Source organism: Papaver somniferum, chromosome 7 (genome assembly GCF_003573695.1).
Source record: "Papaver somniferum cultivar HN1 chromosome 7, ASM357369v1, whole genome shotgun sequence".
Taxonomy (NCBI): Eukaryota; Viridiplantae; Streptophyta; class Magnoliopsida; order Ranunculales; family Papaveraceae; genus Papaver; species Papaver somniferum.
The window spans coordinates 166,482,408-166,543,355 of NC_039364.1; the positions used below are offsets into that span (position 1 = coordinate 166,482,408).

The 60,948-nt window shown below is 37.2% G+C and overlaps 5 protein-coding genes and 1 pseudogene across 10 annotated transcripts; 3 read left to right on the plus strand and 3 right to left on the minus strand.

Moving 5' to 3' along the window:
• Positions 1-7,593: 7,593 nt before the first annotated feature.
• LOC113295506 lies at positions 7,594-8,151 on the minus strand. Its single transcript, XM_026543836.1, has one exon. It carries the CDS (start codon positions 8,149-8,151, stop codon positions 7,594-7,596), a length of 558 nt encoding a protein of 185 aa, XP_026399621.1.
• Positions 8,152-18,061: 9,910 nt separating this feature from the next.
• Positions 18,062-21,478, minus strand: LOC113298994 (phosphatidylinositol 4-kinase gamma 4-like). Its single transcript, XM_026547911.1, has 3 exons — positions 21,278-21,478; positions 19,394-21,155; positions 18,062-18,842 (listed from the first exon to the last, which is right to left on the minus strand). Exons 2-3 carry the CDS (start codon positions 20,783-20,785, stop codon positions 18,465-18,467), a joined length of 1,770 nt encoding a protein of 589 aa, XP_026403696.1. The 5' UTR covers positions 20,786-21,155; positions 21,278-21,478; the 3' UTR covers positions 18,062-18,464.
• A 4,273-nt stretch (positions 21,479-25,751) lies between these two features.
• LOC113295507 lies at positions 25,752-27,895 on the plus strand. Its single transcript, XM_026543837.1, has 2 exons — positions 25,752-26,237; positions 26,324-27,895. Exons 1-2 carry the CDS (start codon positions 25,752-25,754, stop codon positions 27,893-27,895), a joined length of 2,058 nt encoding a protein of 685 aa, XP_026399622.1.
• Positions 27,896-35,724: 7,829 nt separating this feature from the next.
• LOC113298995 (GDSL esterase/lipase At5g08460-like) lies at positions 35,725-37,861 on the plus strand. The gene is made up of 5 exons (XM_026547912.1): positions 35,725-36,153; positions 36,498-36,625; positions 36,762-37,001; positions 37,093-37,348; positions 37,457-37,861. The coding sequence occupies exons 1-5, from the start codon at positions 35,748-35,750 to the stop codon at positions 37,672-37,674; spliced, it is 1,248 nt and encodes a 415-aa protein (XP_026403697.1). The 5' UTR covers positions 35,725-35,747; the 3' UTR covers positions 37,675-37,861.
• A 130-nt stretch (positions 37,862-37,991) lies between these two features.
• On the minus strand, positions 37,992-40,860 carry LOC113298996 (annotated as a pseudogene).
• A 10,250-nt stretch (positions 40,861-51,110) lies between these two features.
• On the plus strand, positions 51,111-58,180 carry LOC113298997. Of its 6 annotated transcripts, XR_003334532.1 has the most exons (5): positions 51,111-51,392; positions 53,620-53,712; positions 54,596-54,767; positions 55,900-55,962; positions 57,394-58,180. XR_003334532.1 is itself a non-coding variant. In XM_026547915.1 (3 exons), exon 3 carries the CDS (start codon positions 54,684-54,686, stop codon positions 55,806-55,808), a length of 1,125 nt encoding a protein of 374 aa, XP_026403700.1. In that variant the 5' UTR covers positions 51,111-51,392; positions 53,620-53,712; positions 54,596-54,683; the 3' UTR covers positions 55,809-56,581. The 6 variants fall into 6 exon arrangements, 4 of the variants coding, with proteins under 4 accessions (XP_026403700.1, XP_026403698.1, XP_026403699.1 ...); XR_003334533.1 differs by lacking the exons at positions 54,596-54,767; positions 55,900-55,962; XM_026547915.1 differs by lacking the exon at positions 57,394-58,180 and having other exon boundaries at positions 54,596-56,581.
• The last annotated feature ends 2,768 nt before the right edge of the window (positions 58,181-60,948 follow it).

Here is a 60,948-nt window from a genome sequence, read left to right on the forward strand (position 1 = left end):
TTACAAAGAGGAACAGTGGTTGCCGCTGTTATAGGTGTTTGAAGAATCGCCTGAACCAACAACAGGAAATGGGGAAGATGATGATGACAACATTGAGGTTTGTAGATGATTTTGCTTCGTTCTGGAGGAGATATGGTTGTAAAACTCAGTAGAGGAACTTGTTGGTAGGATGGTTAAGGACTAGATTAGGAAATCTAGTTGGTTTGGGAAACCAATTACTAGTGTCCTAAGTATAACAACTTAAAAGGTTTGTCTCTTAGAGTTAAGTTAGGAAACCCCATACTTATAGGAAAGTAATCCTTATTAAGGAATGTGTCCGACCCTATTGATATGTATAAATAGCCATATAGAGAATTAGATAAAATACACCAGAACTAAGTAAAACGTTTTCTTCTTCTCTGCTTAGGCTTTGTATATTCCAACCTATACGGTGATATATAAAATTGCTTATTCCCTCCCGAGGATTCAACCTCGTTAAATACTTGTTCTTCTTGTGTGTGTGATTGTGTTCCTGGCGATATTGAGATACCTCGTAGTAATGCAAACCTAACGCTTCTGCAGGCTTTGGCGCAACAATTGGTATCAGAGCAAGGAGATGCTCTTGGATACGGGTACTCAGATTGAAGTTGAAGTGAAGGTATTTTTCTGAAGATTGATTAAGGTAATACTAATCTCAAAGGTCCTGTTTTTATCTATATTTGGTTGTTTAAGAACAATGGTTGAAGGGGATAAACCAGTTGATCCGAAAGATCCTTTAGGAGAACATTCGGAGTCCACAAGTAAAGATAAAGAAAGAAAAGAAAATTTTACAAGAACCATTAACTTTGGTTTATGGAGAATGGACTTAATGGATGCTCTTGTTCATCTTGACCTAGAATAAGCTCTAGAAGATCAGCCAGTTGAGATGTCTGATAAGTAGTGGAACAAGATGAATATATTATGTCTTGCTTCGATACGAGGGTGTTTAGCAACTGCAGTAAGAGTTAATTATCAGCACGAGACTTCAGCTAAGGATATCTGGGAAAAACTAGAGAAAGAATACCTTTTGAAGAACATGGAAAATAGGATACATCTTAAAAGGAATTTGTATCGCTATAACATGAAGAAAGGTGCAACCCTAACTGAACACCTAGATTCATATAATAAACTTCTTGCTGAGTTGGTTAACAACGATGAGAAGATCAACGACGAGGAATAAGCTTTGTGTCTGATAAATTCTCTTCCTGAAAAGTATGAACCCGTGATTAAAACATTAATACACGGCAAGGATAAGATGGCATACGATGAGATCACTACAGCATTGCGTAGTGAGGAGTTCAGGAAGATGGACCGTGAAGACCTTGCAAGTGAAGCTAATAATGATGTGCTTCTTGCAAGAGGTCGTTCAACAGACAGGAGAAAGAAGACTGGTAGTTATGGTAAAGGTAAAGGGTGTTATAAGAGTAGAACACGTCTGCGTAAAGATGAGTGTGCTTGGTGCCATGATTTAGGTCATTGGGTTAAGGATTGTACCCTAAGGCAAGAGAATGAGATAATAGTAAGACCGAGGCGAACATTGCTAAAGGTAATGAAGAATCAGATGATGCTTCTGATTTCTCGCTGATTGTGACACCATCAGCTTGTACTATTACAGATAGTACATGGGTATTAGATACTGGAGCAACGTATTATATATGTCCATATCGGGACTGGTTTTCAAGTTTTGAAGAGCTTGATGGAGAAGTACGTATGGGAAACAATCATACCTGCAGGGTGATTGGAATTGGTAGTGTTCGTATCAAGATTCATGATGGTATGGTTAGAGAGCTGAAGGAGGTAAGATTTGTACCTGCCGTAATGAAGAATCTGATTTCACTCGAAACTTTAGAAGCTAAGGTCTATAAGATAGTCGCTGAAAATGGTGTTCTAAAGGTAATCTCTGGATTATTGGTAATCATGAAGGGCACACGTCACCATAACTTGTATTACTTGATTGGGAGTACAACAACAGGGGATGTGTCTATTTCTGAACACATCGAGAGTGCAGCTACCGAGAAGACGAAGCTATGGCACATGGGACTTGCACATCCAGGTGAGAAGTCGTTGCATAGGTTGATTCAACAAGACTTGTTGAAAGTTTATATTGCCTGCAAGTTAGCATTTTGTGAACATTGTGTTTAGGGCAAGAAAACAAGAACAAGCTTTGGCACAGCTATCCACAATACTAGTGGAGTTCTTGTCTATGTTCACTCATATGTTTGGGGTCCTTCCAAGAATGCATTATTGGGAGGGAAACATTGGTTTGTGTCTTTCATTGATGATTATTCTAGGCGCGTATGGGTGTACACCATGAGGCATAAGGATGAAGTCCTAGAAATCTTTGTGAGGTGGAAAAAGGCAACTGAGACTCAAACTGGCAGAAAGATCAAAGCACTACGTTCGGACAATGGTGAATAGTACAAGAGTGATACGTTCTTGAAAGTATGTCAGGATGAGGGGATAAATAGGCACTTCATGGTTAACAATCCACCGCAACAGAATGGGTTAGCTGAACGCATGAATCATACTTTGCTGGAGAAGGTACGATGTATGTTATCTAATGCTGGATTAGGTAAGGAGTTTTGGGCTGAGGCAGTTACGTATGCGTGCTTCCTCATTAATAGGTTGCCAGCAGCTGCATTAGAAGGTAAAACTCCTATGGAGAAGTGGTTTGGTAAACCAGTTTATGATTATGACTCAATTCATGTCTTTGGTTGTCCTGCGCTGTATCATGTTAATGAAAACAAGCTTGATAGTCGTGCTGTAAAAGGAATCTTTGTGGGTATGAAGAGTGGAGTAAAAGGGTTCAAGATTTGGAATCCAGTTGAGAAGAAGATAGTCATGAGTAGAGATGTCACATTTGATGAGATGTCTATGGTAAAGTCTTGGGGTTCTCGACAGGTGGAGAACAAAAGCACCAGTACTAATGAGCCTTTGCAGCAGGTGGAGATTGATGCAACTCCACCAATTCCAGTTAAGTCTGAATCTGTTCAGAATACTTCCGAAGGCATTGGGTCTGCAAGAGAGGTAACTACTGAAGTTCCAAATGATAATGACACGGTTGAGGAAGAGGAACAAGAGTCGATAGAAGATACATAAGCTACGGTCACAGAGACCATAACAACCAGCAAACCGAGAAGATCAACCAGGAAGCCTGGTTGGATGAATGATTACATTGTTTATGCATTACAAATTGTTGAAGATGGTACTCCTAATTCCTATTTAGAAGTTGTATGTAATGCAGAGTGTAAAGAATGGAAAGGCGCAATGCAAGACGAGATGGAGTCTCTTTACAAGAATGGCACATGGATTCTTATGAATTTTTCGAATGGTAAGAAGGCCATAGGGTACAAGTGGGTATATGCTTAGAAAGAAGGATCTTCGGTGAATCAAGTACGCTACAAGGCAAGGTTAGTTGCAAAAGGTTATGCCCAAAGAAAATGGATTGACTACAATGAGGTGTTCTCTCCGGTGGTAAAACACTCATCAATCCGTTTTTTGTTGGCCTTGGTAGCACAATATGATTTAGACTTAGTTCAGCTAGATGTTAAGACAACATTCTTACATGGTGATCTAGAAGAGGGGATCTAAATGACTCAGCCGAGTGGGTTTAAGGTTGCTGGAAAACAAGATTGTATATGTAAACTGAAGAGATCATTGTACGGGATGAAGCAGTCTCCAAGACAATGGTACAAGTGATTTGACCATTTTATGATAGGCCAAACATACACAAGAAGTCACTATGACCATTGTGTATACTTTAAGAAGCTACGTGATGGGTCTTTCATATATTTGCTCTTGTATGTCGATGATATGCTGATAGCATCGAATAACAAGAAAGAGATTGATAATTGAAGCACAAGTTGTCATCTGAGTTTGAGATGAAAGATCTGGGAGAAGCTAAGAAGATTATTGGTATGGAGATTCAACGTAACAGAGAGAAGGGTAAGGTTTGTTTGTCTCAAAAAGCATATTTGAAGAAAGTGTTACAAAAGTTTGGTGTCTACGATGGAACTAAATCTGTAAGTACTCCCCTTGCTGCTCATTTTAAGTTGAATGCACGTATGTCTCCCACTACTGAAAAAGAGCGAAAGTATATGGCCCAAGTCCCATATGCTGAGGCTGTTGGTAGCTTGATGTATACGATGGTATGTACAAGGTCGGACATTTCACATGCTGTTAGTATGGTCAGCCGTTATGTGCATTGTCCTGGTAAGGAACATTGGCAAGCTGTGAAATGGATTTTGAGTTATCTTTATGGTACAGTTGATGTTGGCTTGGAGTTTGTGAAGGATAGAAGTAACAATCAATTGTGTGTTGGGTATGTGGATTCTGACTATGCTGGTGATTTGGACAAGAGACGTTCAACTACAGGGTATGTATTTACTGTAGCAGGGGTACCAGTAAGTTGGAGATCAATCTTGCAGTCTACTGTGGCGCTTTCAACTATGGAGGCGGAGTATATGGCAGTGACTGAGGCATTTAAGGAGGCTATATGGTTATAAGGTTTGCTAGATGACTTAGGAGTTGTGCAAGACCAACTGCATGTGCATTGTGATAGTCTAAGTGCAATTTATTTTGCTAAGAATCAAATGCATCATGCTAGAACCAGACATATAGACGTACGATTTCACTTTGTGAGAGAAATTCTTGAAGAAGAAGACATTCTACTTGTGAAGATCGATACCAAAGACAATCCAGCTGATATGTTGACTAAAGTAGTATCTGGGATCAAGTTTCGACATTGTTCGAAATTGATCCACATCCTTCCGGTTTGGTAAAAGGCCCTTTTGGGGTAGAGGTTCTTAGGAACCTGGTGGAGGTCTTCTAGCAAGACCATTTGAGAGAAATACGATCGCGTTTGATTCCTATTGAGGATACGTAGGCATCCAGTGATGGTTCAATCGACGTTTGAAGATGGAGGTGATTTTATCTATTGATCGTCTCATGCATGAATGCATGATCCGAGGTGGAGAATTGTTGGTAGGATGGTCAAAGACTAGATTAGGAAATCTAGTTGGTTTGGGAAACCAATTACTAGTGTCCTAAGTATAGCAACTTAAGAGGTTTGTCTCTTAGAGTTAAGTTAGGAAACCCTATACTTGTAGGAAAGTAATTCTTATTAAGGAATGTGTCCAGCCCTATTGATATGTATAAATAACCATAGAGAGAACTAGAGAAAACACACCAGAACTAAGTAAAAAGTTATCTTCTTCTCTGCTTAGGCTTTGTATATTCCAACCTATACGGTGATATATAAAATTGCTTATTCCCTCCCGAGGATTCAACCTCGTTAAATACTTGTTCTTCTTGTGTGTGTGATTGTGTTCTTGGCGATATTGATATACCTCGTAGTAGTGCAAACCTAACTCTTCCGCAGGCTTTGGCGCAACAGAACTGACTTTCTAGCCATAATTCTTGGTTGTAAGAAGAGAATAAGCAAGTGTTGTTGCTTCCATGGGGATTGTGGCTGTGTACAAAGGTTAAGAATTTTATCTGTATTTGAGAAGAAGAAGAAAGAATGAAGGGAGTTGCTGATGTTCTGCCTCACCTTTTGGGTTGTTAGCTGGTAATTCAGTGGAATGGCAGTGTCTGTGATGGTTGTGTGAAACATAAAATAGTCTGAAATTGAGTTACTGGTACTGGTGGTATGTGATGCGAGTTTGAGAAGAGACCATGATGGATAAAAAGATACAAGAGCTGTGTAGATGTGGAATTGTGAGTAATTGGTGCAATTCGCAAGCAAGACCGTAACCAGTAGAGAGGCTGTTCGACTGCACCAAGTATGTGTTGGTAGATATTGGTCAATTCTGAGAAGAACAAGGCCACAGTTAACAGCAGGTGCTGACAAGGGTTTAGTGAGAAGACTGAGTACAAGAAGGAACGAAAGAAAGTAGCTTGAACTAGTGATAGTTTAGGTCGAGTTACAGTGGAAATATGGACCAAGTTCTGAGATGGTTATCCATGGTTCCAGGCCGGAGTACGAAGGTTGGTTGGCAGCATCTAAGACCCAATTTAGCAGCCAACATGATATGGAGACTTGGGCACAAATTTATCTCAGTTTTGGAAGGAGTTTCTTGCCAAGATTACAAGCCACAAGTACTATCTGTGCGGCTGATTATTGAGATGAATGGCTGTGATTGTTGGTTGTTTTAGAGTTTATATTAAATAAGGAAAGTGGATATGCGTCCAGGTCACGACTTTGCAGGGAAAGAAAGCTATAAAGAGGAGGCGCAGAAACAGAGAAGAACCGACCTTTTATCACCAGTTTGTGCTTGCAGATTGTTCGCAGAAATTCCTGAGAAGAGAAGTTACATAGAAGCACAACACTTGAACCTGAGTTTGCTTTATCCCTGAACCTTATTTACTTTGAACATACCTTTGTGCTTAAACCAAAACTATGAGCAGCTAATTTTAATATTGATTGAGGAGGATTTCAAAACTCCGGACATGTTTCATTAATCAATTCACGCAAGTTATTCTTTCGATAACTATTCTTTTGTTGATTATCTTTTACCGTTTATATGACCATGAGAAGTATGCTTGGTATCTAAGTGCAATTAGGTAACTCGTATTCAACTCTAATGCTAGTATAGAGAACTTTAATCCGTAATTGTTAGAGTAATCTTTACAAAAGCAGCGGTGCACTATTTGTCGCAAAGGGATTTTGTATGCAATAGTGTGTAAAAGATAACCCTAGGCTAACGTGTCGAACTTTCGAGCATGTGGCTAGGAGAAACTTGATTCACAAATATCAATGCAATTGATTGAATTACACCTAGAGAGCATATTTCAGGTGGTTCACTTAATTAGAATCCGCTAGAGAACTTATTCTATGCGATGATTTAAGGAATCTAAAGATCAGTTGAACTTATAACTTGTCTAAAGTTGTCAACAATCGAAATTTATTGAAAGTAGAACTTGTATGATTAGTAATATCTTGTTCGGTAGTGGCGAATGAATCTCTAGTCAATTCCATCTCATAATTTGAAGTACAATCCATGCAATTTTCAGAATTTGTGTCTTTCAACAACATCAACTTGTTATATATAATAACTTAAAACTCACACCTCCCTGTGGATTTGAACTCGACTTGCCTCACCACTTCTTTATAGAATTGTGTAGCATAAGAGAATTATTATTGATAGGTTGACAACTGTACTATACTTGGTACGAATTTGGATTAATGAAACTAAATTTTAAATAGAATTGATATCAAAAACAGAATAACTCTGTCGTAGCATCCAAGAACATTCAATTATTCATTATCTACCTGAAAACAGGTTTTCCTACAGCTTAAAAGCAACAACCAGAAGAAAGAGAAGACTAAACTAATCGCCCAATGCTAAGCGAACACGTGGCTAAACCGTGATGGCTCACTAACAGCCACACAGAAGTGGTCAACCAAATATTAGTACAACCATCCATAAGGATAAGGGCGGCCTCCAGAGTAGTAGTAACTAGTAAGTATAAATGCATATGACAAATGCCCCCTCCATGAAAGAATCCTTGTCCTCAAGGATTGAACTTAGGAAAATGATGAGCAATATGAGTTGTATCCTCCCATGTAGCATCCTATGAAGAAGCATTGGTCCATCTGATGAGCATTTGAGGGACAAAGGCACCATTTCTAAAGATAGTTTTGGTATTCAAAACAGCTGCAGGAATGACTAAGATAGACCCATCAGTATCCAGTACTGGTAAAGATGGAGAAGGACTGTGGATGGTGCCAATATGTTTCTTCAACTGTGAAACATGGAAGACTAGATGAATTCTATCTTCAGCAGGAAGTTGCAGTTTGGAAGCAGCTGCACCAATTTTCTGAACAATAGTGAAAGGCCCATAGTATTTAGCTGCCAACTTAAGGTTCATTCTCAAAGCCACAGAGGCCTGCCTGTAAGGTTGCAACTTGAGATATACCTTGTCACCCACTGCAAACACTCTATCAGTTCTTGTCTTGTCATCAAAGAACTTCATTCTCTCATGTGCTTTATGTAAAGTCTCTTTCAAGATATCCAGAACAACAACTCGCTGTTTCATATATTCTTCAACAGTAGCAACAAAAGTTGTGGCAGAGGAGGGAAAAGCTAAGTGTGGAGGTAGATAGCCATAGAGTGCTTGGAAAGGACTCATTTTTAAGCTAGTATGGTAGTTGGTATTGTACCACCATTAAGCTAAGGGAAGCCATAGATGCCATTTCTTTTGTTGGTGACTGCACATACACCTTAAATAAGTTTCAAGACAAGAATTTACCCTTTCAGTTTGGCCATCAGTCTGTGGATGGTAAGTTGAACTCAAGTGGAGTTGAGTTCCCAAAGCCTTGAACAAGTCCTGCCAAAAATGATTTGTAAAAACTTTGTCCCTATCAGAAACTATGGAAGCAGGTAAGCCATGAAGCTTGAACACATGAGAGATGGATTCCCTAGCCACAGATGCAGCTGTGTAAGGGTGATGTAATCCAATAAAGTGGTTGTACTTAGTAAATCTATACACCACCACTAGAATGACATATTTCCTTTCACTCATTGGCAATCCCTCAATAAAGTCCATTGAGATGTGTTGCCAAGCATGGTCTGGTATGGGTAATGGTTGAAGTAAACCAGCAGGAAAGGTATGCTTCCCTTTGTGCCTTTGGAAAACATCACAAGTGGATACAAAAAGTAGAATCTCTTTCTTCATTGCAGGCCAGAAAAAGTAAGATTTGGCCCTGAGGTGAGTGGCCTGCATACCAGAATGTCCCTCTACTGCTGAAGAGTGGAGAGAGTCCAAAATTTTTGTTCTAATATTGGCAGAGCTGCCAATGTAAATCCTCCCCTTGTATCTTAAGATGCCATTGCAGTAAGTGTACTTTGGAATAGAGTTGGGGTGGAGAGTAAACTGAGTAATTATACCCTGGATTGTAGTGTCAGCAGCATAGCTGGAAATAATGTCCCGAGTCCAAGCACGACTTGACAGAGAGGTGGAGTGACAGGAGGCACCAGGATGGGGTCTTCTTGAGAGAGCATCTGCTACTTTGTTCTCAGAGCCATTCTTGTAAACAATGGCATAGTCAAAACCCAATAGTTTCATAAGCCATTTATGTTGCAGGACAGTGGATATATTTTTCTCTAAAAAATGAAGAATGCTTTGATGATCTGTCTTTATAATGAATTTGGAGCCTTGTAAGTAATGCTTCCATCTAATAACAGCTTGGAAAATGGCTAGAAATTCCTTTTCATAAGTAGACATAGCAGCAGCTCTTGGCCCCAATGGCTTGCCGTAAAAAGCAATAGGTTTGTTATCTTGCATTAACACAGCACCAATTCCCATATCACAAGCATCAGTCTCCACCACAAATTGTTTGGTAAAATCAGGCAAGGAAAGTACAGGAGTGGATGTCATGGCAGTTTTGAGCTGAACAAAAGCAGCAGTGGCAGCAGGAGACCATTGAAAGGAATCTTTCTTAAGTAGGTCAGTTAATGGTCTACAAAGCATCCCATAATCCTTAACAAACTTCCTGTAATAACCAAAGAGACCCAAAAATCCTCTCAAAGCTTTAATAGTAGTGGGTAAAGGCCAGTCCACCATTGCTGAGATTTTTGCAGGATCAGCCTTAACTCCATTGGCAGTAACAATATGACCCAAATACTCTAGTTCAGACTGCCCAAAACCACACTTGGAGAAATTGGCCACAAGTTTATGCTCTCTAAGTATCTGCAAGGTAGTTTGTAAATGTAAAAGGTGATCCTCCAATGTGGGACTGTAGATTACAATGTCATCAAAGAAGACCAAGATAAACTTTCTCAGATGAGGTTGAAAAATACTATTCATAAGAGCCTGGAATGTGGCTGGAGCATTGGTAAGGCCAAATGGCATCACTTTAAACTCAAAATGGCCATGGTGAGTTCTAAAAGCAGTCTTGTGTATATCAGAAGGATACATTCTGATCTGATGATAACCAGACTTTAGATCAATCTTGGTGAAGAATTTTGAGACATGTAATTCATCCAAGAGTTCATCAATGACTGGAATGGGGAATTTTTCCTTGATGGTATTGCTATTAAGCTTTCTATAATCAACACAAAATCTCCAAGAGTTGTCTTTCTTCTTCACAAGTAAGATGGGAGAAGCAAATGGGTTGTTACTAGGTTGAATAATCCCAGAAAGTAGCATGTATTGAACCAGTTTCTCAACTACAGACTTTTGAATATAAGGACACTTATAGGATCTCAAGTTAACAGGTATTGAATTGGGCTGTAAAGGGATCTTGTGGTCTAATTCTCTCTGTGGTGGAAAGTAATTTGGTTCAGAGAAGACACCAGGAAATTTGTCTAGCACACAAGAAATTGGTGTAGGTGGTTGGGCTGGGGCAGTTGGTGCAGAGATAGAGAACAGTTGACCAACCACTGCATGAGAGTGTTTTTGAAAGAACCTTTTGATTGCAGAACCACTTATCATGTGTATTGATGGTTTGGAGGGTGAACCTTGTAAAGTGATCTTCTTACCCTTATGCTTGAAAGTAATGCAAAGCTTGGCAAGGTTGAATAAGACATCCCCTAAATTTCTCAACCAGTCAGCACCCAACACAATGTCACAGCCTCCCAATGGTAAAAGTATTAAATCTGTACAAAATTCGTGTCCCTGCATGGACCACTCCAACTTAGAACAAATACCAGAGCTGACAGTCTTTTCTCCATTGGAAACAGTGACCAAGAGGCTAGCAGTGTGTTCAATGGAGCATTGTAAGCTTTTTGCTAAAGAAGAGTCAATGAAGCTATGTGTACTGCATGTATCAATCAATATGGAAATGCTCTTCTTCTTGACAAAACCAGAAATACGTATTGTATCAGCTGATGTGGTGCCTGTAAGTGCATTTAGTGATATTTCCATGTCACTCTCTACTAAGGGTTCTTCATCAGTTTCATGTTCTGTGTCCAATCCAGAATCAAATATCTCGTTAGCCTCTTCTCCAATTAATACACATAAGTATTGTTTCTTACAAACATGTCCTCTCCTGTATTTTTCATCACAATTAAAACATAGGCCTTGAGATTTTCTTGCCTGGACTTGTTCAGGTGTAAGCTGTTTGAATGGTAATGGTTGGTTAGGCTTAGAAAGGGGTGGTGGAGCAGCTGAAGTAAGAGGTGTTTAAGTGGATTTGTGGGGAATGGGGGTTGGTGGAAATGGTCTGGATGTAGTGAAGGGGGTACAAAAAAATTTAGGTGTGGGTTTAGTTGCTTTATGTTGGAGAATTAAGGTTTTCTCTTGCATTCTTGCCAGTGAAAAGGCATTCATTAGTGTTTTAGGATCAAACATGAGCACTGAATTTCTGAGCTCCTCCTTTAAACCACCAATAAAATAAGATTCAGGAAAATCCTTATGAACACTGAGCAGTAAGGCCTTGTAATACTCAAATTCTTCAAAATATGCTTCAACAGTGGTCAGTTGAGCCAATTTATTAAAAATGCCAACAATATTATCATGAGCATGGTTTTCAAAACGAGAGCAAACACTAGCAGCTAGGTCTGGCCAAGAAATGTGATGTTGATTCAAACAAAAATTCTCAAACCATGTACCTGCCTTGCCATAAAGGTGTATGGCGGTCATTCCCACCTTATTAAATTCCGGCACAGCTTGCATCTGGAAGTAATATTCACATTTGTGAATCCAGCTCTTGGGGTTCTCACCATCGAAACGTGGAAAATCCATTCGCAATGGACGGTGGTGAAATTCGCGGCTAACGGAGTAATATTGAGATTGATGTTCATCACCCGCAACAGTAAAACCAGCTAGATTACCCACAACTCCACTATGGTCACCTTGTTCTACATTTCTGTATGAATGAAGTTTTCCTATCTCAGATTTAATGGTTTGGGTCAAAATTGATAGTCGAGCTTCGAAATTGGCTTTCTCCGACTATCGTAATCTTCTTTAGTAAGCATAGAATCAAGTTGAAGTTGAATTTTGTCGATCTGAGACTGTTGGCGATTAGAAGCCTCAGTAAGTTCCTTACAAGTCTGAGCAACCATGGTGAATTTTTTTTTTTGGTGATTGCAAGGAACGGCTCTAAATACCAATTGTACTATACTTGGTACGAATTTGGATTAATGAAACTAAATTTTAAACAGAATTGATATCAAAAAAGGAATAACTCTGCCGTAGCATCCAAGAACATTCAATTATTCATTATCTACCTGAAAACAGGTTTTCCTACAGCTTAAAAGCAACAACCAGAAGAAATAGAAGTCTAAACTAATCGCCCAATGCTAAGCGAACACGTGGCTAAACCGTGTTGGCTCACTAACAGCCACACAGAAGTGGTCAACCAAAGATTAGTACAACCATCCATAAGGATAAGGGCAGCCTCCAGAGTAGTAGTAACTAGTAAGTAGAAATGCATATGACAACAACCTCATCAAAATTGGCGCCGCTGCTGCAGAGGCAGTGGTAGTATTAAGTTGTTATTTTTTCTTTTTAGTTATTCTTTTTGGTTTTAGTTTCACTTTTAGATTACTAATACAATTTTTAAGAATCTTATTTTCAGGAACTACTCCTTTTGTGGATGCTTAAAGAGGGCAGACCAAGTTCAATTGGTATACGTCTTCGATCTGGAACTCATTCAACTAAAGGACTTCATTCGAGCGGTTAACACTCCACTTCCTCCTTGTTCATCAAGCGAGTTTGCAGATTCAGAAGAAGATGAAGAACAAGTAGTTATGGAAACACTCAAGGATCTCTCCTCACCACAATTGAAAACTCAACCTTTGTGTATTCGATTGGACGAAAAAATTGAGTTGAAACCAACTTTGCTCAAATCATTGCCCAAGTTCCATGGTTTAGCAGGGGAAGATCTAAACCGTCATCTCCAAGAATTTCACATGGTGCTTGTAAGTGTGAAACCAAATGTAGTTGAAACTGATGATGTTATGCTTAGAGCATTCCCATTTTCTCTTATGGATATGGCCAATTAGTGGTTTTACCATCTCCCAGCAGGTAGTATTACTACATGGACCGGTATGAAGAAACTCTTTCTAGATAAGTACTTTCCCGCACCCAAGGAGCACAAATCAGGAAAGAGTTATGTGGCATTCTTCAAAAGGCAGATGACTTCGTATGAGTATTGGGAGCGTTACAAGAGATTGTGTCAAAGTTGTCCACATAACATCACGGAGCAGCTTGTCATCCAATATTTCTATGAAGGTCTCTTGATAAATGACAGGACAATGATAGATGTTGCAAGTGGTGGAGCTTTAGTTGAGAAGACACCCGCACAAGAAAGACCTTTGATTGAGAATACGACATCTAATTCGCAGCAATTTTCCTCCCGAGCAGAAACACTTGTCAAGAAGGTTAATGAGGTTGGTGAAGCTTCTCATATGGAACAAAGGATGGTTAATATGGAGAGGATGATGCAACAAATTTCTGCAGTGATTATTCCATTGTATGAAGGCAATATGGAGCACGCAAATGCTATGTACCAAAATCAGTAAAGGCCGAGATATGATCCGTACTCCAACACATACAATCCGGGTTGATGAGATCATCCAAATTTCAGTTACGCCAACAAGCAAGCTGCAGAAAATCCTGCTTTCAATCAACAAGGTGGTTACCAACTCATGCAAAGACCACAACAAGAAACTCAATGCACAAGTGTGGATGACAAGATTACTCTTATGATGCAAAGTATACAATAGATTCCAAATACAATGCAAGGCTTCAAACAATTCCAGCAGAAATCCGAGATGGCTATGAGAGATGTGCAAAACCAAGTTAGTCAATTGGCTAATGATATAAATCTACTCAAGGCACAAGGATCTGGAAAACTTCCTTCTCAACCGTTGAACCATATAGAGAATGTCAATGATATTGAGTTAAGAAGTGGGAAGCAAGTTAAGCAACCGGAAATATCACCGGAAACTCATGAATCTGTTTTGGAGCAAGAATAGGACGAAACAACCCCTAACAAGGCTGATTTGGTAACGAAATCTCACTCTAAACCTCTTGTTTTTACTAAGGTCACTCCAATTTTTCCTAGTAGGTTTGCAAAGTCAAAGAAGGAAACGCTATACAAAGAGATTTATGAGATATTCAAGAAGATCCAAGTGAACATACCACTCCTTGAAGCGACAAGGCAAGTTCCTCGCTATGCAAAGTTCTTGAAGTAATTGTGCACTAACAAGCACAAATTGAACGGTAATGAAGTAATGAGTATGGGGGAAAACGGTACGGCGTATCTTCTAAAGAAACTCTCACCTAAATTAACATTCCTAAACTTTCTAATCAAACCTAAACAAAGTTGACTCTAGTATTTAATCAAGTGACTCTAGGTGAGTTTTGATACTAAAATATGACAACCAAACTTGACATACCAACACTTGGTGGGTTCAACCGAGATATGCTCTAACACTATTCATCAAGAACAAACGTTACTTTGTGACACCTCGAAAAATGATAAATGAGTCCAAAAGAAAGAATTACTGCTTGTACCATGAAGCTCACGGTCACCACATCAATGATCGCAAGAATTTGATTAGGTTCATTAATGACCTGTCAAAGAAGGTAATTTAAAAGAGTTCATATCCAAGGGTCAAAATCGAATATCAACCAAGGAAGTTAAAGGGTGTGTCAACATGATAAACTTTGTAGCTCGAATTAGGAATGACTCACATCCCGACCTCATTAACAGGAAGAGAAAGCTCTGCAAGATCAATGTCACATGTATCCATCCAAGCTTCGAAGGTTTCTTGTTACCTCAAGATGAAATCAGATTCACTTCCATGGACTTAACAAGATTGACATTTTCACATTCCGATGCTCTGGTAGTAGGGATGATAATTTATGGATGGGATTGCAGGAAGATACTGATCGACCAAGGATCTACATGTAACATAATCTACATGCAACATGCCGAGAAGATGAAGCTCACAGAAGGAGATCTAAGAGCAAACAACTCTACAATAGTTGGATTTGATGGATCCAAAACACGTGTATTTTCTAGTTCTCAACACCCGTTCCTTGCAATGTGATCCTAGGAAGGAACTGGTCATATGCAATGCAGGCAGTTCCTTCAACTTATAACCAGAATCTGAAATTCATGACGAGCTCTGGAGAAAACATGATCCGGAAAATTAAGCAGTTTCAAAAGAATTAGCAGTATTATCTTTGGTTCAGTAGGAAGATCCACATGGTGGACAAAGGGGAAGGCAATTAAATCTTCCAGGTAGAAGGGACAAGCTAAAAGGAAATTATCAGAGCTAAGCTACTTGCCAGTCAACCAAATTGAGCTCCTTCTGAGAACCCAAATATCGGAAGAAAAATACCAGGAGTTCCTGACTGTGAATTCAAAGTTGAGGTCGTAAAGCTTCTGGAATAAATAAATCTCAGCACGACTGAGGAACAAAAAATAACTTTCATAGGAAAAGACTTGCCACATGTTAAAAATCAACGTATGATCGAGCTGCTGAAAGAGAACATTGACATCTTTGCCTGGAAAATGTCAGACATGCCAGGTATAGATCCCAACATCACATGTCATTCTCTGAACATTGATCCAAGCTTTAAGCCAGTTAAGCAGAAAAGGAGAAAAATAGCGGATAAGCTATACAATGCAGTAAATGCAGACATTTAAAGAATCCTAGAGGCAGACATAATAAGGGAGTGAAAATACCTTATCTTAATCTCTAACATTGTAGCAGTCATGAAAAAATGCGAAAATTCGGGTTTGCATCGATTTCACCAACTTGAATAAGGCTTTCCCGAAGGACATGGATCGACTGGTGGAATCAATCCAAGGATATGGTCGATTATGTTTTATGGATTGATACTCTGGACACAACCAGATACCACTGAATATAGGCGACGAAGATTACACATCTTTCATCACTGACCAAGGCTTGTACTGCTTTAAGGTTATGTCATTCAGCCTAAAAAATGCAGGTTCGACGTATCAGAGGTTGCTCAACAAAACGTTCAAATAACTGATAGGGAAGAAGATGGAATGTTACGTAGATAACATGGTCTTCAAAAGCCTAAAATAATCTAACCATCACAGCGACCTGCTGAAGACCTTTGATGTCTTAAGAAAATACAACATGAAAGTTAATCTATCCAAATGTGCTTTTGGGGTACAAAGCGACAAGTTTCTCGGATTCATGGCGACTAAGAATAGGACTGGAGTCGATCCAATCTTATTCAATAAGGTCTTAGGAATTTTAAAAGGAGACATAACATCGTAAGAAACAGGATCAATACACGCAGTCAACAACGTATTCCTACCTGCCAAATTCATATTCTTATATTTCCAGCCCTGCATTTCTATCATTCATTTTTTTTCATCAATGTCGACAAAAGCTTTTTCACTAATTTTACCCCCGTTGAAGAGGCATACCATGGTACTTACCAGGACTAGAAACAACTTTAACCTTGAGAACACTGGCCATACCTCTAGAGAACTTCAACCAAGGTTAGCCGAGGTAAGCAACATATATTTAGTATCATTTATCCTTTGCCCAATCCAAGAGAAAAACTTATCCAGCAAAGCTCTGAGATTAATTTCATTCTTATAATTAGCCTTCAAAAAAACAATAATCGCCAGGAAACAAAGAATGAGTTATCAAGGGAGCACCCTTAGAGCAAGTCTTATGGTGAAATCCAACCTATCCAAGTGTGGAAAAACCATGGAAGTCAAGTCTAATGGCTTCCAAGTTGGGGTCTTCCACAAAAAATCCAAGCAAGGTTCCACCGTTTCGTGGAAGGGTTCGTGGAATCCATGGAAACGCCAATAAGAATAGCGTTAAACGCCATTCTCAATAGCGCTAAGAAAACGCTATTAAGAATAACGTTTTTTTTTTGTCCGTAGATTTAGGATGAGTTGTTGAAATCTAATAGCTGAGAAAAAACGCTATTCTTAATAGCGTTTTTTTAGCGCTATTAAGAATAGCGTTTTCACTATTCCACCACTACACTTGCACTTCCATCCACGGTTCCAAATGCTGAGGTGGCGTGGAAGATGGAACTCTTCCACCATAAGACTTGCTCGTAGTAAACCAGATAAATATTTATTCTCAATATCGGCATCAATAAGCCTAGTCAAAGTTTCAAGGCACCGAGTGAATAAAAAAGGGCACAAAGGGTTCCCTTGTCGAAGTCCATTAGCAAGGATGAAGCTAGAACTAGGAGAGTCGTTAATAAGAACTTGAAAGGACACCGAAAAAAATATTTCATGACCAAACCTACAAACTTTTGATCAAACACATTACAAAGCAGAAGTTTTCAATAAAATCTCATCTAATTCTATCATAAGCCTTGCCGATATCCGATTTCAAAGCCATCCATCATTTTCTGCCTTTCTTGGCTTTAAAGGAATGGATAATCTCATTACAAATGACGGCGGAGTCAAACAAATATCTACCAGGAATAAAAGCTTGTTGATTGTGGAAAATGATTTTACCAAGCATGGGTCTAATTCTATTCGTGATGATTTTGACGATACTTTTCATGCTAAATTGCACAAACTAATTGGTCTATACTCTTTAATGCCAATAGGAGTATCACTTTGGGGATCAGAGCAATAAAGATCTTGTTAAGCCTGGAGAGTCAAGTTGACCAGTAGCAAAGAAATTCCTAACAAGACCAACAACACTAGGACCAACATACTTCCTAACAAGACCAACAACACTAGGACCATCTGATGAATGGACTGCTTAATCTTAGCACTACTTACCTCTTTCGACAAATTACTATTATCAACATCATTAATAACAGCATTAAATAGAGAGCTAAAATCATTATCAATCACCTCACTACTACTAGAGTAAAAAGATTTTTGAAACGACTCACAATATGATTTTCAGTATCCTTATGGGAATGAATCCAATCACCTTTCTTTTCCCTCCTAACTAAACTTTGTGGTGGTTTCTATATAGAGATAGAGGTGAGGAAACAACAAACAACAAAAAGAAACTTTACAAATTACAAAAGACTAAGAACCTTTTAACCAACAAGATTCAAAGCGACCATCAGGACAAATTGAATACTAAATGTTGTTTTCCAGAGAAAGATGTAATTCACTCCTAAAAGAAACAGAATATCTTAAACACGTGAACAGATCAAACATATTTACATGTCAAGATCAGGATTCAGCATCATTTAATTAGTATGTTAAATGTAAAACCTTTCTTTCTTCAACACGAGGCTAAGTATAAAATAAATTAATTAATTAAATGACCCATATATGTAAGATCCTGAGCTTCTATTTATAACTTTTAAACACTCAGATTTGAGAAGAATAAACATAGAAAGAAAGTGCCGAGGTTCAAGTTCCATCAGATGAAGGAAAGTGCCGAGGTTCAAGTTCCATCAGATGAAGGAAAACGCCCACAAATTGTAAATGACTTGATATTTACGATAAAATGTGCATATTATATATGTGTACACATATCTACCTGAAGTATGCCTCCATTGATTTCTTACCGAGTAAGCTTGTTGAGGCGGTGGTCCATAATTTCAGAGACTGTTTCAAGGAATGTTGTTTCACTACTGCCTGGGAGGACTGAGTCCTTCGCTTCACGGACAATCTCTTCAATAATGGACTCTCTGTTTATGGTTTCTCTGCACATCATGCTTCCAATGGTAAACGGGGTAAACCCTCTTTCCGCACCCTTCTTCAAAAGCATGGTGGAGATACGGAGAGTGCGGGCAGCCTCAAGTGGTAGGTCCCACCCGTGATACTTCAGAATTGAGATATCTTCTTCGGCGTCTAGAGAATTTATGAAGTTCATTGTTTCAGAAGAAAAAGGCTGGCGGGATTGTGGCCAGTAAAGCCAGTCAAATGTGCAGTCTTCAAACTGGATGAAAGCAAAAATAGATGAAATAAGACCTCAAAAAAAGATAATTATGATATAATCGTTGACAGAACACAGAACCAAACACCAACAAAATCAAGTTGAAATGGTTTAGTGAAGATGGTTTAAACACCACTAAAGCCTAAGATGTTTGAAATGGTTTAGTGAAGATCAACTATGTTGTATAAAAGTAAAACATTCCATCTACTTCTCATAAGAATACAAATCCTCACACAATTCCCAGGAAGAACTAGAACAGATATTTGATTGCATGCCCATCCACATACATCATATGGTAACATAACCAGTAACCACAAGTTAAAGATTCAGGTGAAATCTCCATGTACTAGGGTCATCTGGAAAGAGGGATAAGCTGATGGTAGGATGTTTGAAACAAAAAAGTATATACCATATAAAAGCTTAAATCAGTAGAGTAACCAACACTCATATGGCAACAAGATCATTATGGAAAGTACGAATTCATACATAATCATATGAGGGAAACATCTCAACTGAATAGCATAATTAAGAACAAGTACAGGGGTGAAACTTACATGCTCAGGCAAGCAGTATCCATGATCAATCGGAATCAAGACAGTTTTCCCTGATTCTCCATCTTTGCTTATCAAAATGTTCCCAGCATGCCTATCTGCATTAGCCAACCTCATGTCCAAAACAGCTATCTTGTGCACCTCCTCCACGGGGAAAGACTGAGTACCCATGTCCTCACAACTTCCATAATTCTTCATGAACATTTGTAGAGATCCAATCTTAGCATTTGATTTTTCAAATCCCTCCGGATGATAAAAACTCTCATGTAAACATTTGGCAAGTATTGTTGGTGGCACTCCAGAAAATCCAATTTTATCAGTACAAAATGGTTGAGGTCCACTTATTGGATGATCCAAAACATATGCTGCAACTTCTCTAAATGCCCCTTCTCCCACTCGAGTTCCCCTCTTCAATCCTTCTCCATCTGATGATACAGGTAACCCCCGAGGATTGTTTACAGCCATTGGTTCCTCATCAATTGGCTTAAAAACTGATACATACCCATCTCCCAGTACATCGGGCATTAAATAAGCTCCACCAGAACCCTCGGAAGATCTGATAGGTTTGTTTCCTCCCTCCAACCCATCAAGTGTAGAATCAATCATAGCTCTAACCACAGAAGGCAATTTAATCTTCGGATTAACCACAACTGGTTCCAATAAAATATCACTATCTGGTAGCTTCCTACCTACACCCTGAACCTCCTCAGGTTGCGCTTCACCTACTACTACTTCTTCTTCTTCTTCTTCGCCATTTCTCCTCTCATTTAGATTCAATGCAACAATAGAAATTTCGAAATTCTTCTCAACAGGTCTTGCTCTAACTTTCGCAAGTTTTCGAACCAACAGATGAATAATAGCATCATTCTTTTTACAAATATCATCAATGAGCCACTGATCGTTAAGCTTCTGACCATCACATATCAATTCTTGTTCCTTAACATCATCAAAAACCTCACCTTTCTTGGCAATTTGTTGCTTCACGTATCCTACATTTTTCTTCTTCTCAACCTGGAATTCATACTCTTTCCCACAAGTAGTCCTAACAGAAATAGCTTGAACATCAGAAGTTCTAAGGACCAGATGAAGAACATTACCATCACTAACACCATAATCCCTAACGAGGGAATCGTTTCGTGCTAATTCCCTGCCACTGAAAACCAGTTTTGGCTTCTTTACCACAAAACCTTTACATGATTGAATCCTTAGTTTCACAGAAGAAATCGATTCTGATTCAAATACACGCATTGGAATCGAGGAACCCCCAACAGTAAGGTAAACAAGGATGGATTCATTCGAAGAAGGATCAGGGTGGGTATTGAAATTTCCAAGAGAATGGACGGAATCAATGGACTCATCGCGGATAGGACTAAGAACAAGTCCAGATACAGACATCTTGTCCTAAACAACAACAGTTTTTTGTGCCCTAAATCAATGTACCGAAGCCTAAGAACAAAGAACCCAACAACAAGAAACAGTTTCACAAATTCATCTCCTTTTAGAACAAACCCTAATTTTTAAATGGAAGAATCAACCTAATACAGAAACACAGAATTCTAAACAAGAAAATCTGTACAGAAAAACCACAAAGAAAAAATAATTCTAAAATCCTTAAAATTATTCCAGATTCATGACTCCAAGAACAAACCCTAATCCAACAGATTGAGGGTAGGTCCTCAAAATCATAAAATATATCAGTACCACCTCGAACCTCAATATATCAGAACCTTCTGGAAAAAATTAGAACATAGATTCCGATCCCACCCTGAAATCCGAAACACGGTATAACTCGAAGATTTAGGTGGACTCTAATCAGGAATTTCAGAATACAAATCAATCAAATTGTGTGTGGTTTATGAGAAAATAAAAATGGCGATGGATTCTTACCACAGGGAAAGAATCAAAGGATTCTGTAACGAAGAAACAAAGCTTAAATCCAAACAAGTGATTAAGATAGAAAACGATTAGTTAGCGAGGAATTGGATAACTTGGCTTCTTTTTTTAGAACAAAAATCGATTGATATCAGAAGTGTCTTGATATTGTTTCTGATTTCCCAAAGTTATTCCGTTTATTTCTCTAACGAAGAAATTATTTATTTATTATAGGAAGAGAGAAAACACGTAATCGCTGGTATCGGCCTTATATACGCTTGGAACGATTACTACCTTTGACGAAAAAGTAAACGGTCGTTTAATTGAGTTTTAGTAGTCGTAGGAAAGACAAAAAGGAGCCTTCATGGAAAGAAGGATATGGAAATACAACATGCCTTATTCGATTTGTTCCTATGGTACCGTTCAAGTCTACTCAAGTGCCTCGGCCGTCTTATACTTTACTCCTTTGACAAACGCACCTCTTCTATATCTAAATCTTTGTTTGTGGGGGAGTCTCGTTGATTAATAGGGGAGAGAGAGACTAAATTCTTGATCTTTCAAACAAGAATTCCAAGCCTGCCTTATTCTCTAATGTTTTCTCTTCATGAATCTTTTGTTCCGTTTTTTTTTTCTTCAAAAACCTATTGTAGGGACTTCACATTCCAATAAAAGGACTTTACATGGATTTCTGGTGATAAAAATGTTAGTTGGGGTATCTTATAAGCAATTACGAATGTCTAACTTATCCTCAGTCAAACAAAACCTAACCTAACTTCTATTTTAAAATCAACTTCTTATGGTGCAGAAAAAGAAAATCTTCTCCTCGTTTTCCTCCAACCATAGAATAAACCTGTTTCCTCTTTCGTTTTCTTAAATTGAAAACATTTTATCATCTCGATTAATTTATAATTGTCGATTAACAACATCCTCCGTTCATTAATGAAGGTCCAACCGATCAACAACAAGAATTTCAAACCCCTCCATCACCGGATGAATCAATTGGCATGGTTTATGTGAGATATGATTTGAGAAACCCATTTTAATTTTTTTGTTTTTTGTGTTTGAATAAATAAGGTGCATTGGGATTTTCAGTTGGGAGTTCTTCATTCCCAATTATAAATTCAATTTCTAAATATGTTCCGGTTGGGTTTTTTAACCGTAAATACTCTACGGTTGGTTAAGACCAAGAAAAAACCTAACCGTGAATAATCCCGGATGTCCAAAATTTAAAAGATTTTTTACGATTAGGTTTAATATCTTTCTCTAATTTTGTGTTTTAGCTTTAAGCCAAACCTCTATATATATAATTTTTCGTCGTACTTAGCCGACAAGGAAAACCAAACTTCTTAAGAATCTATTTCCTAAACTAAGAATACTGCTCAAATCAGTACTCTTTCCTAAACTAGGAATCCATCCTAAATAAGGATTCCTTCCTAATATAGAATTCTACGCTCAACTTAGCTTGGGGTTTACGAAATTTCTTGAAGGAATAGGGATACACCTGTATCAAAACCAATGGAAACATTCATCGCTGCAATGATAATAATAAGCACCTTAAATACTATTGCTTCTACGAGCATTTGAGCAACCTTTACATACGCCTTTACCACTTCATATAGTAAGACAAACACCATTATGAAATAAATAATCCATAAACACATGGAAATGAAAGGATAGTCAGATTTGCTCACAAACAATAATACTCCTGTAACTTTTCTAATTACCTGTTTAATTTGAAACAAAAAGATACTTAGAAAAAGAAACCTATTATAGGGGCTTCACATTCCAATTGAGGGGCTTTATTAATAGGACAAAAATAGGGCCAGCCATTAATAATTTCAAAAACCATTTATCTAAACTATTTTCCTAATGGCTAAAAGGCCCTCATTTGGTTAGTGTTAATCATTTAACTAGATTAGCTAATCTAGTAATATTAGTTATTAAATTAGATTAATGGTTTTGATTTATAGTTAGAGATAGAAAATTAGGGTTAGTGTTTTGGTTTTGGAGGGAAGAGGAAAAAAAATATTATTTTTTGAAAACCCAATATTTTGATTCACTCAACCAAATTGAGTGATTCTAGTGTAAAATTTGAGGTGGGTGAGAAACAAAATTTTACATACCTCATGATGGAGATCGTGAATCACCCAACCAAAGATTGGATTTTTTATGTTTTCAGACCGATTTACGGTTGGGATATATCCTTCGTAGCCAACCGTAAAACTAACTTACGGTTAGGTGATGATAAACTCCTTACCGTAACCGGATAAAATCGGAAACCAATTACGGCTAGGTTTTGGGTTTTTCAAAGCTAGCCTTAATTCATTGTGTATGTCAATTTTAGGTGGCTTTTGAAAAATTTACGGTTAGCTTTGATTTATACCCAACCGTAATAAGTTGGATTCACTTTTTGATCCGTAAATGGAACAAGACATAATATTCAGTCCCCAATAAACAGATGTAGTGGGCCTAGTGGCTCCAACAATGATCATAAAGATTTGAAATTTAAATAAATATTAGATTTATCTATACTGCAATCACATATAAAAACTGATCAAATCGAGTTAGGGAGTTCATAAAAGAAGACAACGCTGTGCCCAAGAGTGGTCCACGAAATCAAACAAGAACTGAAACAGCTGCAAAGAATTTGAATTTTAGGTAACACTACCGCTGAATATAAGCAAGGATGATAAAACCTTCCATAGTCGAGCACCATCTATGCTAGTTTATGAATATCTAAGACGAAAGAAACCAAAAATAGTCTCAATATGCATAGCCCCAAGTGTAATAAGCCTTTCAATAACTTCATTTTCGTCTCTCGCAGTTTCCACTGTATTCTCACTGTTAACTTTTAGGAGTTCATCTAGGAAGGTACCAAATGTACGTGTTTTTCCTTCTTTCAAAGAACAATGAGGTTCAGTATTGAAGAAACCAATTTTTGTTGGACATGCCATTATTTCTCCAATTCCTGCACAACGGAGAAGTTGAAAAATCATATGCAAGTGTTTGATTAAACTACTTAGCAGTAGTTGTGCGAAAATAAAATCGTACCTTAATGGCGTAGGGTTCCCCTGAAGATGGTTGAAGCTTCATCGCCTATTCTGTAGAAATGTGAACATTTTGGACAAAGTAAGGTTCTTTTAGAGCTGTAATATGTGATATAATAATGAATGTAACATTAACTATAAAACTGTGGTTGCATGTGAACCAACTATATTGAACTGGAGTAAACAGTGATGTGGTAACTAGGTGGTGGTAAGCTAATAAAAACGTCGACCAACAACATGGATTCTTATAATCATCAACCTGATGATGCTCCATACAAACCATATGACTAATAAAAAACAAGGTACATGATAATTTACTTGCGAGATATACTTGCAAAGGCTTTCCTGGTCCATTATATCAAGCTGAACTGTTATTGCATTCTTAATGTCTTCAATAGTCTACATTAGACAGTACTTCAGATTATTTGGACTTATAAAGTGCACAATACTGGAATCATTTTAACGAGAGTACAATACCGGAATCAGTTTGCCTCTTGGACATCTTTCGGGATGTCAGATTACCCCGAACATCTTTAGGTTCGTCTGCACCATCATTCCCCAAACATGTTTTAAACGATTGTCTATATAAAATGCTTTCTGTTGCAGCTAAGAACTCAGCAGCTGGATGGCATACACGGCCTGCACCCAAAATTAAAATTGTGGGTCTATCTGTCAAGTATTCTCCCTTCTCAACCACACTCTCACCGACCTTACCAAACTTCATTGAGAACTTATTCTCTATGCACCAACTTGTCATGAATCCAAATGCAACACCCAATTCACACAAATTAGTAGGATAATTTGGGACAAGTTCAGTTAAGATGATAAACATAACTTACTTCAAGTTCAGAAACATCTAAGACAAAAGAAAAGAAAAATTACAGTTAGTTTTTTTTTTCCTAATCCAAGATCATTCACGGTTAGATTTTCCCTTAGTCGAAGCCAACCGTAGAATACATTACGGTTGGTTTTGTAGACAAACACCTAAATTTTCAAAACAAGCTTAACAAACAGTTTAAGGTTATATACTGTTTAGAGAGATTGTGAGCGTAAGAAAAAGAGAATTGTAATAGTTTTTGATGCAGCATCTTGATACCTTTCCTAATTTTGGCCTTTTTTTAGATTTCCTTTTCTTTTATGATTTCCTTTTTTAGATGCTCGATTTTTAGGAAAGTTAGGTTATTATAAATAAGGGATTGTAAGATAGCTTTTGTCATTCAGTTTTTAAGAGATAATAAACTAGAGTTTTTCTCTAAAGCCTTGCATTGATTTGATTCTGTCATCAATTCGAGAGCCTTGCATCGAATATGATTCAATTCTTCGATTCAAGAAGTCAGGTCTCTGGAAATTTTAACCTAAATTTCTAGATTGAGCTGAGTTACCGTTGATACGCTGCGCCAGGTTGGTATCAGAGACAACTACGTTCCTTGTTTGATAACACGATGCCAAGACCTCGTCTTGCACCATTGCGTACTGAAGCAGAAATCACCCGAGATGTTATTGCTGAGCTACAAGCCCAGATGGCCACGATTACTACCACTCTCCAAGCCCTTGCTGTTCAGCAACAACCACCACCAGTTAGAGAAAATATTGGACATGAAAATAATAATAACAGTAACGATGGTGACAACAAAGAAAACCCGTTTTCAGAAATAGATAACCCCTTTGGAAATCTACGCAACAACCGTACCCTGACACAAGACAACGTCCAAATTGCAGCAGCGGATAATCATTGGGAAACAGGATTCAAAACCGAGATACCAGAGTTTCATGGAAATTCTTTGGCTGAAGAACTGCTCGATTGGATAGTCACGGTGGAAGAAATTATGGAGTTCAAACGATCTCCAATGGATCGATGTGTTCCTGTTTTAACGATGCGTTTTCGTGGAAGAGCAGCTGCATGGTGGACACAATTGAAGACAACTCGTGCACGTCTCGGAAACCGAAGATCATGTCATGGGATAAACTTACATCTAAACTTAAGAAAACATTCTTGCCTTACAATTATGACCAGCTTATGTTTCAGCGTCTCCATACCATCCGCCAAGGCACCCGATCTGTGGCTGATTACTCCACTGAATTTTTTTTACTTCTCAATCGAGTTGATATACAAGACTCTGAGCGTCAACTGGTAGCACGGTTTACAGTAGGATTACGACAACAGATTCAACACACAATCAATCTCTTCCATCCATTGACACTGTCAGAAGCACATCAACAATCTTTAACTATTGAGGCACAAACTAAATCATCCTGGTCTACTGTTCGTTCTTCTCGACCAAATCACACTCCGACTGCGACAGATGACGTTGATTCTGTCAAAGCAGACACACCCATTGTTCCAGCTCTTGACAATCGGCAAACTCGACCAAACTCACTTCGTTGCTTTTCTTGTGGAGATATAGGTCACCGACAGTCTAACTGCCCCACTAGAAACAGAAGAGGCCTCCTCCTTGACACTGCTGGTAATAACGTTGAAGTAATTTACGATGAGGAAGCTGCGGAGCCACAAGATGAAGTGGAGGTTCTTACAGCTGATAGTGGACCAGCATTAATGTTACGACGTGTGTGTTTATCTCCGTGTGGAACAGATATCAACCCTCAACGACATAATCTTTTTCATTCAAAGTGTACTATTGGAGGCAAGGTGTGCAAATTCATAATTGACTCTGGAAGTAGCGAAAACGTCATTGCTGAGGAAGTTGTAAACAAGATTCAATTATCAACAGAACTACATCCCAACCCTTACAAGTTGGCATGGCTGGATCGGAAAACCGATGTACTCATAACTCGACGAGCATTTATTTCTTTTCCGGTGGGTGATTCATATAAGGATCATATTCATTGTGATGTTGCTCCGATGGATGCTTGCTATCTACTCTTAGGACGCCCTTGGTTATTTGATCTTCGAGTAAAACACGATGGATATCGTAATACCTACAGTTTTCGTTACAATAATCGCAATTTCACTCTACAGCCTTCTTTGCCCGAGAAACAGCACACACCATCAGCTTCAGTCCTTCTCTTGCAGCAAAAGGCTTTTGAACAAACACTTCGAGAAGAGGGATGTGTTCTAATATTGATCAATTCGGTTGTCAGAGAGCCTTTACCATCACCTCCAGAACACTTTCAAAGACTATTGGAGGAGTTTCAGGATGTTTTTCCCAATGAGTTACCACCCGGCCTTCCTCCCCTCAGAGACATTCAACACCATATTGATCTAATTCCAAATGTTGTTCTTCCTAATCGAGCTCATTATCGTATGAGTCCGAGTGAGCATGAAGAACTTAGACGTCAAGTTGAGGATCTTGTGTTGAAGGGATATTTACGTGAAAGTCTGAGTCCGTGTGCAGTCCCAGCTTTGCTTATACCAAAGAAGGATGGATCTTGGAGGATGTGTGTCGATAGACGTGCTATAAATAAAATTACAGTACGCTATAGATTTCCCATTCCCCGTCTCGACGATCTATTAGATCAAATTGGAGCTGCAAAGATTTTCTCTAAATTGGATCTTCGAAGTGGTTATCATCAGATACGAATCCGTCCAGGAGATGAATGGAAGACGGCTTTTAAAACTCGAGAATGACTTTTTGAATGGCTTGCCCAATGCACCAAGCACCTTCATGCGCGTTATGAATCAATCTCTTCGGCCCTTCATAGGTAAGTTTGTAGTCGTTTATATTGATGATATTCTCATATTTAGTAAGTCCTTAACAGAACATCTTGCACACTTGAGAGAAGTACTTCTTGTTCTCCGTCGAGATCAACTATTTTCCACACTAAAGAAGTGTGAGTTCGGCTCTCCTGAGGTTCACTTCCTTGGATACATCGTCTCAGCAGAAGGGCTAGCCGTCGACCCAGGAAAAGTAGAAGCAATCAAATCTTGGCCTACTCCTACTACTTTATCTGAAACTCGAAGTTTTCATGGTCTAGCATCTTTTTATCGAAGATTTGTGCCGCAATTTAGCAGTTTGATGGCACCTATCACTGATTGTATTCGTCATGATAGTGTCTTCACTAGGACTACCGAAGCAACTACAGCTTTTGAGATCATTAAAACAAAATTGTTATCAGCACCTATACTAGCTCTTCCAGATTTTACTCAAGTTTTTGAGCTACATAGTGATGCTTCTAAGTTGGGCATTGGTGCTGTCTTGAGCCAACGCAACAGGCCTATCGCCTTCTTCAGTGAAAAGCTGGCTGGAGCTCGTCTACGTTATAGTACTTACGATGTGGAATTTTATGCAGTGGTTCAAGCAATCAAACACTGGAGACATTATCTTTTCCATAAAGAATTTGTTCTCTACACATATCATGATGCTTTAAAACACCTGAATAGTCAAGATAAAGTCTCAGCTCGTCATGCATCATGGATATCTTACTTGCAACAATTTACATTTGTTATCAAACACATGTCAGGTGTTTCCAATCGAGTTGTTGATGCCCTGAGTCGTCGCCATTCTTTGCTGAGTGTTCTTCATGTCTCAGTTCCGGGATTTTCCACCTTTGCTGATTTGTACGAGTCTGATGATTTCTTTAGTCGAGTTCTTCTTGACGTTCAGAATGGTCTTTCTCGAGATTTCACTATGCATGATGGCTTTCTTTTTCGAGACAGTCGTCTTTGCATTCCAGACTGCAGCCTCCGTCTTAAACTTGTTGCTGAAACACATAATGAAGGTCACATTGGTCGCGACCGGACGTTGCATTTACTTTCTCAGTCTTATTTTTGGCCTGCATTGAGACGTGATGTTGAGCGTTTTGTCGAACGCTGTACACTGTGTCAGACATCAAAAGGTCATGCCACAAATGCCGGTCTCTACCTTCCTCTCCCTATTCCAACACAACCATGGACATACATCAGTATGGACTTTGTGATGGGTCTTCCTCGTACACAAAAGGGTTTCGATTCAATCTTTGTCATTGTTGATCGTTTCTCCAAGATGGTACACTTCATTCCATGAAAAAAGACAACAGATGCAGTCCAAGTCGCAATACTTTATTTCGAGAGGTTTACAGACTCCATGGATTGCCAACTTCCATCGTTTCTGATCGGGATTCTCGGTTCTTAGGTCATTTTTGGAGGTCTTTATGGAAATTACTAGGAACCATCCTTGACATGAGCTCCGCTTATCATCCTCAAACGGACGGTCAAACAGAAGTGACCAATAGATCTTTGGGGAATTTGCTTCGCTGCCTTGTGGGTGATTCTATTAAAACTTGGGATTCAAAACTTCCTCAAGCATAGTTTGCTCATAATCATTCACTAAATAGAAGTTCGGGGTTCAGTCCATTCCAGGTCGTTTATGGTCTTCTCCCTCGTGGTCCTTTGGATTTATCTACTCTTCCAGACCGTACACGTCTTCATGGTGTAGCTGATGATTTTGTAGACAACATTCATAAGGTTCATACGCAGGTTATTTCCAATCTCGAATCATCCTCCTCAAAGTAAAAAGCTGCGTCTGATTCTCATCGCCGTCGTGTTCTCTTCGAAGTAGGTGATCAAGTTTGGGTATTTCTCACTAAAGATCGAATGCCGGCTCATGCTTATAATAAACTCAAGGCAAAGAAAATAGGTCCTCTCACGGTCGTGGAACGAATTAATGACAATGCTTATCGCCTACAACTTCCAGCAAACATCAATACTTCGGATGTCTTCAATGTTCGTTATTTATCACGTTTTGTTCCACCACACCCAGTTCCAGATTCGTGGTCGAATCCTTCTACCCCGGCAGGACCTGATGCAGCATCTTGATACCTTTCCTAATTTTGGCCTTTTTTTAGATTTCCTTTTCTTTTATGATTTCCTTTTTTAGATGCTCGATTTTTAGGAAAGTTAGGTTATTATAAATAAGGGATTGTAAGATAGCTTTTGTCATTCAGTTTTTAAGAGATAATAAACTAGAGTTTTTCTCTAAAGCCTTGCATTGATTTGATTCTGTCATCAATTCGAGAGCCTTGCATCGAATCTGATTCAATTCTTCGATTCAAGAAGTCAGGTCTCTGGAAATTTTAACCTAAATTTCTAGATTGAGCTGAGTTACCATTGATACGTTGCGCCAGTTTTCTTGTTCATAATCTAGAGAAGATGCTTTCTTCAAATCTGGTTTCTGGTGTTTTTTGTTTTCTAGTTTTCGTTTATTATTATTCTGAATTCCGCCTCTATACTAATAGTCACCACGGTGCAGATATCTTACTTATCAAGTTGGCATCAAGAGAAACGTTAGTTCTTTAGGGAGGATTCCTGTGGTTTATGGTTTTCACTAGATCTCTCTACAAAAAGCTTGGTGAGGTACTCAAGAAGTAAGAATACGTCAGGAGAACAAGGGGACTAAGGATGACAAAATCAGATGATAATCATAAGCAACGCGAACCACAAACTATGGAAGAAAAGGTGGTTGCGGTACAAAAAAACATGAATTCGATTCAAACTGCCCTTAAAGAATTGACTGAATGTATTCGTTCTCATACACCCAAGTCGAAAACGAAGAAAAAATTACGTCTTCATCTGGGGTTTCAGAAGATGAGGAAGAAGAATAATAAGAAGAAGATGATGAGGAAGATGGGGACGAAGAAGAAAAAAAGATGAGTTTCTTAAACGTTCTACACCAACCAAACTTCACGGTAAAAATTTGAAAACTGATTTTCGTGTTGATATTCCACTTTACGATGGGAGTGTCGATGTAGAAAACTTGGATGATTGGATAGAATGTCTAGAGACGTATTTTTATTTCTTTAAATATGGTTCAATGGAAAAGATTCCTTTCGCGACATTGAAGATACAAAATCATGCTCTAACCTGGTGGAAAGCTTATCAAAGACAAAACCTAGGTAAGGGAGTATTGCGTAAGCTAGTCATACTGACTTGACTTGTTTTCATTCCTAACGTATCTTTACTGATTGATTAGTCTTTTTCTCGTCAGAAACCGGGACGTTCTTGATTGAAGTCGTATTATATTGAAACATAACATGCGAAGATGTATATACATAGTACTCTAGTGATTAGACTTGGTCATATCATTATGATCAAAGTGTCAAGGAATCTATTGAATTACGAAGTATAAACACTTATCTTTTGGAACTTTGTAAATACGACATCAACATAATCTTTGTATTTAGTTACTTTATTATGTGTAAGCAATAGGTGTTAATTTCATCCTAGGAAACAATATTACATAACATTTGTTTAAAGGAAGTACATATACGAACTTGTTTTGTAATTGTAAGGAAATCATGATTGGTCAAGTTATTTATTGAATATCTTTTGAATGACCAATACAAGATGAAAAGGTAGAACCTATCTTAACTAATGTTGAGAATTGTGGTATAACCGGTTATAGCCTATAGGATGTAGCAAGTTGTAATCGGTCACAAGCTACTTTGTGGAGCAAGGTGTAACTGTTCACAAGATATATTGGAAAGTTAGTTGTAATTGGTCACAAGCTACTTTTGGAAACAAAGTGTAATCGATCACAATCTAACTCGGGAAGTAAGGTGCAACCGATTACAAGCTATCTCGAAAATTAAGGTGTAACCGATCACAAGCTACCTTTGGGAAGCATGGTGTAACCGGTCACAACCTACTTTGGAAAGCATGGTGTAATCGGTCACAACCTAGTTTGGGAAGCATGATATAACCAGTCATGTGAGTTATGGTACAACCGATCCCAAGGAGCAAAACTGAGTTTCCAATTTTCACATATCTTTGTATGTTTTGTGTGAACTTAAAATTAAGGTTTGCTGAGAGAAACTGCTAGATGTTGACATCATTTGAACATGTACATAATTTTTATCATTCATTATTCAAAGATATTCCTTGATGCTCAAGGAGATCCCATACTGAAATACTGAAAAGCTCTTAATTATGATTTTCATCATATATATGTTTTAATTACCAGCAACTAAAGCATATCCCCTGGAAAATATTATTAGTTAATGTGCTACACTAATAATAGAAGTTTTCTATGAGATTTTTCAGAAATATGGTTTGGCATTTAAGTGGAAATAGGAAAACTGAAATTAGGTACTTTAATGTTAATATCTTGAGAATATTTTCGCTTTTGGAATTTCCTTGTTGTCCGAACAATCTTGGTCTATAAATACTTGAGTTTGCATTCATGCAATCCATCTTAAGATCCAGGTAAACTTCATTCTTGTTGTTTCTGGTGGAGCCGTCTATCCGGAGAGGAAAGTACCCTAATTAGGCGAAATCTCTTACGATTGCTCGTTTAAAGACTTATGTGGGATCAAGAAGCTCTACGAGTACCGTTGGTGGGAAACTAGATAATTGCATTGTTATTTTAGTTTTCGATTATTGATTTGATTGACTAACGGTTGTTGAAACTTTAATTGCACCTAGTTTGTTTATTCTTGAGAACTTTCTGATATAAGGCTCACCCAAACTAGATCAAAGTATCGACGGGATCTTTAGAACCATTTTCATATCTAAAGACATCTTGGGATAATCCATTGTTAACATACTTTGTTCTGTGTGTGGTTGATCACAAGAGGATACAAGTTGTGTTGAGCAGGTTATTGAAGGCAATAAAAGATTTGAAGACGAATAAGAATTTCTTATTAGTTTCGTATCTTGTGGATTTAGGTCAGAAACCTTGATCGGCTGGGATCCAACTGAAATTGTGTTTATCTTTGATAAACTTGATTGTCTAGTTGTGTAAGATCGGCATCGCTTTATAATTATTCTTTGACTCTATATTGATTGATTGAGAATCTTATTTCGGTAATCAAAGTTTAGATTGATCTAACCAGACAAAGGAGTTTATTAGCTTAAACGGAAGAGCCTTTGTCAACAACTCAACAATATCTTTTAGCAAAGATTGATTAGAGTGGTTACCAAACAGATTCATCGTTTGCTGTTTGGAACACGATCCAAAAGACTTGTTATTCACGTGTGTGACTCTAGAAGTCGAAGGGCGCGGGGATGCTGAGGAAACTAGGTGGCTAGAGGTAGTCTACTTGGTCTAAATTATACGAAGTTGGTATTAGATTTCGTATAGCGGCTTAATTTGAGAGTATTCCAAATTGGACTAGGTCCTTGGGTTTTTCTGCATTTGCGGTTTCCTTGTTAACAAAATCTTGATGTGTCGTTTACTTTATTTCCGCATTATATTGTTATTATAATTAAGTGAATTACACACGTACGTTAATCCTAGTCACTTGATATTGATCCTATAGTGTTTCGGTTTAACACCGTATCTATTATTAAGTGATCACTTTGTTGTCGTATTGTCTTGATTTCATATCCATAGAAGATCACACAAAGTGAATACCTCGTATTGTCTCAACTTTGTCCATAGACGATCACACTTGGTATCGAACTTATAGGTTTATATTTAAAAGATTGTGGTGTATTTGGGTACCCTCGTCTTTTCACGAACAAACCGATTTTTTATGGAAATACACTAGTGCATCAATACGTATACACCTACCAAAAAACAGATTCATTTTTTCATGTGAAATACACCGATGCATGAATATGTACACAACTACAAAAAACAAAACAAATCTACCATTCATATCGACAAATAAATTTATTTTTATGAGAATTACATTGGTGCACCAATATGTACACGCCAACAAAATACGTGTGAATGAAATCAAGCATTCACACCCACATATAGATCTACTTTTTCATAAGAAATTCACCGGTGCACCAATATGTACACACCTACAAATCAACCATTAATATACAAGAGACAAACACATTTTCTCCACAACCAGAAGCCAAACAAAAGTTGTAGATAAATCCTTCCTAACAAGTAATTGAAATGCCACAATCTGGTGTAATATTTGACCAACTTTTAAGCAAAATCTTGATATATTTCCAAATGCGAAAAATAAATATACACGCGCATTATCTTAGAAGATTTCTAAGCAATTATATTATAAAAAGATATCTTCTCGACATTTCATTTTGTTTCAACATGCCATCCATACAAAGTGAATTTCCGTTACAAGACACAATTCACCAATATGTAACCAAGGAAGAATTGAGACATTAAAATAATATAGATATATGCAAACCCGATAATATCTATATGGTTGAGTTCTTTACATTGATCGAAACCACCAAATTTAGATCACGTCAAAAAAATGACCAATGACAAATTAATGAATGTAAATGTTAACTGATTATTGTGTGCTATTTACTTCAATCTAAAACACTCATAAAGACATCCACAACAAAATATTTTGTACCTGCATTAGTAAAACAAGGAATTTTATACATGAAATCAAACAAGAAATTTTCCTTGGTTGTTTCTAAATAGTTACTGGAAACTCCATCTGGTTTTATCGTCGCTAGTGTCTTCTTCTTCCCGACAGCTACAAATTCGAAAACGAAATGACAATAAAATCCTAGATTGAAGTTTTATGACGAATTTTGAGCTCAGATTTAGATGGAGATGAAGAAAAGAATAAGTAAAAGTAAAGATAAAATGAAAGACTTATATCCGAACAAAGAGATGGATATGACAGAGAGAAGAAAATAGAATATAAAAAATCACTATATATCGATTATCTTGATTCCAGAATGGAAAGAAATGGAAGATGTCTTTGGATTTTCACGATAAATATAATCAATGATTTTTCGTCAGAAAAGAGTCAAAAAATGAATTAAGAAGGTCATTTTGTCATGAAAAAATTGTATATGGATTGAATCGTTTAAAAAAAGAGTGACATGTCCAAATTTGGTAAACTAAGACCTCCTAATACAGGTTTTAAGGGACCGGAATAGAGAGTCAAAAGCCCAATAAAATAAGAGTAAATGTTAATTTCTACCTTTTGTTTTTACTTATTGGAGGATCGAAGGGAGTCCTTCTATATGTTGACTATGGAGCTAATATGTATTTGGAAGTCACGCTTTTCTTTAATTAATTCAATTTAATTTGAATCAATCATTTCTTAAGAAAATTGATTTGATAATTAGAGACACACAACCCTCAGTTGTTGTGAAACACCACCGATCCGATTAAAACTTGAATTGGTCGTCAATTATTTCGGAAAGAAAACCTTCAGAGAAACGTGGTGTAACGTAACTTTTGCATTTTTGTACAATTCGATCAGATCAGATGAAAATTTATCATCTTTTTCCAAAATCGGTATGATCATCAAAGATTTAGAATCTCAATCAAATCGAATGAATTCGATCACAACAAAAATTGAAAATTGTGGTGCAAAAACAACCATAGTGCAAAAACAAAAATAGTTAGGAACGGATATATGCGTTCGTATTTTTTTTCCCTAGCAAAAATAGAGGAATTTAATAAGATCAAGTTTTAAAGAACTTTCGGTCTGCCTCCACTAGGGCTGCACATGGGCGGGTATGGGCGGGTATGTGCAGCCCTACTCATTTAACCATCTGTTATTCCCCGCCAAAGAAACTGCCTCTCCCTTGGTCTCTCTAAACTCTTTCTAAGAAAATGTCGCTTTGTTCTTCACTCTCTCTTCTTTTCATCTTCATCTTCATTCTGCAACCAAGAAGTGCTCAATCTTCTCAAAAAGATCATTCAAAACACATTAACAATGGTAGAATCTCTCTTGGTTCTCCAATTTCAAGTCTAGTACCACCTTCAGACCCTAATTCTCCTTCTATTCTTGCTTCATCCGATTCTCCAAGTTCAACTCCATCACCATCACCATCACAAAACCCTAATTCTTCTCCAGTTCCGGCTTTGTTCGTTTTTGGAGATTCTTCTGTTGATTGCGGAACCAATAATTTCTTGGGGACATTTTCTCGTGCTGATTTGGTCCCTTACGGCAGAGACTTCGATACTCATACTCCAACTGGAAGGTTTTGTAATGGAAGAATCGTCGTCGATTATCTTGGTAATTTTCTTTTCAAATCTCCCCTTTTTTACTTTATAAAGAATTTTCTGAACCCATTTTTTTAGGATTTTCCCAATTTTGTTTCTTGTTGTAAAAATTTGCTGTGATTTGCTAAAACGTGCATTGATTCTGTTTTTTTCCTCAGTTTGGGTTTCTTCTTGATCAGTTTTAGTTTCCTAATTATCTATATTTCACTGATTTTCTTGCAAGAATCGATGTCTGATACGAGTTTTTCAGCTTTTCCCTTTTCTTTAACAAAACCTCAAGAACTAAAAAAGAATCCGTTTATGATCGCGTTTTTGTTCAAATACTTGACTTGATCTAAACTGGTTTTCATGAATCAGCGTTACAACTAGGACTACCGTTTGTACCTGCATTTCTAGGGCAAGATGGATCAGTTGAAGATATGATACATGGAGTAAATTATGCTTCTGCAAGTGCTGGCATTATTTTCTCAAGCGGATCTGAACTGGTAAAATTCAATTTTATTCTTGTCTCTATTTTTCAAATTGATAGTTTAGATTGATGTTTTTTCATACATTACCGTCTTTGATATTCTTCAACGTGAGGGTTTTCCAGAAGCTTAAACTTCATTTGATTCATATCAGGGTCAGCACATTTCATTGACCCAGCAAATTCAACAAGCAATGGATACCTTTCAGCAGTTCATATTAGCCGTAGGAGAGGAACAGGCAAATGCAATCATCTCAAAGTCGATCTTTTACCTCTCAATTGGAAGCAATGATTTCATACATTATTATCTGCGGAATGTCTCTAGAGTTCAATCTCTGTATTTTCCATGGGGTTTCAACCAGCTCTTAGTTTCAATTGTAAAACAGGAGTTGAAGGTACTAACCTCAAACTTCTAAAGTTCAATTTTGATATACCGCTGTTCTTTAGGAACTTTACTGATTTGGAGGTTGTCGATGGTAAATGCAGAACTTGTACAACGCTTACGTAAGAAAAATTGTGGTGATGGGTTTGGCTCCTCTTGGTTGCGCTCCTCATTACTTATGGCAGTACAACAGTAAAAATGGAGAATGTGTGGAGGAAATAAATGACTTGGTAATGGAGTTCAACTTTGGCATGAGATTCATGGTCGAAGAACTAGGGCAGGAACTCATTGATGCAGATATAACCTTTTGTGGTGCTTTCGAAGCTTCCATGGATATGACGCATAACCGCGAACGTTATGGTGAGATGTCAGGACCTGATACTTGTCATTTTCTTATATTTGGTTATAAGAGATTTACAATAGATACTTTACACTAACTCTAATATGCAACTTTGGTTTTGAATGTAGGTTTTCAAGTAACAACTGAAGCTTGTTGTGGGTTAGGTCCCTATAAAGGATGGATAATGTGCCTTGCACCCGAAATGGCTTGTGATGATGCGTCAACTCATCTGTGGTGGGATCAATTTCATCCAACTGACGCTGTAAATGAAATCCTGGCTGCTAATATCTGGTCTGACAAACACATGAAAATGTGTTTTCCCATGAATTTGCAGGACATGATCTGACTGGGAGAGCTTCACAACCAGACAGCTTCTGAAAGCCGGTGTGGAAAAGAGGTCACAAATAATTCAATTATATTTCTACAAATTGTGGATTCCACAGTTTCTTTCTTAATCTGTCTGTCCAACCAACTTGTATGCACAACAGATGTGTATAACTGTGCAGTTTTAGAATTTTGGTATCAGCCTATAAGTTCAGTTGTAACTAGTACTGACAATGAACTAGAGTTTGTTTCTGTTAATACACATGTTATAGGTCGAAATAATCAGTGGATGAAACCACCAGTAAAACCTGGAATTTGTATAAATTGAAAGAGGTAGAGTAACAGAACTAAATCATATATATATGCCTCTTCATGTCTTACGTACAATTTGATTTTGAGATTCTTCTTTTGTAAAGGTTAAACACCTTATCTACAATCAATAAGTTCAGTTTGATTACCTTCGCAGAATTGTAGTGTTTCTTCATTTGACTTTTAGTACATTCGTCGTTTCTACTCAGGATTAGTACATTCGTCGTTTCTACTCAAGAGTGTTTCTTCATTTGACTTTTAGTACATTCGTCGTTTCTACTCAGGATAACGGCTTAATACCATGAGTTTAGGTGCCTAGGCACGTCCCATATCTGAATCTTCAACTTCAGAGTTCAGCACAAAGCTGGGAAATGCCAAGGTTATGTCCCTGTAAAATGTAGCAAGAAAATCAGAAAAATGCCTGACACCAAATTCCAAAATACCAAATTGCTGAAAAGTAAAATGTATCAAATGACGTCAGAACATCAGAAATTAAAATTTTGACTCACTTTAAATATGGAAGAGTCATATTCTTTATTAGAGATGGATTTTTTGCCACAAAGTCTTTCCATTCATTTGGATCAATTTTCCCATCCCCATTTGAATCCGCATCAACAAAAGTCTGCAGGATTAATTAAAAAAACAAAACAGATGAATAGTTATAGCTGAAACAGATAAAGTGTGGTCTCCAGAGACTTTGAATGCACAGCACCTTATGAACAATTTGTTCAACAACATCATCTGAAAGGACAAGATCTGATTCATTCAACAGAGCCAAAACCATCTCCTTTAACTGACAAAGAAGAACGAATGGTGGATTGTAAGCTGAGAGGACAAAAATGAAGTATATAAAATAGAAATCGGAAATTTTCAAGTTTACGGTACTGGCGTACTGCATTGGACAATGAACTAAATGTTGTAAAAACATAAGGTCAGCAAGTTGTTTATGGTTACCTCTTCACGCTCAATGAAGCCGGTCTGCCTTAGATCATACAATCTAAATGCAACTGTAAATAAGATCATTTCCGAGATTAATAGGCTGTAAATTGATTTGAAATTATTTCTGTAGTAACTGACATCAACTTATTATTCATACACGAAATTGATTTTGATAAAATTTTGATTCTTTATCACTTACATGCAATTTTGTCTTCTGCGGGAGTATTAGGGTGAAAGATGCTTAATGATCTAACAAATTCTCCAAACTCAATAACCCCATTTCGCTTAACATCAAATGAATCAAATACCTGCCAACAGGAGCCAAAAAATTTCTTACAAAAGGAGCAAAAACTTTTTGAAAAAAGAAATAAATAAAAAATACACACCCTATCTGCAAAGAGATTCTTTCTATTGCTATTTCTAAAGAGAGCAAGCTGGAATTCTTCCTGATACATGAGATTGAATACGAAGTTAGCACTTCATAAATAGATAGAATACCGGACTTACAGGTACTCAATGATAACAAGAGTATAAATTTCAGATATGAAAGAAAATATTCATTACCTTGTGAATTAGCCCGTCATCGATAATGGAACTACTTAGTTTTTTAAAAAGCTCAAACAAAGCCTCTACCTCACTCACGGTAACTGCCAGGGAACACATAAATTATTGTTAAATTATGGTTGATTTATGGTGGTGATGTTCTCTGTGAAGATCGATTGCTTCTGAAGTATCAAAATTTGTATATGTAGATATGCAACAACTTCCCGTCTTGTTAGACCCGGGACCTAAGCAGAATGAGAACAAATTGGATACCAAGAAAATGTACACTTACATGGTGTTTCAGAAGACAGTGTTGGGGTCTTCGTACCCAGGGACGGATCTAGCTCTCTTTGACGAATGACAACAGCCCATAAAAGCAAGAATAACAACAACAAAAAGGAGGATATTCAAAGAATTCCAGTGTCCTTTAATTTTGATTTTTCCAGACAAGATCTCCAGTAATTTTGATGCTCAACTAACTATTAGAATCTGCACCTATCAAACTTCATGGAGATAATGGCTCATTGATTAAGTCATCAAACATATCATGTAACAAAAAAACTAATTAAAAATCCTAGATAAAAGACACATTAACACAACGCAGAGTGGATCTTTTGATGAACAAGCCTCCGATGTAAAAAGTAGAGCACAATTCAGATCAGAATCAGGCATTTCTTATAACAAGCTAACTTAACAACCTATTTCATTTCCTTAAAAGCTAAATATAAAATATAAAATCAAACGCAAAATCAGTATCTAACCTTAACCAGATTTTTAAAATAAAATTCAGATCAGAATCTGACATTTCTTTAAACCATCTTATTCAATTCAACAGAATTTGAAGGGAAAAAAAACAGTAGACATAAACATGTCACATATCACATATATATACATAAGAAAATAGAAGAATCCTTTGAGCTTCGTTTAATCAACCAATGCAGTTTGATGTTACTAATTCTTAAATAATAATTCCATCCTTCGGAAAAAAAAAAACTCCATTCATATTCTTTTATCGTCACCAAGGAGGCATTAAAAACTAACAAGACTTTATAAGGTAAAAAGTACAGCATCAAAGAAATCTTTTCTAATAACTAAAACCCAATAATTGCAAAAATGTACGAAATGAAAACTACCCCAAAACACCAAACCAGGAAAAAGCCAAAAGAAAGAAAAAAAAAATGAAAAATCTATCAGTTATCCGGAAATGCGATCAATCTTTGGGGAAACAAACAACTCAACTTACTTGTAAACCTCCTTGTTAGATTTCTCTTCCCTTTCTCAATCTTTCCTAGAATTTTCAGCTCTAAGCTTCAACTCTCTATGAATTTGTTATCTGTGTTCTCTACACTGTTTGCATAGACTTTGAAGCAGTTTTTTTTCCTTTTCTTAATTTTTGAAATTGTCTCTTTCTCTCGTTTTAGTTTCGTTTTAATTACTTATATATATTTTTCTCCGAAATAGAACAGATATCTTTGCATGTGAATCACGAATACCTCACCTCCGTATTATTTAATTTAATGCAAAACTGCATCGACGAGGCTATTACTCATCTTTGCACGTTGTTATTTAGTATTTAGAAGGGAAATAGCTCCGAGGGTTAAAAGGTCATGGAATAGTACTATCCAAATTTTTTATTTTAATTGAGCCGACCGAACGAAGCAAGGAGTAGGACCTTTATATGCTTTTTTTTTTGTGTGTGAAATCTAAAGGTTTTTCCTATTTTCCATCCCCATTTTTCCTATTTCCCATTCATATTAATTCTCATCCCCATTTTTTCTATTTCCCATCCATATAAACTTTTATAAATCTTAAATCCCATCTAGAGCTGGGAAACAAGCCGAAACCCACGGATAAACTCGTACCCGGCCCGTGAAAACCCTAACCCGGCTTGGCTGGTTTATAAACAATCCGGGTTAGGGTTGGAAAAATGTTGGCTTGTAGGAAAACGGGTTAACCCAGACCGACCCGTGAAACCCGCAAGCTCACCCGTTAACCCGTAATTTCATTCCCTACAGTATATTTATTATGCCGCGTGTCCCATACTCCCACTCCCATTAATATAACGTGTGTCCCTCATATATAATTGAGAAACCCTAGTGGTAGCGGCGTCTTCTTTTCTTTCTTTTTCTTTTTCTCTTCTTCTTCATTCTTCCCTGATGGACAAAACAATAGGCTCCTCTTTATTTTCTTCTTAATTTTAATTGAAACAAAAAAGTTCTTAATCATCTTATCAATTGATGAAAAGAATTAACACGGATTTAAATATGGAGATAGAAATAGGTGGTGATTACTGTTAATTTGAGAAAAATATGGAATTGAAAGTGAATCGGGAAAACAGAGAAGTTTATGAAGAAGATAGGGTTTGAATTTTCGCTGCTGCCGTGACAAACGAGAATTGATTTTGGTTTAAATCTGAATCTATGTTGCAATTCAGAAGATGGGTTAGTGGCAGAAATTGAGATAGGGGTTTGACTAAATTTATGCATCTGAGCCGTGAGAGAAGATGAAGAACAGCTAGTCGTTGTCATGATTGAATCTGAAATGGTGAATTAAGATATTGATTTTTTTTTGTAAGCATGTTTTATTGGTTAAATCAATATTCTGAAAAATTAATTTTTAATTTTGGGGTTTTAGAGATAACTCTATTAACATTGAAGTTACGAAAGAGAAGATTAATTGATTCTCCAAAAGAGAATTGTTAGTTTTTGGTTGAAGATATCATGAACTGATGAAGTAGTACTAAACAGTCTAAAGTCTACTAATGATTGTTGTTAATTTTTGCAATTTTGAATCTTGATTCTTGATTCTTTGATCTTTTCATTAAGTTTTTAAATTTTGATATTAAGGTTTCGTTAGTGAGACACACTGTTGAATCTGTTGATTGAATTAAATCGAAATATTAAATGAAATAGATGAATGCTAGGTTGCAGGGAAGGAGCTTAAGCTTTAGATGGCCTGAATGTGGCCTGAAATAGACCAAAAATCAGAGGAAACTCGGTTTCTGGCAAGTTCTAACTAGAAACACGTGCTAACTCGTGAACCCGCAAGCTTTACCCGTTAGGGACGCGGGTAGAGAAAATGACCACCCGTGAAGAATATCAACCCGCAGGTTTTGGCCCGTGTTAACCCGAATCCGTATAACCCGTAACAAGTCAGCCCCAGTCCGCCCGTTTTCCAGCTCTAATCCCATCCGTTAACATTTTAGTTCCGCCAAACTTTGAAACTACCTAACAAGTAACAACTAAAGAAAAAAAAAGAAGCTAAGTTACTCTTCTTCTTCCTCATCTCGATCGCCACGGGTACTTCTTCTACTCCACAATCCACGGCCACCTTAAATCGCATTTTTTTAGTTTTTACGTCTACCTTTTGGCACTTTATCTGAAGATGCCTCAAAAAAAAAAAAGTTAAGGAATGGTAAAGTAAAATCAAACCCCAGAATCAGGTAAACTAGACCTAATTGTAATTTTTGGAATATATGATTTCAAAATTCATACTTAATTATGATTTGGTTGGTTTTATTGGTACAATCTCAGACGAATTTGGAACTTGGTGGGTGTAGAGAGTTTGGAAGAGAGTTGATAGCTATTCCAAAATTAGAATTGGGGAGAGTTTCGATTCGAAGTGATGTGGAGGCTAGATTTTAAGCTAGTTAGAGCATCTCCAATGCTAGGGGTGAAGGTCTTAAAAAGACAAGACACCTAGGATTTAGCACTTTTCTAACCAAGAATTTATCTCCAATGCCAAGGTCAAGGTAAGGTAAAAGCATGACATGGATGCCATCTCATAAGAAAGGGTAAAGGAGAAAGTCATATCTTTACCTTCTCCATGACCCAAGGTCTTTTGACACATAATCAATTCTTTATTCCAAAATTAATTTGTCTCTAAGTTCTAGGGTAGTAATATCTTGGCATTGGAGATGAAATTTGAGGTAGAAAGTATAACTTTCATTTTTTTTAACCACATAGTAATGACCCACAACAAAAAGGTATTAATAGGACCTCCACCTAGGATTACCTTCACCCCTAGCATTGGAGATGCTCTTAAGGATTGTCTGGTAGCTAGATTAATTGAGCTACACAATGATCGAGGTTAGTGATAACAAGTTAGCTGTTTATGCAAGTGATTAATCAATTGTAGTCAGTTCACGATCAAAAAAGTTGATCAATAGTGGATCCTCGCAATTTAGACAGCGTTAGTATGGGGTTTTGATGTTTTTTCGTAGATTTCCAAATAATGGAATCTTCCATTATACATTATAATGGCTTACCAGCCAGTCAAAGATTAATTCGGATACCTCTCCATGAATTAAATGATAAAGGTAGAGGTATAGATGTACAGAGAAGAAGGGGAAGAATAGGAATAAAAACAGTAACGGGATGGGAAATAGGAAAAATCAAAGTTAAAAAATTGATTGAATTTATAAATTGTGAAAGGGGTGGAAAATAAGAAAAATAGGGATGAGAAATAGGGAAAACCAATATAAGTGATCAATTGACACAAAAAGATTGGAAATCGTTAGGGTCGAAAACCAAAAATGTCTCTCCTTTTTAGTCCAATTATTATAACTCCTTGGAAAGATTATAAAAAACTTTAATATATATATATCTAAAAATCTGTGTCTTGAAATTTTACGAATTTTATCTCGTTGGAAAGATTATAAAAAACTCTACGCCACAAGTACAAACATCAATATCAAATTTAGAGTTTTTACGAAAAATTCGGAGGTATTTATCATTTTAGGCACAATGTTAGAAAATTAAATGTATATTCATTATGCAAACCACCACAAAGGCTACAACATAATACTTTATGTAGCAAAATTTTAGCTTATGCATTAACTAATTTTTCGTTGCAACTAATAAAACGATGTACTCCATCCGTTTCAAGAAAAATGATACTTTCATTTTAGACACAATTCTCAAAAATTGAATACATAGCCATTATGCAAACCACCATAAAGGATGCATAACATATCATGCGACCATATTTTAGTTTATGGATCGACTAATTTTCATTTCAGAAAAAGTGATACTTTCAAAGTAGTCGCAGACAAACCCCATCTTCAGATTCTTCTTCGGTCGGCCCTCCCACCGTGGCAACCGTCTTACTAGTTGAAGGGAACACCCCTTAGTTGAAGCTGCAAATTTTGTTGACGACTTTGCCCTTTGCTTTATAAAGATGTATCAGAAAGATGTATCACAAAAGAAAATATATATTGAGGCTATATTGGTAATTTAACAGTACTATTTACTTTCTCATATTCAAACATATCGAATTACATAAATATGTTCTTCTACAGATGCAATATTTACGAGTTCCATTTTATACTTCAATTCTTCATAGATACAACATACAGGTTCAGATTGAATTTCTTTTGACTTAATTCATCAATTAGAGCAACAGAGACCCAATTTCGAGAATTAGATGGAGAAGACGATCATCACTGACCCATTTTTCGATCCACCTGTTCAACACAAATTCACATTCATAGAGTTTTAGTTGGGATCAAAGATTATATGGATATAAAAATATACTAGGACTAATTGATAGTAGAAAAAGTATATGAGTGAATCGGCTGCTTCTTCAAAAAATTTGATCAACAAAATCAAAAGGATGAAAAGAATAGGAAAATCTCTTAAATATGAGAAAGAGAAAAGAAAAATCTTGGTCTAAAACAGATGGAATCTCGAGTATCAACCCACTACAAAATAACTTATAAACTAAACTCATGCCCAATTCTTCTTTTAAATCCCACCATCACAATTAAAGAGACGAAAAACAGAGTATGAGAAAGAGAGGTGGAGGCCGTGATTGAGGAGAGGTGGTCGAAAAAGAGGCAAAATTAAAGTTGTGGTTGTGAACTGGATAAGAGTATTAGGTTAGGTTAAAGATACAAATACCCTTCGTACACTTCATTATTACAAAAAATACAACAAGAAAAACAAAATATAAAAGAGCAGTATAATAATTTACGTTCGCACTTATGAAATGCACATGTGCATCCCCAAATCCACGATGTAAAACTACCGCACGCGCGTGCGGGCATTCTTGTGTCGATAATGTTAAGGCTAAGTCTTATGGACTAGATTGAATGTGCTAGATTAGCAGTTAAGTGTTGCAATTCAAAAAACAAATATGGCCTAAAAGTTAACACGGGTTCTCTCTCCTACCAGTTGTTAGCATATGAACTAGCATCTAGATAATTTCGTTGAATGGTTCAGCGCTGAGAAAACCACCTTTTCGCGTAACGAAACAGTGCCAGCAAGAATATTCCAAGCATCTACGCTGAATGATACAACGCTAAGTGCTAGCGCTGATTGGAAACGCGCCAACCGGTAGCGCTATATCATTCAACGCTTGACCTTTTTTAATTTTTTACTTTTTTACGCCATCAATAGTTCAGCAATTAAATTTTATACTGTTTTATTCTTTGTTTTCTCACACTCCTGTTACACCACCAGACAGGTGTGTTTTCAAATTTTGAATTTTGAAAAGTTTGACAATTTGTTCCAACGGTTGTTTGTTTCAAAATTTTAAAATTTGCGAAACTAAGAAATTCTTTCATTATATTGCAAAACAATGTTACAATGTTTTTTGAAATTAAAAATTACATTGAAATTAAAATTCTACTTCTAGAAATTTAAAAATTACATTGAAATTAAAATTCTACTTCTAGAAATTTAAAAATTACATTAAAATTAAAATTTTACTTCTAAAAATTGAAAAAGTACATTGAAATTAAAATCCTACTTCTAAATTAACTTCTAATTCAAACTTAAAAATGAACTTCTAATAACTTAAATTATCACTCATAAATCACTTTAATTTAGGGGATTGGTTCTAAGCCATTACGAACCAAAATCTCGTTCCTCCATCTCTTGTAAAGGGGTATCTCCCAATCCTCTACTTCAGTCAAATTTTGGTGTAGGATCTTCAAGTCTGATTCTCTTTGTTGGGTTTGTGCCAGGATTGCAGTGTTTTCCATATTTTTCTTAAGGAACTCTTCCTCTGTTTCATACTTTGCAACCCTTTGTGCTTGTGCATTTTCAAGAAGTTGTATGAGCTTGTCCATTTTATCATCTGCTCTCTCCGATGCTTCTCACGAGCCCTTCTTTTTGAAGCATCTCTCCTTGAACTTCTAAAATCATCCGTTTGTTCGAAATAACGTCTTCTACACGATATGTCTGAGGTATCAGAACCTTGGGTAGATGGTGAGCTACCAAACCTTGCCATATCCTCCAAATCTTCATCCATAGTTACTGGAGTGGAAGTACTAGGTTGAGTTTCTTGACTAGGTCCATCATCATTATTAACCTCTGGATTATAATCTGGTTGATAGGTCTTCAGGAGATGGAAAACTGTTTCATGTATCCAACGTTTTTTATTTGCTGCTTCATAATTTTCTCTTCCAAGGCGGTATTGTGGAAAAAAATGTATTAGTGTTTTATGAATGAAATATATTTGGAAGAAAATAAAAACATCAACTTTTTTTTACGGTACTTAAATAATCTTGTTCATTCAATCCCGAAGGTTTATTGCTGAAGTAAGGTCTTATGAACGAAATATATTTCCTCACTTCGCCTCTCAACGTGTTACACCTTGATTGTAATGTTTTTTTTCCCTACCCTTACCTTGCGGCCATCTTTTAACGTACTCTTGCATAATTTTCTTCCAAAGTTGCAAATCTTTTTGATCTATTCCTCTAATCGAATCGTTACTTGCTATAATCCAAGAGAGAATTAGTGCATCATCCTCTTTTGTTTGAAAGTGTGTCATATTTTGTATAAACAAAATTGTTGAAGAAGAAGAAAATAAGAAGAAAATCAATGAAGAAGAGACTCAATTGATTTTGGTGTGAGGGATGAAGGAGAAGTAGTTCTCTATTTATAGGGAGGCCTAAAAATATAGATGTTGAGGTTTCAAACGACCATTAAATCTGAGTCGTTGAAAAAGCAACGGTCATCTTGATCTGATGGCTGAGAAGAAAAGCGCTGAATGGTTCAGCGTTCAGCGCATAACTGTCCAGCGTCTGGCGAGGAATGGTACAACGCTCATTTTCCAGCCGTTGAGAATAATGACTAGTTTTTGATCTAACGGCTGGTAGGTCACAACGCTGGATGGTTCAGCGCTGGACGCTGTTTGGTTCAACGCTTGCGTAACGGCTATATTTTCCATCCCAAACTCATATTATTTATTCTTTATATAAACTCAACACATGAACTCAAAATCCCCACCCCAAACTTGTGAAGTTTCACTCTCTTCTTCTACTCCTAAATTCTTAATTCAAAGTTCAAGCATGGTTGCATTCTCAAAATTAACAACACAAATCCTTTCGACAAGTCTCAAACAAGCAACACATTTTGGGAACTAGTTGTTCAAAAATTTGTGAGAATCAATGGAAATGATAATGGAAGATGCCAAAAACAATTACAATCTCGGTTAGCAATCATCAAGCGTTATTACAAGCCTTTTGTCATTTTATTAAGGGCATCAAATGGTAATCATGAAAATGCTTTGAATTTATACCGAACGGATAATGGAATGCCATTCATTCATATCGCCGCTTTGGAGATATTTGGTGGAGCTCGAAGTTAATTTGAATGAAGTATATGCATGAAGAAGTATTTATGAACTTCTAGTTAAATATGTAATGTAATTGTAAACGTGCATGGAGAAGTATTTATGAAGTTCTAGTTAAATATGTAATGTAATTGTAAACGTGCATGAAGAAGTATTTATGAAGTATTATGGAGTTTACAAGAAATAATTAATATGTCTACTTAATGAAAACGTACTTGATTGAAAAAAGGGGTATGAAATTTACTCTTCATTCTCATAAAATGCTCCATTTCCTTGAGGGTCATATTGGTCTTCATCGGTGTCCACGTCGGTTGTACCCTCATGAACTTCCGGTAAGGCATCATCCATCACTATGTTCGGAATATCTCCATCTCTCAAACCATCTCCATTTCGTAGCCAAGTGTGTGTAGTGAGTTCTTCGCGAAATTCCGCCCAACGCGCCAGGTTGTACAATACTTGAGGAGGTAGCCTTATGTTTCCTTGAATTGGCGATTGAGGTTCTTGTTCCGTGATCCTCCCCCAATCCTCATTGCGATATTCCATCTCAACACACATATTGTGCATTATCAAGCACCCGCTCATAATTGCCTTCATGTCCGACTTTTTTATAATAACGACATGGTTTCAATATAATACCAAACTTACCCTTTAGACCACCAAATGCACATTCAATGTCTTTCCTTTTTGCTTCTTGATATTGATTGAAAAGACTTTCCGCATTGTTTGAGGCGGCTTTGTATGCTTGCACAAAGCAACCATACATAGAATATGCTCCATCTCCTAAGTAGTACCCCGTATTGTAGTTTTTTCCATTGATTTGATAATGACAAGGAGGTGCTACACTATTAAGTTCTCTATCGAACAATCCCGAAGCATGCAAGACATTACAATCATTATTCTGCCTACCCAACCCAAAATAGGAATGCCATATCCATCTATCATATGAAGCTACCGCCTGCAGAACAATTGTGGGAATTGACTTATAGCCCACGTGCCTGCCTGATCCATATGACATGCTCTCCATGCCCAATGAAAACAATCCACACTACCAAGCATCCCAGGAAACCCACAAGCTTCATTCTCTGCCAAAATCCTCTCAGTATCTTGAGTGGTAGGTGATCGGTGCCTAATAATGCATATTTCTATGCCATTTTGTTGTCTTTTGTCACATCTCAAATACTTTAGTGTCTTATTTCAAATCAAATTATGCATTTTGCTTGTCGGGTATCAATAATCCTTTTTGTTGTAAATATTGATAATTAGTGTTTGTTTGCGTTCGTAGGAGAATAAAGAGAGTTCGATTGGCATTGCGGAGAGTGGAATGGTACACCATGAAGCAAAAAATCTGTGAGCAGAAGTAGGGCTGCACAACGGGTAGGGTGGGTAGGATATGGCCTATATCCGCCATCCTACCCGTTTACTGGCGGTTAAGAAAATTTTTACCCGCCACCCTACCCGCCATTAAACGGGTAAGATCCTACCCAACCCATTCTCTGGCGGGTCGGGTAGGGTAGGGTGGCGGGTATAACCTTTTTTTTTACCAGTATTTACGTTCCATAGTTGTATCCGTCACGCACATCAAATAAAACCATGCAAGAGTAACAAGGCAACTCTTTATACACATCATACAAAAACATGCAAGAGCAACAAGGATACTGTTTATAAACATCAAATTAAAACATGCATGACTAACAAGGATACCGTTTATATTATATACTCCATGAATATCAAATATGAATGTTTTGATGACTTTTTACCTAAACTCACTTCATCCATTGTGAACCAAATGAGTATAAAGGAAACTACTGTTGAGTGAAAATTCACCTTAAAATTAGTACACAATAGTTCATACTGTTCCAGAAAATACAGATATTTAGAAATATTTGCTCGACAATAATCTTGTGCTCATATAGGCATATAAGCAAGGATAACATATGAAGTAACTAGAACAGTAATTAGTCAGACCAACATGCATCAATAACTGTGTGGGCGACGAATCAAATCAGGGGCACAAACAAGTTGAGTATTATTAAATTCTCCGAGGACTTCTTACGGATGTGCAGGTTTATAGCAACCTGTACCTGTGCAGATAGTCTTATCAGGGCTAAGACCCTTGGAATACCTCCGTTACACCAAAAAGATAGATAGATACATACATAAATAAACATCATAATGCAAAAGAAAGACCCACCTGAACAACACCATCGTAATCAGTTGAAGCCAAATAGTTCTTCATGTAGTTATTCCAACAAACACAACTCAGCTTAGTTTTGCTTGACATCTCAACTATCGGATAGTGAATATCGACTGAATCATTTAAAAGGGCATTGAACTCAAAGATCTTGATCTTCTTTGATACACCAGCAACCGCGAAGTATTCCTCATCCCGATCAAAACCCAAAGAGCAAATTACATTTGAAGAATTAAGTAGATCTGAACTTCTCAATGTAGCCCTAATTCGAGCTTATCATAGCGGGCATACTTGCACAGCCCATAAAAAATGACCCGAGGCGATGGTCCAGACTCCATAGTTTTTTGTTTTGGAAGCGGCTCCTCATTCTCATTTTGTGCTTTGTTTAGTAAATTTATATCCACCCGTGTGGAAGAATCAGTTTCTGAAAGCTCAATTTGGGACCTCATAGAGAAGTATGCATTCTCTAACTGATTAATATTGCTCATCAGTCTTCCTTCGTTCATTTTTGAAGACGGGTAGGGTAGGATAATTTCGGATTATATCCGTCACCCTACCCGCTAACCGGCGGATGAAATAATGTTTACCCGTCACCCTACCCGCCAAATAGTGGATATGATAGGATACGGTTAAAAAACTGGCGGGTAGGGTAGGATTGGCGGGTAAGGATAGGATATGTGCACCTCTAAGCAGAAGTGCAGACAACAGTATCAGTGGATTGGCTGAGTCGATGGATCAAACAATAGTGTCAAAAGAGTGGAACAAATAAGCTGTGGTGATTTATGGTTAATGGGCCAAATTGACCGAAGTGTAAAAGAAAGTGTGTATTGAGCTCTCATATACCTGTGCTGGGTATTGCTGCGGAACACCAAAACATGCCCCTCATCACTCTTCCCATCAACATTTCCAATCTCAGAAACAAAAATTCATGTTCTTCCTCTACCCGACAACAGTACCACTCGACCTATTTTCTTTCTCTTTGATTAACCTAGCCTTCTCTACTGCAAAACCTACCATTACCATTTCAAATCAAAACCATCTCTCTATCATATCACAAATTCTCTTCTCTCTACTGTTGAAAGTACGGCTATGAAGTCACAATCAATATTCAGAGACATGGGAGGAAAATTCAGGCGGCGTTGTAAGTGGTTGTTCAAACTGAAGACTACACATCAGTGGTGAGTTTCAAGAACATCAAATCCCTAATTTTGTGGTTGTACTTTGTTGAAAATGGGGTTGGTTAGATTGGGGGAATTTTTGTATAAATAGGGATGGGATTGTGATGAAGAACGAAAGCCCGGACTAGCCGGAGCAACTAGCAGTAGTAAATTAGGTTTAATTTCATTTTGTATTATGTTCTAAACATCTTTGCTAGGGCATATATGAAGCCCTTAATTTACTGCTAGATTATTCATGTTTTCAATATTGTTCTTGTTGTGTTTCATTGAGTAAGGATGGGTTTAATCTAGAGCTGCCATTTACATAACTTTCACTTGGTATGTTTTGCATTCTAGGTTGTTAGAAATTATGTAATTGTTGCTCCAACTTATGCTTAATTGAATCAATTGGTCTGTGATTAGTTGTGCCTTAATCAGACAACTAATGCTAGAGATTAATACCTTAGTTGACATTAAGCTATCCAACCTAAGATTACCCTGGATTAAACGGCAGGCTTGAACCTTCACCGGCGTCCATTGTAAATGGACAAGAACATAACTTGAAACTGAAATAGATTAGCATAGATTAGGTGGCGGATTCAACTGCCCTAGTTCCCTTTTATTTGTACTTTTGTTTTCTAATTTGTGTTACATAAACTTATCTTGTCGTATCGACACACAACAAACCCCCTTTTGTTACTTCTCGTTTGAATCAGTATAGAAAGACCTTAGAATCAACTCTACATCGCCCTAGTCTCTGGGGGATCGACCTGTATTTTCTCTGTCTACTATAGACGCTGTGCACTTGCAGTTTAATATTGTAGGCATCTTTCCTAGCCTACCAAGTTTTTGGTGTCGTTGCCGGGGACTCGGTAGGGTGTAATTATTTCTTTGGTTCCGCTTTACTGATTTTAGCTCAATCCTGTACATGTGTTAGAAGATTTCATCATGTTGTTCCTGTTATTTGTAGTGTTAATCTTTTTCATCTTGTTCTAGCAAAAGTTGTCTGTCATTCCTTGTCGTAGCTTTTAGTTACTGTAACCCTGTAGTTGTTAATATCATCTTAATTTCTGGGTACTATTAGGTGTTGCATAACCGTGTTCTTTTTACTGTGTCAGCATAAGATTGATTTAGGTTAGAGAGTCTGTGGTTGTTTTTCACATATTTTTTCTGTAATTATAGCCTGCATCTTAGTGATTAGCTGTAACTCTTAATCCCAATCATCCACTTCCAGTACATATTTTCATCTATTTTGGTTTTAACTTTCTCAGTTTACTACATATTGCATTCTGTAGCTTTCAGGTTGTTGTAAGTCTGTAGCTTTTGCATCTATCATTGCATTTGGAAACTACTTCATGTCATTCTCTTCTAGTTTGTTGTAGTTCTGAAGTTTACAAGTCTGTAGGTAGTAATATTCTGTAGTTGTTACTCTCCCCTTTCTAAACTCTGTAATTTGATCGTATAAGAAAAAAAAATAAAAAAATAGCAGCTATCAGTCATACTCACCTGCATCATTATTCTGTAGCATACCTTTTCTGTTTTCCTGCCATCTTCAGCATAACTCTGTTGTGTATTCCATCTGTTTTTATAATCTGCATCTCAGTGTCATTTTTAGGTGTAGGTTCTGATGTTCAGTTTCATTTGCATCCTTGGATCTTGTTTCAGTTAGGATACCTGCATCTTTGCATCATCTTTTGAGTCTACTTGCATTCTGTCTTACTGCATTCTCATACCAGCATCATTGTCTTGTAAGATAATCTCATTCCCATATTTCGTTTAGCATATTAAGTCTCCCGTTGTTTTTCAGTTGTAGTTCACTATCTTCTGTAACTTTGTTGTTGTCCTGTAGTTTAGTTAAACCATTTGTTCATTTACTTCTAGCTGTAGCCTGTAATTTCAAGCATCATTTAGCTGTATTTTGCATTTAGTTACCATTTACACAATCCTGTAGCTGTATAAAGTAGTTCATTGTCACTGTCACCCTGTATAAATTCCATCCCAGCACTCTGCATAGCATCCCCGTTCTGTTTACATTTGCAGCTTGTCCACAATTTTTGTTCCATTCTGTCCTGTTCAAATCTTTCATCTGGGGATAGCTTAGCTTCCAGTTATTCCAGTTATTGCAGTGATAATTTTTCTATGACAGTCTAGGTTATGCACTGTTAGTGATAAAAAAAATATTGCTTTCGTTGTTTCACTGCGCTACTTGCACAATTCTGGGAACTGAAATTTTCTTTTGAGCAACCAGGTACTTGTGAAGCTGAGAAGCAAGCCAAGGAAAAGGAGAAAAAGGAGCAGAACAAATCTGTTTATCGTGCCTAAACCCGGTTTTATATCGACGGTATCGTTCTCGAACCCGGTTATACTTGATATTTGTGTGAATGATACATGACTGTGTGATTAAATAGCTGCCTTGCAAAACAGGTATTCATGAGCATGATTCTGTGAGAAGTAACTTACTTGCTTGCTGCAATTGATTATTTCATTATCCCTGCGATCTCAGAACCTTTGGTATCTGCTTGCATAATCTTTATACCCATTCACATAAGTGCATGCTTCTCTGATATATTCGATGCTGCTTATATAAGAAGTATACAAATTTGAATATGTGTACAAAATTCTAAGAACTAGCTTTTAATTCCCACAAACATGAGCCTGTGATATTTGAGGTTATGCACAGGTTAGCTGAATTTTTTGTTAGCTGTGCTAAACTTGAATGATTGTGAATCTCTGAATCTGTCTGTCAGCATAATCTTCATCTGTGGCATGACCTGGGCACTTGTTGCTAATTTGGGTGTTATAACATAGTTTATGGCATGTCTGTTAAGCTATGATTGTTTCTTTTTGTGACCAAATTGATTGTCTGGCATGTCAGGATTTTGGACTAGCATTAGGGATGAGAAATCATCACACAAACACATTAGAGAACTCGCACATGAGCATGCTTCACATTTTGAGTTTCCATTAGACCATGGTGTTGATAATTATAGGGATCATTGTGCACCTTTTCTAGGTCCTGAGCTACAATATATAGACCCTAATTGTTATCCACACAAGTATCAGCCACCACCAGGGGATGTTGAACAATTCTGTACTCCCCTGAGCCCTTGTATGCAATCTGTGATGGAAAAAATCAAACTCATTGAACAAAATAATGCTAGATTTGAATTGCAAGCATTGTATGATCATCCATATAACAACACCTCTGAATTCCCCTTCTGCAGTGAATCTCATGCACAACCATGTACTGAATATCCATATGAAACGAGGATAGCCACTAGTGAAAACTCTCATTCCATTGAACAACTTAATATGATTCTTAAAATGGACCTGATTCATTTACGAAGTGAAGAAAGGAAGGAATTTCATGATGAGATGTTTGTTATTCCTATTGAGGTAAATTTTGAAAATAGTTTTTATGTATCTACTCAGGAAACTAATATTGAATATGAACCTAATTTAGAGGTAAATGAGTGGACTAGAGACACTATGGTTTTGAATAGAACATTGAATTCTTGTTATAATGATGATGATGATGTTATGTTAGAAGAACATGTTTGTTCTGAAAATTTTATGGAACCTTTGGTTTCAGAGACATTAGGCTTTGATAGTTCAACCTTCAGGAATGATATTTCTTCTAGTATTCAATCTGCATATACATGTGATCTTAATTCTGATTTGGGGCTTGTGCAATTGTTCTGTGAGAGTGTGCATGCTGCACAACTTGTGTCTGACTTAGGGAAGGCTGAATTTTCTGTAGACATCAATAATTCTATGCATGAAAATAATTTCGATATGTCTAATTCCCTTCCTAGAACACAGTGTGTAGCTCTCTCTGATTTTCCGATGCATGAGACCAAATTTTTCGATAATCATGATTCTGAATTTGGGCTTGTTGAACTGTTCTATGAATGTGAGCATGCTGCGACACTTGTAGGTGACTTGGGGGATATTGATGTGACTGGTAATGATGATACTTTTGCTTTCATACTTGTGAGCAACATAGATGTGCCGAATTTCCTGCCTAAGTCACAAACTGAGACTCTTCCACCCAACCTAGATTTGGTTTGTAACAAAACTGTAAAACCAACTTTTCTAAAAGTACCTAATCTAGGATTGGAACTGTGTGCTTACCAAGTCCTCTTGGACTATTTTGCTGCTAAGTATAATGTCTTTAAGGAGCCACAGTTGGAATGCATATATCGGCCCGTCCCTAACAAAGTTCACTTTGAATTAGACCTTGTGCATGATGAACCCCTAAAATTGTTAGATTTTGTGTCCAACATCATATCTATTAAAAATTTCAGGACTTGGGGTAACTCTTCTACATCCGCAGTCTTACTTACACTCCCATGCTATATATGTGTGATTAGATTGTTGATGTTTCTGCACATCATCTTTTGGGTTGATCCTCAACTCTTTAGGTTGTATATATAATGGTGACTTTTTCTTGTATATAATCCAGTAGGTAATGCTATTTTCTAGCTTTTTTGTGTATGTATATTGTGCTAATCCAATGTGATATCAGCTGATTTCTGTTGGACCTTGGCCATGAATAATGGAGTTCTGAAAATGCTTTCGCCGATATCTGGTAATCTCTTTCCTTTTCTTTGCTCAGCATGGTTCTCTTGGTGTGTTGTTCAATCATGTTCATCTTTAGAAGCATTGAGGACAATGTTTAGTTTAGGTTTGGGGGTGAAAAGTAGATACCATTGACTGTCACTGTGCTATATTCTGAAACTGAACTCTGCCATTAAAAAAAAATAAATGAAAAATGGAGCTCATTTACCTTGATTTGTGATACCCGTGCATGTATGATATCTTAGGGTTTTTAGTCTAGATGATGAGGCACCCCTGATTCTAGCACAATTCACATGTGATATAGAAAATTTGCACATGCACGATCTACCAAGCGTGTATAGCGTCGGTGTTTCATAGGTTAAGTAGGCTGCCAATCATCTAGAATACTGAATGAGACTTGACTAGCTTGTTCTTTGGTTGGTTGGGATAGAAGTTGGAGGATACGTTAAGAAAACCAACCATCGAATTTGACCGGGTGCATCGAAAAGGGCTGCCTCTTGCTAAAAGTGTCGTGTAATGTATTTTTTCTGTTTTTGTGTAAAGGTGTTGCATCATCTTGTGTTTGTATCTCTCGTTATTCCAAAATCAGTTGAGAAAGAAATTCAGAAAAAGAAAAAAAAGAAAGAAAAGAGAAATTGAAATGAATTGTTATTGTCCTTCGTTTCAAACCATTGAGTCAGTTTCTCATTGAATCAGTTTTTTTTGTAGTTATGTTTCCTTTTATATATATGAATGTAAATAGTCTTGTAATAAGCAAGGGAGGGTGTATGCCATCGATGTACAACGCGGGTAAACTGAAATATCACCAACTCTTATGGTGAACATTCAGAATTCTCGTAAAGCCAAATAACTAGCTTGGCTTTGAATTCAGTTCTTAACCTAAAAACTATCTCTTAGTAATTGGCAGTCATAACTTCCTACAGTAAATCATTCTCTATGCATGTCTAAGGTACATACACTTTACACTCTTATCACATGTCCTTAGTTGTTTCAGTGCTAGAATGGTATAGGTAGATTGACATATCTAATTGCTGCGAGCTAAAACTGAAATGCAGGTATCACTTTCATGGAATCTGAGCTTATATTTTGTACTAGAACTTTGTGGGTATGTTCTAAGCAAACCCTCACGATACTTCAACTCGTCCACTAGGGACACTTAGTAGTTTAAAAGGCTTATTGCATTCGCTAAATGCAATCGAGAGACCAACGACATTGGTATAGGTAGGATTTTCTTAGTTTTTTTTGTTTACTCGAGGTCGAGCAAAATTCAGGTTTGGGGGTGTGATCGGTGCCTAATAATGCATATTTCTAGGCCATTTTGTTGTCTTTTGTCACATCTCAAATACTTTAATGTCTTATTTTAAATCAAATTATGCATTTTGCTTGTCGGGTATCAATAATCCATTTAATATTGATAATTAGTGTTTGTTTGCGTTCGTAGGAGAGTGGAATGGTACACCATGAAGCACGAAATTTGTGAGCAGAAGTGCAGACAGCAGTATCAGTGGATTGGATGAGTCGATGGATCAAACAATAGTGTCAAAAGAGTGGAACAAAGAAGCTGTGGTGATTTATGGTTAATGGGCCAAATTGACTGAAGTGTCAAAGAAAGTGTGTATTGAGCTCTCATATACATGTGCTGGGTATTGCTGCTGAACACCAAAACATGCCCCTCATCACTCTTTCCCATCAACATTTCCAATCTCAGAAACAAAAATTCATGTTCTTCCTCTACCCGACAACAGTACCACTCAACCTATTTTCTTTCTCTTTGATTAACCTAGCCTTCTCTACTGCAAAACCACCAAACCATCACCGACCACTCTTTGTCTCTTTGCCTATTACCATTTCAAATCAAAACCATCTCTCTATCATACCACAATTTCTCTTCTCTCTACTGTTGAAAGTACGGCTATGAAGTCACAATCAATATTCAGAGACATGGGACGAAAATTTGGTTGTTCAAACTGAAGACTACACATCAGTGGTGAGTTTCAAGAACATCAAATCCCTAATTTTGTGGTTGTACTTTGTTGAAAATGAGATTGGTTAGATTGGGGGAATTTTTGTATAAATAGGGATGGGATTGTGAGGAAGAAGGAAAGCCTGGACTAGCCGGAGCAACTAGAAGTAGTAAATTAGGTTTAATTTCATTTTGTATTATGTTCTAAACATCTTTGCTAGGGCATATATGAAGCCCTTAATTTACTGCTTGATTATTCATGTTTTCAATATTGTTCTTGTTGTGTTTCATTGAGTAAGGATGGGTTTAATCTAGAGCTGCCATTTACATAACTTTCACTTGGTATGTTTTGCATCCTAGGTTGTTAGAAATTATGTAATTGTTGCTCCAACTTATGCTTAATTGAATCAATTGGTCAATTGGTCTGTGATTAGTTGTGCCTTAATTAGACAACTTATGCTAGAGATTAATACCTTAGTTGACATTAAGCTATCCAACCTGAGATTACCCTGGATTAAAACGGCTGGCTTGAACCTTCACCAGTGTCAATTGTAAAGGGACAAGAACATAACTTGAAACTGAAATAGATTAGGTGGCGGATTCAACTGCCCTAGTTCCTTTTTATTTGAACTTTTGTTTTCTAATTTGTGTTAACATAAACTTATCTTGTTGTATCGACACACAACAAACCCCCTTTTGTTACTTCTCGTTTGAATCAGTATAGAAAGACCTTAGAATCAACTCTACATCGCCCTAGTCTCTGGGGGATCGACCTGTATTGGTCTGTCTACTATAGACGTTGTGCACTTGCAGTTTAATATTGTAGGCATCTTTCCTAGCCTACCAGTAGGCTGACGCATGTATCAACCATTATAGATCCAAATAATTGCATCCATAAACTTCTTAGCATAAAAGTAGATAGTGCATGCTGCCATTTGTGTTCAATCATCTTGAGAATCTGGTGCAATACCTTTGGCAAAAAATTTCATCACGACAACCATTTTCATATATGGAGAATGGCCAGGAATACCACAAGCATCGGTTTTTTGACGAAAATCATGATCATAATCACAAACTTGCTCTAAAATTCTCAGAAAAGGGGGACGAGGCAAAGCAAACCGACCTTTGAACTTCTTTGGCCCATATGTACACCCTAAGTTGAAGTATTGATGCATCATCCTTGCATCGGCATCTACACGGTTTCTGTGCACCTTCTGACGTTCCTTGACTTCATTTGGGATGGGTTGATGTAGTCCTTGCCTCCTCTGTGACTCCAAAAGCGTAGCCACTGCTAGAACATTCTGCTCAGTATCATCTTCATCATCTGGAAGACCGACCAAAATTCTTCTCAAAGCTCCTTGCATAATGTACCTAATATAACAAAATTAAGACAATCCATTAAAAAAAAGCGCTTCATAAAACACTCCATAATAAAGAGAAAAATAGTACTTAAAACACTTCTTAAAACACTCCATAATAAAGAGAAAAATAGTACTTAAAACACTCCATAAAAAAAGAAATAACAATCCATATGTTTTCATAAACACTCCATAAAAAAGAAATAACAATCCATATGTTTTCATAAAACACTACAAGTACTTTCATTCACTCAAAGTATCGATGGGTTGATTGGGTGTATTAAGTATCATAAACAATGTTAGGTTCGGTATCTAACAACGCATCGGTAAATTCATTGATGTGGTGAGGTTGTTGTTGATTTTGTGATGTAGTTGCTCCATCGTAACACCTAGGAAGGTAACATCCTTGAGCTGAAGGCCATTGATTAAATGAACCACCCAATGTGAGATTTTCTTGATTGATTGGTTGTGAGGAATATGCAAATGGTATTGAAGAAGAAGATCTGCCAGATGAGGAACATGAACTTGAGGCATAAATGCGCCTTGACTCTCTCGGTACTACTTGATGAGCTCCATTGTAGAATTCATATTGTTGTGATATATAACTGAAGCACTGATCCTGCAAGCATAAAGTAGCTAGGTTTAGTGGAGTATTCAAGAAACCTAAAATAAAAATGAAAACAAATGTAAATGAACTTACCAATGTCAAACCCATCGCAGAAAAGTTATACGGACAAGGTTGCCTTGGAACTTCTACTCGCTCTTCAATGCCAACTGCATTGATGAATGGTAAAGTGAAATCTATCTCCGGCAGCTGTGATAGGGACTCATTCTGTGTGCCATAAGTATAGGTCTGTGACATCAGGTTAGAAGGCGGATGACTAGGTAAAAAATGGCTAGGAACAACTATGCTACCCACTGCTATCTCATCGACATTCTGTGAATGGTATGACTCGGTGAGATAAGGTCCAAAACTCTTCATCTTCCACCACCTGTTATATTGATCCTCATTGACTGCCAAATAATGTTCGACGCATACACCTACAATCTCCCTGTCCCCGGCTCTATCCAAATCTGGAGGATTTTCTGGGACTACAATCTCACCTGCTATCTGCCTCTGGAATCTCTCAGCCAAATAACAACTAACTCTTTTGTAGTTTTTTTCTAGGTCAAAAAACACACCTCTCACTTTGGATAACTCTAGTGCATATCCATAATGTTCTCCCTCAGAATACACACTCTCTAGCCATGGTTTCCAAATACATAATGCACTAGTTCTAGTTCCAATTTGTGCTCTTGCATTGGACAGTGAGTGTTTCTTCGTATCCCTTTGGCCTCTCTTCCTTGATTTAATGTTAGTCTTCTTGAAGAGACTAATATTTGGGAAAACATCATGGTGTTCTCCTCCAGGTGTCTGACAAAGCAAGGGTTGCATGTTACAGAAGTAATAATAGTACCAATTCTTCAAGTACCATAACCATGCCAGATAAATCCTTCCCATTCTCTGACCATTCATCAAGAAATTTATAGGTATTACTTAAGGAAGCTAAACCCCAATCATATTCCCCAACTTTATCCAAATTATCCAACAATAAAACCCAACATTTATCTACTCTTCCACTAGAACCCGCAATAAGAAAATGACCAAAACACCAGAGAAATAATGCTCTTGTCA

Bases quoted from the DNA above. Each gene is read 5' to 3' on its own strand.
- LOC113295507 (XM_026543837.1), top strand. From the start codon at position 25,752: ATGCCAAGACCTCGTCTTGCACCATTGCGTACTGAAGCAGAAATCACC. The intron at 26,238-26,323 runs GCACGTCTCGGA...AATTATGACCAG, and splicing joins CACAATTGAAGACAACTCGT to CTTATGTTTCAGCGTCTCCA.
- LOC113298994 (XM_026547911.1), bottom strand. From the start codon at position 20,785: ATGTCTGTATCTGGACTTGTTCTTAGTCCTATCCGCGATGAGTCCATT. The intron at 18,843-19,393 runs GTAAGTTTCACC...GCTTTCATCCAG, and splicing joins GATACTGCTTGCCTGAGCAT to TTTGAAGACTGCACATTTGA.
- LOC113295506 (XM_026543836.1), bottom strand. From the start codon at position 8,151: ATGAGTCCTTTCCAAGCACTCTATGGCTATCTACCTCCACACTTAGCT.
- LOC113298997 (XM_026547913.1), top strand. From the start codon at position 54,240: ATGTCAGGATTTTGGACTAGCATTAGGGATGAGAAATCATCACACAAA.
- LOC113298995 (XM_026547912.1), top strand. From the start codon at position 35,748: ATGTCGCTTTGTTCTTCACTCTCTCTTCTTTTCATCTTCATCTTCATT. The intron at 37,002-37,092 runs GTACTAACCTCA...TGGTAAATGCAG, and splicing joins TTGTAAAACAGGAGTTGAAG to AACTTGTACAACGCTTACGT. The intron at 37,349-37,456 runs GTGAGATGTCAG...TTTTGAATGTAG, and splicing joins GCATAACCGCGAACGTTATG to GTTTTCAAGTAACAACTGAA.